We start from the raw sequence: 72,089 nt of genomic DNA on the forward strand, positions 1-72,089 counted from the left end.
TCACTTTGCTCAGCATCAGTTCATGTAAGTCTTTCCAGGCTTTTCTGAGAGAATTTTGAAGGAAACAGGGGGTTCTAAAAGGCGGAGAGAAAAAGGTAGCTCATTCCTTTACCTGTCAGCAGCCAGTGCAAAAGGCTATAGGCAGGAGATTGAGTGTAAAGAACAGGCCAGTTGAGCTACCTCATGGGATTCAGGAAGGGGAGTGTGAACCCTAAAACTATAACCTTTAAAATATAGGGTTAAAATAAAATGACAAAAAATAGAGGTTAGACATGAAGTTTTATTCTCTGAGATTTATCATTAACCTATAGGTGGAGGTCATTATGGTTATGACAACACCAATCAGAGGGAGATCAGGATACTAAGCTACTAAAGAGGAGAGGGAGACAGGGAAGGGAGCAGAAACTAGGATATAGATAAACAAAAGGTTAAACCTCCCAGGAACCCATCCTATTAAGATACGATGCTAACATGCCTAAGAAAGGAGGCCTTGGATCGAAGTACAAGAAGGGCAGTATAAAGTCTATAAAGGGCACATTCCATTACTCACAATAATCAGCCTTTGACCAGCAATAGAATTGTGAAAACCTTATTATTACTCTGACAGTAGTAGGAGCATAAACAAGATGAATAGGTGGTAAGTTGGGGCCAAATTGTGAGGGCTTTAAAGTTAAAATGAACAGCTCAATCAAATGATAGTTGAGGATTGTAATAGGGAGTTATTAATGTTTGCTGAGTGGAGAGTGAAATGGTCAGACTCGCACTTTGGCAGCAGCCTATATAGAATGAATTGTTAAGGAGAGACTTAAGACATTCAGGAAATTGCAGTCAGTCTCTGTGAGGTGGTAAGGGTCAGAAGAAGGATAGGGCCTCTGGAATACAAAGAAGAGGATCTACGTGAGAAATATTAAGGTGATAGAAATAAGATTTGTCAAATGACTGAATATGTTAAGTCAAGCCAAGTCAATAAATTTAAACTGCACTTAACTGAGGATGAAAAAAATCCTAGCAAAATGAAAGTTGGGTTTCATACTAAAAAGAGAAGACTATAGTGATGATAGAAAGGAACAAAGTTCAGAGAGTGAATGTGGGGTATTTGGTTTCCACAAGAATGTAAGGGGAGATTGTTAGTTTACATTACAAAGACTGGGGTCTGCCTGTGTTGGTGCCTATGGGCAGGTATGTGAGTGTAAGACAAAAGAATTGACCTGACCAGGAGCTGATCATACCTGAGATTAGATTAGTCCTGCCCCATCTGGTTCTAAGTTGACCTGGGTCCTTGTTCTTTACAAATGTGCCTGCTCAAGGAGGTTCATGCATATCAAGGTTCACTTCCATGTGCTCATTTGTATACTGAGTAAAGTGAAGAAAACTTATAGGGCTGATTGTATTAATTGGACTGTAACCCTGGCCAATGATTGGCACGAAGGGGAGGAACAAGTCTTTCAAACTGCATATAAGACTGGACATGGTTGTAATTCAGGTGCTTACCTAAGTATTTTTAATTACAAGCCATTGATAACAGTACTGAGCGGAGCCAAAAGAAGACTAAGGCTGCCTGGCCTGGGCACAACCTCAAAATGGAAGCTCCAAGAGTCAGTCCCCAATGTGATGCTGAGGGGAAGGGGGGATAGCTTCAGACAGAAGGGATTGTCCCAAAAGTCAAAATTAGACAAAGAAACTAAGAAATAAAAATTCAACAGGGAAGTGAGTTAGAACAGGGTCCTGAAAACTCAGAGAACATAATGAGCACCTGGGAGCAGGGATACACTTTAAAAAAGACAGATGGGGCAGCTAGGTGGCACAGTGGATAGAGACCCGGCCCTGGAGTCAGGAAGACCCAAATTCAAATCTGACCTCAGATTCTTAATAAATGCCTAGTTGTGTCACCTTGGGCAAGTCATTCTTTTTTTTTTTTTTTTGCAAGGCAAATGGGGTTAAGTGGCTTGCCCAAGGCCTCACAGCTAGGTAATTATTAAGTGTCTGAGACCAGATTTGAACCCAGGTACTCCTGACTCCAGGCCAGTGCTTTATCCATTGTGCCACCTAGCCCCCCCTGGGCAAGTCATTCTTTTTTTTTTTTTTAGTTTTTTTTTTTTGCAAGGCAAACAGGGTTAAGTGGCTTGCCCAAGGCCACATGGCTAGGTAATTATTAAGTGTCTGAGACTGGATTTGAACCCAGGTACTCCTGACTCCAGGGCTGGTGCTTTATCCACTATACCACCTAGCTGCCCCACGGGCAAGTCATTCTTAACCCTATTATCTTAAATAAATAAAATTAGGGGAAAAAAAGAAGACAGGTCTAAGAAGTTAGAGATAAGGTTGGATTAGAATTTAGGTGTTCTTGATTCCAAGTCCATCCATCTCTCTATCCACTACACTGAATAGTCTTGATTCTAGCTGAAGTAAAATGAGGACCTCATCAGGGTAGAGACTGAAGGAGAGGAGATGTTGATTCATCAGGGAAGTGAAGAGAAGGTTGAAAACAACCTCTTCAGAGAGTGGAAAAGGGGATCAATTAGGGAGAAGGCAGAAAAATTATCTGGCAAGAGCTAGGGACCATTTAAGATTTAATAACATAAATTTGCATTGAATCCAGTGAATTGGGTTGCATGATATCCTGCTCCTTTAGCAGCAACACATGAGTAAGAGTAGAGAAGGGTGGTGAGAATAATGTGAGGATTTATTAAGAGGGGTTGGGGGTGACGGGGAGAGATGAGAGAGCTAGAAGACTCTAGGGATGAATTTGACTATCGGCTAGATATAGGGAAGGAGAGAAGGTGAAGATAGAGCTGTAATATATCTGGAAGAGGAAAGTATAAGGTAGGGGGGGTAAAAGATTTCTAAATTGAAAGTCTTGTGTCTCAAATGATCAAAGGATATGCAAAGGCAATTTACAGCTGAGGAAATCAAAGCAATCCATAGTCATATGAAAAATTGCTCCAAATCATTACTTATTAGAGAAATGCAAATTAAAACATCTCTGAGATACCACCTCACACCTCTCACACTGGCCAGTATGACCAGAAAGGACAATAATCAGTGTTGGAAGGGATGAGGGAAATATGGGACATTAATATATTGTTTGTGGAGCTGTGAATTCATACAACCTTTCTGGAGAACAATTTGGAATTATGCCCAAAGGGCAACAAAAATGAGCATACCCTTTGACCCAGCAATACCACTACTAGGTCTATACCCTGAAGAGATTATGATAAAGGGGAAAAACATCACTTGTACAAAAATATTCATAGCAGCCCTGTTTGTGGTGGCAAAGAATTGGAAACTAAGTGAATGTCCTTCAATTGGGGAATGGCTTAACAAACTGTGATATATGTCTATCATGGCCTGGTAGTATGGTAGTATTTGCATGGACTGATGCTAAGCATGATGAGCAGAACCAGAAAAACATTGTACACCCTAACAGCAACATGGGGGTGATGATCAACCCTGATGAACTTGCTCATCCCTTCAGTGCAACAACCAGGGACAATTTTGAGCTATCTGCAATGAAGAATACCATCTGTATCCAGAGAAAGAATTATGGACTTTGAATAAAGACCAAAGACCATCAAATTAGGGGAAAAAAAGCATTATATTATTATATAATTTTACTATCTCATATTTTATTTTTTCTTCCTTAAGGATATGATTTCTTTCTTATCACATTCAACAGAGATCAATGTATAACATGGAACCAATGTAAACACTAATAGAATGTCTTCTGTGGGGGGGTGGGGGAGAGGGAAGCGAGAGTGGGGGAAAAATTGTAAAACTCAAAATACATAAAATCTTTCTTTAACAAAAAAAAGAAAAAAAAAGAAAGTCTTGTGTCTCCAGCAACACAGACCCAGGCCCACAAAAGCAGCTCTGAGGATTTTGGATTCCACATATAAGGTTCAGAGTTGGCTTATGTTTCCTGTTCTGTGTCCTAGGACATACAGTTCATGAATGTTTGGGAGCCCACTCTCTAAAGTGCTTTTGCAATTTTTACAGAAACACAAGGAGCTTTTTCAGGCAGATGGTGGGAGGGGTGAGGTGAGGAGTGTGAACTAGAGATTCCACTTCAGCCACCTTAGGCTCACCCACAGGAAACATTGGCCAAGACCCAGGGAAAACCAACATTTAAACTTGTTCCCTTGAGGTCATCTGATGAGGGCAATTTAAAATGTTTTTCCCCCAGGCAGTAGATTTACACTGTACTGCATTTACTAGCATAGAACCTTCTTTGTCCAACCTTCTTTTTCAAAGATCTTTTACCTAATGTAGCTCCTAAGGATGTTTTGAGAAAAGGACTTTGTAATCTCAGAAATCTGGGTATCAATCACAAACCTTTGCTGGGTTTAACAATTAGAAACCACTCAGGAGACTCTTTTGCTCTGGATCCACGCAGGGTTCGACTGAGGATCTTCTGTGAGTTTTGACCTTAAAAATAATAGTTTAAATATGTATTTGTTCTAATAAGGGATAAACATCACCCTCCAGAGCGAATTAGATCAACACACACATTTATTAATATTTCTCTAAGGTCTCTGAATAAGCAGGCATGCATAGACAGTCAAACTTCCAAAGACAACAGCTTTGAAAAGGGTTTTTTCCCCTACATTCCGCTATACTTCTAGCTTGTCCATAAAAGGGAAGGGAGTGGTCTTCAACCTAGGATGGAGGCTGGATATCACATCTACATCCTTCCTAGTCATCTTGGACCCAGTTTATTTGTGCCTTCTCAGTTATGCCAGGACCTCAGCAAATGTGAATCTCTCCTTCAGAACATTGGCACACCTAGTGACCTTTGATACAATGGGATTAGTTTTCAGAGGTCTACATAACTTAGTTTAACTTTGGATTAAAATCAAGGATCTGTTCAAAACTGGGAGTTCAAAAGTGTGTAACATAAGTTAAGTAAGGGACCTATGCACAGAGGAAATGCTAACTACAAAATACAAGAGTACAGAACAACTCAAAACATGGTTCAGTAACTTGTCACTACTGTAATACTTTCCCAAGAGGCTGAGACTGAAACGTCATCAGAATGTAAAGCAGCCTATAAAACTGCTGGGTAGGCACTGTTCTATTTCACTATTGCTCTTCTCTGGCCCATTCATGTTATATGTCTTTTGGTAAAACAGTCTTCTTCAAGATCACTGGAGTAAATATCAGATCTCCTTTCAATGTGTAACCAGCACCAATTGAAGAGGCAGAACTTCTGAGATCAATCCCATTCTGCATGAATTGATCTTCAAAAATTTTTTTTTTTATTTATTTAAGGCAATGGGGTTAAGTGACCTGCCCAAGGTCACACATCTAGGCAATTATTAAGAGTCTGAGGTCAAATTTGAACTCAGGTCTTCCAGCTTCCCGGTGCTCTATCCACTGTTGCCACCTAGCTTCCCCAGCATGTATTGATCTTGTAATCCATGTTTAGTCATGGAAGATCAGAGAAGGCAGGCAGAGGCTCAGCCTTAAGCTTCCCTTGCTGGGCCCCTGCTCTAGCTACCCCCGATATGAAAATAGCTGATATCCTACTCACAAGATGTCTCAGAGTCAAATGCCACCTGGAATACTGAAGGAAGACGAAGGCAAGGATGGAGTCACTATTTAAAGACTCTTCCTGCTCAGTGGCCAATAATAGATTGCTTCATCATCCCCAGAGAAAAGCTGAGTGGTTCATGCTTGTCGGCTAGAAGCAGATAGGGAAGCGCTGCTACCCTTGGTTACACCGAGCTATTACTATTATCATTATCATTATCTTCACTGTTATTGTTATTGCTAAACATGAACAGGAAATAGCTCATGGAGAGCCAAGGTTCAGTTCCCAATCGTAACTCACTGTGTGATTTTGAGAATGTCGGTTTCCCTCTTGGCCTCAGTTTCCACAACTGTAATAATAATAAAAACATTCTTCTACAGAGCTTTAATGTTTATAAAGTATTTCACTCACAACAATGGTAGGGAGTGTTATTAGCCTCATTTCTAAGATGAGGAAGCTGGGGCTAAGAGATGGTCACAGGGACAAATAGGTAGGATGTGAACTCCGCTTCTCTGCCACCACTTTTAAAATAGAATCCTTGCTACCTATGTCCTAAAATCCTTTCTAGTTTAGTCTCAGTCTCTCTGTGCTTACGCTAACGTTTTTATCTTTAATACTTATTCTGAAATAGTTCTTTTTTTTAAAAAAATCATACATTTATTTATTTATTTCCCCAATTATATGTAGAGATACTTTTCAGGATTCTTTACAGTTTTTCTCCCTTCTCCCTTTCCCTCCTCCGACCCTAGGATAGCAAGTAATCTGATATAGGTTATACATATACTATTATGTTACACACATGAAAAGATCATTGTTTTCCTTTCTGTCAGTCTTAGATATAACCCTAAAGTCAAGAAGCTTAGAATCTGCTGGGTGGCTATCAGCAAATTATATGATCTCTCTGTGCTTTTCTCATCTGTAAAATGAGGGAGCTGGACTAGATTACCTCTAAGGTCTCTTTCAGCTCTAAAACTGTGCTTCTATGTATCTAGTGCTAATAAATGTTTACTTCTTCTTTTTTTAGGGTTTTTTTTTTTGCAAGGTAATGGGATTAAGTGGCTTGCCCAAGGCCACACAGCTAGGTAATTATTAAGTGTCTAAGACCAGATTTGAACCCAGGTACTCCTGACTCCAGGGCTGGTGCTTTATCCACTGCGCCACCTAAATCCATCGTTCTCTCATCTGTGTGCTTCTGTCATAATTCTCCTATGACTTCAGTTCCTTTTCCTAGCTTCACTCTTAACTTAGCTGAGGTTCAGTTTCCTCATTTTTTCTTTTTAGGTTTTTGCAAGGCAAACGGGGTTAAGTGGCTTGCCCAAGGCCACACAGCTAGGTAATTATTAAGTGTCTGAGACCGGATTTGAACCCAGGTACTCTTGACTCCAGGGCCGGTACTTTATCTGCTGCGCCACCCAGCTGCCCCTAAATGTTTATTTCTAATAGACACTTTGAGTCCACTCTTAAATACTGTGATCTGTTTCACTCCTTTCACCAGACTTTTTTTTTTTTTGCATTTAATAGCATTACAATTTTTTTTCCCAATTCCATATAAAGGTAGTTTTCAACATTTTTGTAAGATTGTGACTTCCAAAATTTTCTTCCTCTTTCCCATCCCTCCCCTTTCTCAAGATAGCAAAAGCAATCTGTAGGTTATACAAGTGCAGTCTTGTTAAATATATTCCCATATTAGTCACAGACTTTCTTTTCATAGAGTTATAGAATTCCAGAATTGAAAGGGACTTCACAAGTCACCTAGTCTTCTTCCACCTTCAACCCTCAGCATACTTCTTCCACAAGACCCTCCATCTCTCAGGTCTGAACACTTTCCACTGACTGTTCTCCAAGTCAGGAAAACTCTTCCTTAATATTTTTGCCCACTGGATTTCCTGGCTTGCTTCAGGTACTTCTCTAGGAAGCCTTTCTCAATCTCTCTTAATAACAGTGTCTTTTATCTGTTAATTATCTCCTTTTTGTCCTGTATAGATCTGTTGTCTTCTCCATTAGACTGTAAGCTCCTTGAGGACATAATGCCTGGCAAGCAGTAAAGAGGTTAATAAATATTTATTGATTAGCTGATCTAGTCTAAAACATGACTGAAGTATGGACCTCCTTTATCTGACATCCCAGACAAGTTTCTGCTTGATCACCTTCAGTGATGGGAACTCATCACCTAGTGTCTTCCTTCTGAGATTATCTCCCATTTATAGTTCATATATCTTGTAAGTATATGTGTGTGTGTATGCATAGTTGTTTGTACATTCCTTCCCCCCATGAAACTGGGAGCTCCTTGTAGGTAGGGATTGTTTTTGTCTTTCTTTGTATCCTCAGAATTTAGTAGTCTGGCCCAATGACACTTAGAGACCCTTAAATTCTTGTTTCCCCAGGGAAGTCCATCCATTTCCTGGATAGCTTTGTTTCTTCTTTATCATTGGGCTGAAATCTCTCCCAAAGTAACATGATTTCCTTTCTAATCCTCTATTTTGCCAGTCAGGATTAATCCCAAGAAGTCCGATCACCCACAGGTAGTAGAAGTTCCTTTCTGGTGGTCAAAAGCTCCTTTCATTTGCACATGTTTAAAGTCCTACAGACTAAAGCCAAGGGTGGGGCAAGACTTGAATGCCATGCCATGGGGAGGATGGGATGGTGCATGTTGAAATCCGCTCCTCTGCCTGGAGAGAAGGCAGTCTAGACGTGATTTAGAGAAGACAACCCAGAAGCCCTGACTGTAAAGTGTGGCCAGCCTCTGCCAGAGCAATGCGTACCAACCAACTCGTGAAATATATCTTGTTTATCTCTTGTTACCTCTTCTGGGTAAGTGGGGCTTGGGGATCCAAGGGGCTTTTGGGAGAGGGATGGATTATCAGTGAGAAAAGGATCTGAAGAAACTGCTGATGCTGGGACAGACTTTCAGCAACCACCCCCCCGCCCAAAAAAAAAGGGATGAGTGATGATGAATGCAGGAAATCCACAGCCCCTCCCACTGGTTCTTGCCTTCTCCCTTCTCAAAAGACCTTTTATTTACTCACTTGAGTGCAAGGTGTATCCCTTGGTGAGAAGGTAAATTATTGGAGGGAAGAATGGCTTGTTTCTGTCTCTGTAGTACTATCTGATACAAAGCCTGGCTGATAGTGCTTTGAATTTAATTGAAATATTCCAGCCTTGAAGTCATTATTACTCTCTAGCCCAGTAATATATGATTATGGCTTATTGCAATCATTTCTTAGAAAGTTCAAACTAGAGGGAGCCTAATGTTGTTGGACTTAGAAAGACAGAGCTGGAAGGAACTTTCGAGGGTCAGAATCTGGAGAGACTTTATTCTAGAGATAGTCAGAGATGGGAGGACCCTTTAGGATTTGGAATATCAGAGCACACTGCTTCCCATATTGGTCTGGGTGACTGATGGGGAGGGACCTTAGGACATAAGATGACAGAGATGGAAGGAGTTTTAAAAATTGAGTTTATTCACCACATTTTATTTTTTCAAGATAATCTCATATTATAAATTCAATACATGAGATTGTAGTTTAATTTTCAGTAAACTGGGTAAATTGAAGTATGTTCCTGCATGTGTCTTGGTTTCTTCATCTGACAAAACTTGAGAATTAGAGAAAAAATTACTTTCTTTTGGTTTTGTTTTGCTAAGGATTGGTTTTGTACATAAATAAAAATCAATACATATTACGAACTCAATATCAAATTCAAAAAATATGAATAAATAAAATGAGAAATAAAACCCAAAGGCTTAAATTTAAACTATTTTCATGTCAATAAAAAGTATAAAAATTTGTTTGTGTTCTCTTATATTTTTCCATTGTACTTATAAAATTTTTGCAATTATTTTTTAAGATGGTCATTGTCAGTGTAATATATTTCCTCAAAGGGCACTTTGTAATGCCTTTTCCTTTTTTGATACACTTTATAGTTTTCTAATTTTAGGTCATCATACATAATATTCTATTACATTAATGAAAACTTATTCAGTCATTCACTAAAACATTGGACAATATTGTTGATAATTTTTCACCATTACAAAGAGATAGTTTTTTCTTTTTAGTCTTTAGTATATAATCTGTCAAAATAGAATAAGTTTTTCAAAACTGTATACCCAGTCAAAGGTTGATTGCTTAGCTGTTGTGAGTGGAATGTTATCATATGGAATGTTATCTTTCCATATGATGTTTAGGAAAACAAATGATTTAAAAAGGAAAACTTGTCCTGCCCTCCTTATTACTTCCATCCAGAAAAGAATGTGTTTTCCTTTAGACAAGATAGCATTCTGTAAGGATGATACTGTTGATTTCTTGCAAGCTAATAAGATGGCCTACAAGGTATAATCCAAAGCTCCACCAACAGTGTAACAGAAGACCTATTTTTTCACAGCCCTGCCAACAATGAATTTTATCATTTTAATTTAGGTTTACCAATTCAAAGCATACAGGACTTCAGTTACTTCCACTAATGACCTACTCTGATGCTTCATCATGGTGAGGAGCTGATCCTGGTTTTTCCTTTTCCTATGCCAGGAAAGCATAAACTCTGTCTAGCCTGATCTGGAAAAGCTTTGAGGAGTTGGCCAGTGTCTGTTTGTAATCTAAGGATCAGTCTAATTTAAATTCAGAGAGGATCCTCATCAGATCTGGCTGCAGAATGGTGAATTTTTCCCACTAATACTCTTGTAGAAAGTTGGGATCTGCATTCAGTGTTTCTACATAGGGAACAAGCAATTATTAAATGCCTACTATTTGCTCAGGCGCTTTACAAATATTATCTCAGATCAACTATGATGGATGTAGGTCTCAGCAGAGAAGAACTAGGACAACGCTGGAAGACCTGTTACGGATAATGCCAGCCACAATCAGATGGGGAAAACCTAAAACCCCCCAAACCCAAAGAATCTGAATGAACACTTTGTTCACTTTTTCAAAAATTTGTCTTATGTTTTTTCTTCCTATCCCATGGAATAGTATCTTTTCCCTTAGTCCTAATTCCTCATTCACAGAATGACTATGAGGAATATGGGGGTGTGTTTGGGTTCCACAAGAATAGAAGGGAGATTATTAGTTTGCACTACAAAGAGTGGGGTCTGCCTATTGGCAGATTTGTGGGTATAAGACAAAAAAACTTAGCCTCCACTAGATCAAAACAGGTCTTCCCCACCTAGTTCAGACTTAACCTAGGGTCTGTGTCCTCCTATTCTTATTGTTCCCTCCCCTGTGCTCCATAGTATATGAGCAGAGCAGGGAAAATGTGTCAATTAGATTGTGACCTCAGCCAGTGATTGGCATGAAGGGAAGAAACAAACCTTTCAAGGAACATATAAGAGCTAGAATTTCTGGGGTTTAGTGCCTCTCTCCTTGAGAGAGGTGGTCCTTTTATTAAGATATCTTAATAAAAACCATTTTTAATAACTCTGGACTAAGTATTTATGAGCTATTTATAACATGATTGATATATAAACATGTTAAACACAAATGAACATGTACAACATTACTAGACTGTTTCCTGCTGAGGGGAGGGGGGTAAGAAGGAAAGGTGGAAGAAAATTGTATAACATAAAAATACAAGTGGATGAATGTTGAAAAGCTTTTACAACAGCAATTGGAAAAATAAAATATCAATGAAAAATTCCAATAGTATCTCATTTGAGACTTCCAATCACCTCAGGGAGATAGGTATTATCACTTTACAATGAGGAAACTGAGGCAGACAATGATTAAATGACTTGCCCAGGGTCATATAGCTAGTGAATGACTGAGGCCTAATTTGAATTCTTCCTGATTTCAGGTCCAGCACTCTACTCATAACAATGGAACAATAGAGTCAATTTATATCACAAGAGTAGATAATATTTTTACAAAATTTAAATTTACAAAATTTAAAATCTGTTTCCAATTACAAATCTCCCATGTGTATAACTCCCTGCATCATATTTCATATCTCCCTGTATCATAGTCTCATAACACCCTGCATTAGTAGTGCCATATAGGTGGGAGCTGAATGAGGGCATTTATCCATTTTTTTAAAATTGATAGCTGACATTTATATAGTATCATTTGAAACTTGTGAGTCTAGGAGGCTGGTATTTCAGGTATCATTCTTACTTTACAGATGTAAACCAAACCTTAGAGAAGTTAAGTAATTCAGTTAGTGTGAGAAGGGGAATTTGAATTCAGCTCTCTCCTGACAATGAGTTCTTTCCAGTACTCTACTCTGATTATTTGTTTGAATAATCAAAATTATGAAGGATTTTGTAGGGACAGAATTTGGCAAGTGATTAGATATGGGGAAATGCAACAGAGAAGAGTCAAAGATGATTCAGAGATTACCAGCCTGAGTAAGAGAATCTGAACTCATAGAGATTCTAGGATTCTTTGAGTCTAAGATTCCAGGATCTGATTTTACTTTTAGAATTTGTATTTTTGTCCTGGGTTAGGTGCTTCTTCCATAGTACATATTGTGACACCACTCCTCCTTCCCTCAGCCTCTCCCCCCTACCCCAGCCTCATAACTTAGTTCTTCAAGAATTCATAGGACAGGGGTGGCTAGGTGGCGTAGTGGATAAAGCACTGGCCCTGGAATCAGGAGTACCTGGGTTCAAATCTGGTCTCAGACACTTAATAATTACCTGGCTGTGTGGCCTTGGGCAAGCCACTTAACCCCATTTGCCTTGCAAAAACCTAAAAAAAAAAAAGAATTCATAGGACATAGGATTCTACCTTTAAGGCTGGAGGGAACTTTCAAGGCCATATAGCCCAACCCCCTCATTTTAATAGATGAAGAAACCAAGATCCCAAGAGATGAAGGGACTTATCCAAGGTCACCTGGGAGTTAGTGGCAGAGTTGGACTTTGAATCAAGGCCCTTTCAGGCTATTTCTATCCTAACCTGCTGCCTCTGTGGCTGTTGTGGTAACCACATTCTCCAAATATAACTGAACTGGTCTTCAGACAATAACCACCTCATGCTTGGGCTCCTGGGCCATCTGAGGTCCTTTCCTCTTGGTAACAACATGCAGAATTTGCAGTCTTCTGACATTGGTTTCTAGAACCCAGGGAAATTTTTGGCTCCAAATTTGCTCTCTATCCCCTTTGCCAAACACACCTATGTGTATATATATGTGACTTTAAAATTTGTATATGTGTATGTTTGTAACTTTAAAGTTTGCCAAGCACTTTACATATAATTATGTCACTTGAAGCTATTGTGAGAAAGTCACAGAATCTCTATTCTAATTCTAAATCTCCAGTCTCCTTGGGAAATTGGAGTCTTCTTCTCTGGCCAAAGATTTATGATTCTAGTATTATCCTGAGCAAATCATTTAACTCTGTTTCCTTATCTGTAAAATGAGCTGGAGAAGGCAATGACAAACCACTCCAATATCTTTACTAAGAAAACCCCAAGAGTCAGATATGACTGAAATGACAGAAAAACAGCCATGAGACTAGGACTTTGTAAAATTCAAAAAGGCAGTGAGTTATCATGCAAAAAATATTGAGGTGGGATGTCTGGAAATCTCATTTGGACTTCTAGCTATAGCATGTGCTGGTCATGTAGGCTCAGGAGACTCATTTTCTTTTCTCTGAACCAAAGTTTATTTATCTGTAAAATGGAACCAGTAATACTTGCCCTATTTATCTAACAAGACCAATGTAAGGGACCAGGAAGACCCATAATAAGAATGGGGGAAAAGCTTGAACTTTGACTCAGTGGAGGTTGACATCTGGGAAAGAAATAATTGCTTGAGGTGTACTTTTTTCGTCTATGGTGATCTAAAATGCTACCTATGTTTCTTATTGTCCTCCACTAGCTCTGTCCCCATTGGGTTTGGAGAGAAGGAAGATACTGGGAGGGGAAAGAGAGTACTGTGGAAGTTGCTGGTTAGTAGAAGACCCTCATTGCTAACAATTATTGGATTGGGTTGGGGGTGTCATCAAAGTGCCTTGTCTTTTCATGTAACCCCAACTACCCTTTATCTGGAGGAAGAGCCTGACTACTAAATCCAAAGAGATCTCCCTTTTCTAGGAAACAAGTGTACCCAGATGGATACTCCATCCCTGGAGAAGCTCAGTCTGTTACCAGAAGGTCTAAGTATCTTCTTTCTATAAGCAGCTGCTGGTCTATGAAATCAATTTAACCTCCCAGGATCAGCATGATCTCTGTCTCCACAGGGTCTGGTACTGTTAAATTTCCTTCCCCTCTTTCCCCTAGAAGTCTTTACACCATGACCAAAGGAGTTGGGGCCCAACTGTTTTTGACTTAAGAAAGAAAAAATCCTTCTTAAGCCTTTTTGTCTCAAGGGTTAAGCTTCCACTGACTAGCCAAAACTATGCCCACCTGTGTTTATCAATCATATTCGACATCGATATGTCTAGGAGGAAGTTGAGAAGTCAACTCTTCTTGGGGAGTTTTTTGCATTATCAGATGGGACTCCTCCATGTTTATTTTTCATTGCCAGGTGGCCAGTGGTCTAATGATAGCTGTGGGTCTATATGCAAAGCTCTCCAAAGAATCAGGTAAGTGTGATTACTTCAGTAACAGATCCTCTGGGACTTGACCTGGGCATCCACTGGGGACTGGGGAGCTCTCCCCTTTCTTCTTTTTTGTAAACAGTCAGAAAGGCAGGTGGCTGGAGCCTAGGATGCTGTAGAACTGACAAGAGTAGGAAAGAAACAGCTGCATCCTGCAAAGAGAAGAGCTCAGCAACCATTTAGGTCAGGGGTTTTAACCCTGTTACTATATGAACCCTCTTTGGCAGTCAGTTTGGGGAACAGTTTAAATACATAAAATATGTATGATTACAAAGGAAAGCAGTGAACACTAAACTGTCACCAAAATATTTTTTCTTTTTTTTAAAAAATAGTACTTTATTCCCCCCAATTACATGTAAAGATAATTTTTGGCATTTATTTTTGTTTGTTTTATTTCTGCAAGGCAAGCGACTTGTCCAAGGTTACACAGCTAAATAAATATTAAGTGTCTGAGGTCATATTTGAACTCAGGTCCTTCTGAATCCAGAACTGGTGCCTTTTTTGGCATTTATTTTTAAATAAAATTTTAAGTTTCAAATTTATTCCTTTTATCTTCCCTACCCCTAAGACAAAATATTTTTCAAAAACAAATTCATGGAGAATTTGTTGAGAAGTCCATATATAGCTCAATCCATCACCCCAGAAAGAGTCCTCCCTATGAGACACTCCTGACAAGTGAGTGATGAGATTCTGCTTGAAGATAAGGAAGAGGAAATCACCAGCTCTGGAATCAGTCCACTCCATTCTGGAACAGTTCTAATGGTTAGTGGTCTAAATGGCTCATAATTATAAACATTTAGTCTGGAATGATTAAAATGACTTTTATTGCTTTTCTGCAGAAAAGGGCTATCTCCCTTAGCAGGAAAAAACTGCAAATTGTGACAATGTCCAGTCTTATATACAGTTTGAAAAGCTTTCTCCTCTCCTCTAAACCACTGGTCTGAATCATCAGGGTTACAATCTAATTCATTGTAATATGTATGGACCTCATTAGGCAAGTGCTCTTGCAGAGGTCAAAGACCTTAGGTCAACTCAGGACTAATTGAAGCAGGTCTGGTCTGATCTCAGGTCTGATTAGGTTGGGAGAGCTCTCCCTGTTATGAGATTGGTTGGGCTCAATTCCTTTGTCTCCCTTTTTGTCTTACTCTCATGTACCTGCATGCAGGTAACAACAGCTGTAGGCTGACCCCAGACTTTTGTAATATCTATCTTAGATGGTTTCCTTCCTGTGGAAGCCAAGCACCCTACATTCTTCACATTAGGAAGTCTTCAGGGTTTTCCCTTTAGGGAATGTGTATGATATCATCTGGGTAGCAAGTCTTGTGACTAGTGAACATGAAGAGAAATAATAGGAGATAAATGTGGACAGGTATGTCAGAGAAGGGTCTGAATGCCTATTTGGGTTTTCATTTGAGCAAAAGGACATTAAAGATTTAGGAGTAGGAGACATTGAATTAATTGTTTTTTTGGGGGGGAGTTGCAAGGCAATGGGGTTAAGTGACTTGCCCATGGTCATACAACTAGATAATAATTAAGTGTCTGAGGCTGGAGATAGTGAATTGAAAAAGCAGTCTTGCTCTTCAGGATGGTTTGAAGGGAGAGATGGGAGGCAGAGCAACTGACAAGGAGGCTGTGGTCCAAGGGACAAATGCTGAGGGCTCAGCCTTCCTATTGGCAGCTTAGGATGTCTCCCTCCTCACCCCTATCACTGTTTTCCTCATCCATTGCTTCAAACTTTGGATTCACTTTTTCTTCTATTGAAATTGTCTTGGGGGGGCGGCTAGGTGGTGTAGTGGATAAAGCACTGGCCCTGGAGTCAGGAGTACCTGGGTTCAAATCCGGTCTCAGACACTTAATAATTACCTAGCTGTGTGGCCTTGGGCAAGCCACTTAACCCTATTTGCCTTGCAAAAACCTAAAAAAAAAAAGAAATTGTCTTGAATCCCCTTACCTGAGGATTTTGTTCTGGGATGTCCAAAAAAAATAGATGTAGTGCATTATTGCCCAGAAGGATGGTATTTGGGAAGAAGATTCCCTAAAACAATATAACCAAATCTAGTCATTAATATCTGAGAATTGATAATTACAATGTTCAAACAGAATCTATTTCTAGCCTTGTTGCATAGACTCCAGAGCATTGTGAGATGCCAGAACAGCCTACTCAAAATCTCTTAGGTTATCATCTCAGGGTTTCATACAAGTCTGTTTAAAAAAAATAGTATTTTTTCCCAATTTTATTTATTTATTTTAGTTTTAATTTTTACTTTTTGGGTTTTTTTTTGGGTGAGGCAGTTGAAGTGACTTGTCTAGGATCACATAGCTAGTTAGTGTCAGTGTCTGAGGCCAGAATTGATTCCAGGACTGGTGCTCTATCCCTTATTGCCACTTAATTACCCTTTGAATTATATTTATTTATTTATTTTTGGTTTTTGCAAGGCAATAGGGTGAAGTCATACAGTTAGGTAATTAAGTGTCTGAGCTCGGATTTGAACTCAGGTCCTGCTGACTCCGGGACTGATCCTCTATCCACTACACTATCTAGGATCCTCTATCTGCTATACTACCTTGCTGCCCCCCCCCTTTTTAGCTTTAGTTTTTTTATAAAATTTTGAGTTCCAAATTTTTCTTCCTTTTTTCCTCATCTCCCTTTTCCCTTTTCTAAAATGGTAAACAATTTGATATAGATTAAATAAAAACATGCAATCATATGAAAACATTTCCATACAAGCCTCTGTTGTGAAAGAAGAAACAGAACAGAGGGGGGGAAACCATGAAAAAAAATAAAGTGAAAATAATCTGCTCCAAAGTTCAGTTCTTTCTTTATCTAGACTTGAAATTATTCTTTCATCCTAAATCCTTTGTGCTTGTCTTAGATCATTGTGTTGCTGAGAAGTGCTAAGTCTATCAGAGTTGATCATCACACAGTGTTGCTGTTACTGTATACAATGTTCTCCAGGTTGTGTTCATTTCACTTTCTATCAGTTTATACAAGTCAGACAACTCTTTTAAGAGAATTTGCAGGCAAATTGCTGATCTGTCTCAGGGGTGGGAGTTCCCACATGGGAGGTCTTTATGCTTATTAAATCACAGTCTGAACCAAACATTCCGTCCAACCACTGCCAGGGAGGAAAATTCTCTTTGCCAGTCCAGATCTGTTCCTGCTCCAAAGTTTAAAGTTTTAGAGATTGCTTGAGATGACAGGAACCCAGGCTTCTCTGGCTCCAAATGTGTTCTCTCTCTTTATTCCCTATGCCACATACACCTATGTGTATGTATGTGGACTTTTATATTTGTCAAGCACTTATCATATAATTATATCACTTGAAGCTATTATGAGAAAATCATAGAAGCATTCTAAAGGCCAAGGGCAAATGCTATCACATTGATTTACTCTTAATAAAGACCAAATGTGTTAGCCTGGCTTTTGAGATTTTTCTATAGCTTATCTTGGGTTGTCCTAACTGATCTCTTGAGTTCTCACACTAAAATTCTATTTTTCTATGATTCTGCATCATCACAACTTGTTGAGTGATTACTATCATTCCTGTATTTGTCTAATTGGTCCAAGTCTCTAAATATTTGAAGAACTATAAAAATGAATGAATAAAAACACATTTATGAAATATCTAATTAGTACCAGGAAGTGACAATGAGTATATAAGAAAGTGAGACACATCAGCTTCTGCTCTTAAGGAGCTTATATTTTGTAAAAAATTCATATATGGGAATGGAAGTCTGGGAAAGGAGTATGTAAGAAGTCTTGGGGAAGGTGAGTTCAGGCCTTTTTGAATGCTTTTGCAGTCTTTCAAAGAGTCTCCCATTCACCACATGTTTGGCTGAACCCCCCTCCCACCCAGTTAACAGAATATCTACACATATTTCATAGTCTTTCCAAGACAATTTCTGTTGTATGTCTTCAGAATTCTCCTTGGAAGAAGGTTCCCTAAATCTATTCATTTGGGAGATACCTTCAAAAGCTATTCTGTACATATGTCAGATCCTTCTACACATCCAAAAAATATTTAGTCTCTAATGGTGAAATGTTAGGCATTAATTCAGGACTGATGAGATGTTTGTGGACAACCCATAATTCAGAACCCCTAACTTCACACTAACTGAGCAGCCTCATACTCTGTGCATGAGGCACAGATGGTGGAAAAGTAGAAATCATCAACATTTATATTTAATCCTTTCCTCCTTGCTTTTCCTACTGTGCTCCCTCTAAGCCTAATCATTTTTCTGCTAGATTATTGTAATAACCTTTTTTTTTTAGATTTTTTTTTTAAGGCAATGGGGTTAAGTGGCTTGCCCAAGGCCACACAGCTAGGTAATTATTAAGTGTCTGAGGTCAAATTTGAACCCAGGTACTCCTGACTCCAAGACTGGTGCTCTATCCACTGTACCACCTAGCTGCCCCATTGTAATAACCTTTTAATTGATTTTCCTGACTCTAGTCTCTCTCCTACCAATCCATCCTACATAGGCTGACAGTCATCTTCCTTGAGCCCAGTTTTAATTGGGATATAGTGTAGCAAAATCAAAAAGACACTTGATTTTAAGTCAGTAGGCCTGAATTCTAATCCTGACTACAATTTTTATTGAATTTGTGATTCTGGACAAGCCAGTTACACTTTGCTGGAGGCTCTGATACCTTTTCTATAAAATGTGGAAAATGATAATTCACATTCTTAACCTTATATAGTTATAAGAAAATCACTTTGTGAATGAACTAATAATAAGCATAATAAATTAATCAATATAATGAATATCAATGATTCATATTATTACTAAATTACAGTATTGAACATAACCTTACTGATGAGTATTTTATACCTCCCAGGTGCTGTGGATTCCCTTCTGGCAGAGCCCTCTCTCATTGTAATTGTAGTAGGGATTCTCATGTTCATAATCACCTTTATAGGTTGCACTGGTGCCCTGAGGGATATCCCTTTGCTGTTGAAAATGGTAAGAAATTGGCATATTTACAGACATCTAAGGAAACTGCTGCTCTCAGGGATATTCATTTGGAGGGTCCTGATGTTTCATCCCCATACAAACTTTGCCTAATCTTTCTCATCCTCTGAGACAAGTAGGAGAGTAGCCAGAGGTTCAGGTTCTCCCTGCTTTTATCTATTGCTTACAGGCTGGTTCAGAGTAAGAGAGAAGTGCCCTACTGGAAGAGGTGCTGACTCTCCACCCTTGAAGTTCAGCTGATGGGGCTTCTTTAGTGTTGTAGCCATGCAAAATGTTGGAAACTATTCTTTCAACTCTGTTTAAAATACTGGCATCAATTTGAAATGTAAAAATCTGAATTGATAAATTTATTCTTTTTGCACTTTCCCCTTAATCATAAGCTTGTCTTTTTTTCATTTATTTTAGTCTAACTTATGCACCAAGCAGGATCAATTATCATCCACAAGAGGGAGACCTTTCTTTCTTCAAAATCAGGCTTCTAATTTGCTTTCTAATCAGCAACTAATTTGCTCTGAAATGGGTTTTTAACCATTTACTGCCTTAGCAATTAATTCCTTGTGTTCTATAGGAGACTGTGGGTTTCAGATCATTTTTATGTCCATTGAGTCCAGATGCTCACAAAAGTCCTTCTCTCTAAGGAAGGTAGGACAGGAATTGTGATCCCCATTTTACATATATAGATCTAGTAATGGTGGACCTAGATGCAAACTCAGAATTCCTAAATTGGAGATTCTTATTGTTTCGGTCCTGTCTTTTGTTAAACACAAGCCCCTGGCCCAGAGCAGATTCAATTTCCCAAGGTGCTGCTTTCTTTCCTCAGTTTGCTGTGATGTTGCTACTGATCTTCGTGCTCCAGATGATGGCTGTGGGAGTGGCCTTTTTCTTCTCTGGCCAGGTAACAAGAATCAAATGGGCTCTGGACTCTGATAGAAACTGGAATATCCTTAATGTTTACAAACCCTTGTCAAATCTTCTGCCCTGGTTGTCAACTTAATCACAGACCTTTCCAGGGTGGAGAAAAAAAAAACAGGGGAGAATCCAAATCTGTTTTCTCCTTCATTCATGCCAGATTCATTCTATTAGCTGACTTGGAGGTGACTTTAGAACCTAGAAAGGTTCAGATTTGGAAGGGATTCTAGAATGAATCATATTAGACTGGGAAGGGAAGGGAAGGGAATTTAGAATAGAGAATGTCATTGTCCTTAGGACACAGGATGTAAGAACTGGGAGAGCCCTTAAAATACAGGCTGTCAGATCTGGGAGGACCCAGAGAACACAGGATGTCAGAGTTGGGAAGAACCCTAGAACAGAAAATGTCAGAGCTGGGAAGAACCTAAGAACAGAGAATGTCAGATCTGGATCTTAGATGACCTGGAAAGACTAATCTTCCCTCTTTTCTCCAGCTATTTTTAGAGATGAGCAATCAGGAGGCTAGAGAATGGGGTGGGTTACTGATCCAGTTCACCCAGCTAGTTGGCAGAACATATTGCTTCACAATAATGTCATCAAAGCAGCTTCGACTCTCCATACAGAGCTTATCCTGTTCCCCCATGAAGCTTTGCTTATTTGATGGAGTCTCATCGGAAGGGATATCTAGATAGTACAGTAGATGGAGTGCTAGCTTTGGAGTCAGAAAGAGCTAAGTTCAAATGTTGCCATAGTCCTTAGGTATATAATATTAGAAAAATCATTCAACCTTTCTGGCTCAGTTTTCTCATCTATAAAATGAAAATAATAATAGCATCTATTCCAAAGGTTAGTGTTGAGGGTCAGATGAGATAATATTCTTTTATTAACTTATATTTACTTTGCAAATCCTAAAGCACTATACATGTTAGTTTTCCACTAAGGGATAGGAAAAATCTCCATGGGAATTTTTTGCTTTTTTAAGTTCAGTTTTCTGATAGAGTGAATTAGATTTTGGATAGAGGAATCATATCCCAATGTTTTCTGAGATCTAGCAGGAATGTGCATTAACAGTAGTAAGTGGAGAGTTGAGTCCATCAAATACTTTCTTCTGGTTTTGAACTGCAGGTGATGGATAAGGCTGCATTTCTCATGGGAAAAGCCATAGTTAGCTACCGGGATGACCTGGATTTACAAAACCTCATTGACTACATACAGAAGAAGGTAAGAAGCAGGTGGTGATTGTATTGAAATAAGCACTGGGCTGGGAGTCAGGAGACATGTCATTGCAATCTAGTTAAATAACCTGGGGTCTGATGTCCTCATCTGTAGAATGAGGAGTTTGGACTAGGTGATCTCTAAGGTACTTGCAGGTCTGGTTCAAGTGAATTCCCCTAAAATTTTTGGGAATAAGGATCAATGAGTCATAGATTCTCTGGGGTAGAGGGGGGGTACTGTAGGAGATCGAATGCAACCCACACCTGAAAAAGAATCGCTTTCTCATGTGCTATTTAAGTGGTCATTCTACTGTTGGTTGAAGTCTTCCAACCATGGGAATTCCCCTATCTCCCCAAACAACCCATTCTAGCTTGAGACAGCTCTAGATGCCACATCCAGTAATAGCTAACATTTTAGAGTACCTACTATGTGTTAGGCAATATGCTTTACATCTTCTTTAGTCCTCACAACAATCTTGGGAGGCAGGGGTTATTATTGTCCTTATTCCATAGTTGAGAAAATGAGTCAGACAGTAGCTTTGTCCAGAGTCAGCTGTGTCTCAGGCTGCATTTGAGCTCAGATCCTCCTGATACCAGGGCCAGTGCTCTATCCACTGAACCACCTACCTTTCCAGTTCTTGAAGACTGATATCATGTCAATCAATCAATTAATCAATAAGCACATATTCAGGGTCTGTTGGGCAGCTAGGTGGCACAGTGGATAGAGCACAGTGGATAGAAGTCAGGAGGATGGGAGTTTGAATCCAGTCTCAGACACTTGATACTCACTAGCTATGTGACCTTGGACAAGTCACTTACCTCTGCTTCACATTCAGGCTCATCTCCAGTCAGCCTGATTCCTATCTGGTCGCTGGACCCAGATGCTCTGAAGGAAAAAGTAAGACTGGTGACTTAGCACAGTACCCCCCTCACTCAAATTCAATTCATGTGCTTGTCATGGCATCCCCTCCCTGATGCTGTGTTCTTCTTTGAAAATAAAGAACAAACATTATTATTATTCAGAGTCTGTTATAGGCCAAGTATTAGGTACTAGGGTTTTGGTCAAAGAGGGTTTGGAGGCAGATGTTGGAACCCTAGATTTGCTCAGGAAGGTACCCTAGAATGATCTGGCATTTAAAACCTTCTACAGTCAAGCTCGCCCTTATCTTGTTGGTCTTATTTCCTATTCTTTTCTTTAATTTACTTTCTATTGTAGAACAACTGGTCTGTAGCTTCCTGTTCTCCAAATCCCAATTTTCTGCCTTCATGTCTTTGCACTTTATCAAGAATGTCTTCTCTCCTCATCTTTCCCTTGTAGAATTCTACCTTCCTCTAAAACGCAATTTGGGTGCTGCTTTCTATACAAACCTTTACTTATTCCTCTCCCATTTATTAGAACTCTCCCCCTTATGAAATCACTTTGTATATTCTTTGGTTCCAATTCATGCCCATGGCCTATTCTCCTGAATAAACTGCAAACTTCTTGTGGGCAGGAGCTATTTTATTATTAACTTTGCATATATCTCATCACTGGAAAATCAACAGACACTAAGAAATGCTTGGGGATTCAATAAACAGTTTTAAAGGAGCTACAAGGTCTCAAAGCAGTCTTTCCCTTCAAGGAGATTACATTTTCATGACTAAATCTGTCATATCTTGTGACTCTGTAATCATAGCTTCTGAGAGTCCAGGGTCACCATGGTGCAGGAGTCAAAACACAATATTGATTAAGCCTACATAATTAAGTCTCTGTGTTTCCTCCAGATAATAGAAAGATCCCATCCTGTGACTGTCCTCCAGCGATGGGCCTCTGCATCATACAGCTGACTGATGACTAATTTGGTGTCAGGTCCACGGCTTTACACTTTCTTTGCTTTAGAATCCTTGAGAGGATTTGAGAGGTCACCTAGGCCAGTTCCTGCCTAAAGCCAAGGCCCAGTTCAACATTCTGGTTTTAATGCTTATCTCTAGTTTGAGTGCTGTGGGGTGCATTCCTACAAAGACTGGTCCCAAAATGCCTATTTTGACTGCAGCAGCTCCAATCCAAGTCTGGAACGATGTGCAGTCCCTTTCTCCTGCTGTGTCCTAGGGGAGGAACGGGTGAGTATTTGGTGCAAGCTGGGTCCTTTTCCTATTCCTTGCATAATTTCAAAGGCAGTGATGGGAAAGTTAATTTGAATATTGTTAATATCAAAAGTCATATTCCCTTCTCTGTCAAAAGGCCATTCTTGCCCATAGCTTAGAGAAGCCTCCCTATAGGATCCTGGGAGTGTCATGGCCTTCCTGCAGTTCACTCTTAAATTAGGTTGGACTGGGACTTACCCTGGGAATCTAAGCTCTGTTTATTCTATAAGCAGAGGCTAACTGGGGCTAGCCATAGCTGGAGACTCCAAATGTCCTTGTCCTCTCATTAAGATTTGAGGAAGGGGCAGCTGGGTTACTCAGTGGATAGAACACTGGTCCTGGAGTCTTCAGGAGGACCTGAGTTTAAATTGGGTTTCAGAAGCTGAATTACCTAGCTGCTTGACCTTGGGCAAATCACTTAACCCCATTACCTTGAAAAAAAAAAGTTTTAGGACAAGTTGGATCATGAAAGATAAAAACAACCTGAATGAAGAGAGTTTTCTTGTTCGGATTGCCAGAAGAGACTGGAACCTCCTGACCAGGTCTTTCTCCTCATATGACCCCCCTCTTTTTCCTCTTGAGTGTATAAAAATTTTTATGTAAGTTTTCTTGATGGATATCCATGGACGTAGATATATGGATGCCTCAGGCTCAAGACTCTCTCAGTTTTCTCCACTTAATTTATTTCAGGACTTCACAATAGCTAGGTGGCTCTGTGGAAACAGTGCTGACCCTGGAGTCAGGATGACTTGAGTTCAAATTTGGCCTAAGACACAAGCTGGGTGATCCTGAGCAAGTCACTTAATTTCTGTTTGTCTTATTTCACTGGAGAAGGAAATGACAATCCACTTTAGTGGATTTGCCAAGAAAACCTTATGGACAGCATTGGTATGCTATAGTCCATGGGGTCATTGAAGGATCCATATGACTGACCAACAACATATACATACATCACATATGCACTCACAAACACATATATGCATAATATATCTTTACACACATTTTATTTATATGTATATAAACAAACATACATATATTCACCTCCGTTTTTGGTAAAGGAGATAAAATAGAATCCTTTCCAATATATTTTGGGGGGATGAAACAAGAATATTCATTGTCACCACTTTTATCTGACATAGTACTAGAAATGCTACTTAGAGTAATAAGACAAATAAAAGAAATTGAGGTAATAACCATAGGCACCATGGAAACCATTATTTGACAGAGGTAAGACCTAGAAAGCTGCTTTGATTTGCTCAAAGTTATATAGTTTGTAAATGAAAAAGCTGGGGCCCATAAGCTTCTGATATGTCTTTCTCTTGCTCAAAACCATTCCATGATTCCCTACTGCCCAAACTCCTTTTGCACACAATTTTTAAAATTCAGTTAAATTTAATTCAAACAATCATGTGTGTGAATCAGACCATAGACACTTATTAAGCACTTACTATTTGCCTAGGTATCTTAGGCATTATACTAACTAAGCTCTGGATATACAAGGAAAGTCAAAAACATGATCCCACCTTCAAGGAATTCATGCTATAATGGGGGACATTACTTGTCAACACATACTTATATATTTATTAATTAAATGCCCATGTATTTATTAAGCACTAACTCTTCACCAGCCAGGGTGGGAGTGGGGGGTGTGGTTTATCTTCTGGCTCAATGCCAAGGTTAGAAAGACAGGACAGAATGTTGTCTCTGCCTACAGGGAGATTATATTTTCTGAGAGCAAAACAATACACAGATAAACAAATACAAAAGACACACCATGGATACACACATGACATATGAATGTACACACATGTCAATATAAACATGCATACACATATGAACGCACATATATGAAAAAGATAGATAAATAGATAAGACACTGCATGAACTTTGGCAAGTTACTTAATTTCTGTTTGCCTCAGTTTCCTCATCTATGAATAGGAATTGGCAAAATTAGAGTAGGAAATGTCAAGTCATTCCAGTATCTTTGCCAGAAAAACCTCCTGTAGGGTCACAAGGAGTCAGACAAAACTGAATACAAGCAAGCTTTTATGCTTTCCCTCCTAGATCCTTATAGAGAAAATTTTCTACATACAGTAGGTACTTAATAATTTTTTTAAATTGAATTTCTTGAATAGTTATTTCCAGGGACTTTCTAAGCTATTATGTGGAAGGTGTTTGTTGGCCTCAGCCTGACATTATTAAGTATCTTCTTTGTAGAAGGCACTCTTATTAAATATTGGAAAAGCAGTCCTAGCTTTTATGGATTTTTACATTTTTGGGAATGGGGGTGGTAGAGGGACATTTATACAAATAAAATGTAAAATACTTTGAAGAGGGAGCACTAGAAATGAGGAATCAACAATGGTTTCTCATGGGAAGTGGTATCTGCTTTGAACCTTGAAGGAAACTAAGGATTCAAAGAGGCAGAGATGCCCACTGAGATGGAGTGTTCCAGTCATGGAGGCCCAGTCAGTGCAAAGGCAGAGGCAGGAGATGGAGTGGCATGGATGCCTCAGACAGGAAAGACCTCTTTGTTTGGACTGTAGTCTTCAGAAAGTGGAGTCAGATCCTCACAACAACCCTGATGAAGTAGGCAGAGGCAGACGCCTAGGGTCATATGGCTAATAAATGTCTTTGTGGGACGGAATAAACCAGGTACTTAGGAGAATGTATTAACTGTCTTTACAATGTGTTATTTGAGAGTAGAAGCCCAGCTTGGGAATTTGAGCAGAAGATGGGGAATGCCCTGTTTCTCCTTCTCCTTCTCCTTCCTCCTTCTCCTCCTCCTCCTCCTCCTCCTCCTCCTCCTCCTCCTCCTCCTCCTTCTCCTTCTCCTCCTTCTCCTTCTCCTTCCTTTTCCTTCTCTTCTTTTTCTTCTTTCCTCTTCCTTCTTCCAAAAAACTGGGACAATTTACTTTGTCCTATGCAATTTTCATTTTTGATTTCTTAAAATATAGCTCTAGAAAGACAGGTAAGACATAACACTTATGACATCGTTCTCTTTGAGAACGAAGGATTAAAAACAACAACACAAACAACAGATGTATCAATAAAGGAATAAATAAGAAAGCTCATATGTAGGGCTAGACATTGTTCTAGGCCTTGGGGGTAGAAATATCAAAGGGAGTCAGAATTGGTCCTCAGAGAATCTTACTTTCCAAATGGGAAAGACAGTATAGAATCTGGTGGTGAGGGAAAGACTGGACAGTCGTCAAGAATGATTATTGTAAAGGGAAGCTAGGTGGCACAGTGGATAGAGCACTGGTCCTGTATTTAGGAGGATCTGAGTTCAAATCCACCCTCAGACACTTGATATTTGCTAGATGTATGACCTTGGGCAAATCACTTAGCCACATTGCCCCACAAAACCAAAGAATAAAAATAAAAAGAATGGTTTCAGCGGCAATGAACCTCAGACACACAGATAGTATTCAGTGGATTATGTTTCACAGATGGAAAGTAAGAGAAGGAAGAATAGAGGATGAATACAATCACAGTACATGTGGCAATTTGCTTGAGTTAAGATCAGGATGTAATTGGAAGCATGGTTTGGAGCCGACTTGATACAGTGACTAGACAGAGATAGTGTCTTTTAGACTTCAGGGATGAAAAATTTCATCACTTGATGACCAATAGTCTTGGGATGAGCCCCTCCTCAAACTTTAACCACATTGTTCCTGTATGTTCCATATACAGTCAGTGCTTGCTAAGCCTGGACTCAAAGTCTTCTTAACCTGGAAGAACTGGTTAGAACTCAGAGTTTGTGCTCTAAGTCTATAACCTTCAAGAACCCAGGATCACCCCTGGGAAGCATCAGAATAGAATTTATTGGAGTCTGATTACAATACTAAGGCTTCCAAAGTATAGTTAATAGTCCAATACTACTGAAGCTCTATGATTGATTTTACTTATGTGGGGGCTCCCTCTACTGGCACTATTCATAATCCCTCCATCCACCAGTAAGTCATTTTCCTGAATTGTTGGAACCCAAATAATTTTATACTGTCATCTCCAGTCTTTTGTCAATATGCTTTTTTTCACTTAGTTAGCCTGGCTGTTGGATGGCAAGTACACGTTCATCAGTAGATCTGAATTCAGCTCTTTTCTAATTTGGTCATAGATTAATTACAGAAAATAGCACTTTTTTCTCAAAAGGTTACCAACTATTTGATATGTCATTGGAAACACCATGAACTGGCCCAATGGAAACATTTTTGGAGACCAATCGGGCAATGTACAGTAAAATCATAGATCTGAAAGACTGTGTGGTGTGATTTATAGAGAAATGGCCTTGGAGCTAGGAAGACCTGAGTTCAAATCTTACTTTTGATACTTTTTGACTATGACCCTGGAAAAATCACTTGACCTCTTAGTGGTCTCTAAGACAACTCTCTATGACTATAAGTTGTAATAAAGGTGCTGACATACATAAGTAGAGATTTTCCTAAAATTGGGAGGGTTCCCTATCAGAGATCTATAGAAGCTTGGAAATTTCTACTAAATGCTAATGATTCTGTTTTCTGGAGTCAATTAGAAATCACAGATCTGGACCATATCCTATAGTTTGAATCTTTAAAGGACCTTAAGGGATCATCTAATCTTATGCCTTCATTTTACAGATGAAGAAATTGAGTCCCAGAGAAGTTAAGGCTTGTTCCAGTCTTTTGCCTCCAGAATATTTTTGATAAGACTGCATGGTCTCCCACTGTATTTTTCTGACATCTCAAGGAAGAGAAATGTAGCCCCAAACTCATTTAGTCTAACTATGGAGTTTATTACTTGCATGGAGAACGCCAGAAATAGACTCATAAACATAAAAGGTAGAGAGAGACATGTATTTTGCTCTACCACCACCCTAGATCTCCTTGTTCTTATTCAGAGAAATGAAGCTGCTCCTGTGATGTCAACACTACCAAGAACTTCAGGCTGATTCTGAGGTTCAGGGGTATCAGAGTTACTTAATGTCTCAAGTTCCTAAGGAAACTTGATATTTCCTACCTTCAAATGTTTATATAGGCTGTGTTTAATTTACCTTCCCTCCACAGAATACCTAGTTTTATTCAGGGCTTGGTTTATGATCCGTCTCTTTCAGGGAGTTCTTTCCTGTTGCTATTACACTTTCCTTCGTGTTGTTATTGGTCATTTTTCAGTCATATCCAGTTCTTTGTGACTCCATTTGGGATTTTCTTGGCAAAGAGATTGGAGTGGTTTGTCATTTCCTTCTTCTGATCATTCGACAGATGTGTAACTGAGGGACACAGGGTTAAATAAAGGACATGAACAGGGAGTTTTCAGATAAAGTAATCAAGCTATCTATAGTTGTATGAAAAAATGCTCCAAATCACTCATGATTAGAGAAATGCAATTTAAAACTACTTTGAGATACCACCCCACACCTAACAAAGCGGCAGAAAGGGAAATGGGGGCGGCTAGGTGGCGCAGTGGATAGAGCACCGGCACTGGAGTCAGGAGTATCTGAGTTCAAATCCAGCCTCAGACCCTTAATTACCTAGCTGTGTGGCCTTGGGCAAGCCACTTAACCCCATTTGCCTTGAAAAATCCTAAAAGAAACAAAAAAAAAAAACCAAAAAAAGGAAAATGACAAATTTTGAAGGGAATGTGAGAAAATTGAATCATTAATATACTGTTGGTAGAGTTATTAATGATCCAACCATTCTGGAACTGTGCTCAAAGGTCAATAAAACCTTTGACCTAGCAGCATCAATACTACGCATATATCCCAAAAAGATTTTTAAAAAAGGAAAAGGACCCAAATGTACAAAAATTTTTATAGCGGCTCTTTTTATGGTGGCAAAGAATTGGAGTTTGAGGGATGCCTAACAAGTTATGGTATATGATTGTGATGGAATACTAAAGGAAATAACAAATGGGATGATCTCAGAAAAATCCAGAAAGGCTTATATGAATTGAGCAGAATTAAGAGAACATTGTACACAGTAACAGCAATATTGTATGAAGAACTGTGAAAGTCTTAGCTATTCTCAATACATTGATCCAAGACAACTCCAAAGGATTTATGATGAAAAATGCTATCTACCTCCAGAGAGTGAGATGACATTTGAATGCAGATTGAAGCATACTTTTTTACTTTCTTTCTTTTTTGTTTGTGCTTTCTTTCACAACATGATCAATATGGAAATATGTTTTGTAAGATCATATTTGTATAAACTACATAAATTTTCTTGCCTTCTCAAGGATGGGAGAAGGGAGAGAGAAAAGCAAAGAACAGGGAACTCACAATTAAAAAAATTAATTTAAAAATTGTTTTTTACATGTAAAATATTAGATTTAATGGGAATATAGAATGTGCAAAAGCAACTTTAAAGGTGAAATGCCCCTAGAAAAATCTTGACTCAGGAGAAGAGATGAGAAAAAAATATGACTTTTCTTTTACGGGATACAGAATAAGTTGATGGGGTCACCATTTTGGTAGCATTTGCTTGACCTTGAAGGAAGACTCTTGGGGATGGGGGAAAAGGCATGAATCTGTTAATATCTATGTTGTCAGAATAAAAACCATTAATAGGATTTAAAAGAAAAGCAAAGAATATATCAAGATAGCCTCCCAAGTCTTGCTCTGGTTCCTGAGTACTCTGAAGAACAAAGGGCAAGGCTGGTCCATATGTCCCAACTATTCTGACTGGTCCCTGGTACTGGGCTTTGTACACAGTTGATTTTAAATAAATGTACATCAAATTGCATTGAATTGAATTGCAAGGGTTGAAGAAAAAACCTAATTTACACTGCTCTAATTTTTTTTGGGGGGGGCCCTTCTATTTTTCTTGCAGAATGTTTTTAACTCCATGTGTGGCTATGGGACTCAGAATCTAAAAGCCTGGAAGGCAGAAAGCTTGATTCACACAGGAGGCTGTTTGGAAAAGATAGTCACTTGGGGACGGAGTAACCTATATCTGATTGCTGGATTGGCCCTGGGCCTTTTGACAATTGAGGTAAAGACAATTAGCATAATAGAATAGTAACAATACATTTAAGTAGAATTTTGAGGTTTGTAAAATGCCTTTCATACATGTTTTCCTTTGAATCTCATGACTACCCTTTGGGGTAGTGATGCTATTACCCCCGTTTTACAGATGTAGAAACTGAGGGTGAAACAGATTAAGGGACTGGTCTGGAATCACACAGCTATTAAGTGTCTGAGGTGGGATTTGAAACTAGGTCTTTCTGAGGTCAGGTCCAGTAACATTATCCATTGTAGAGGGCTGACAAAATGAGGTTGTAGCAATAGCAGTACCTCAGTATTGCATACAAAATCCTCTCATTAATTTTATCATTTGATTTTTTTACAAAATCCTTCTTGCAAAGTGAGATTAAACATATTAATGACATAATATCTTTTAATTTTTAAACATATATTATTATGGGAATTGCAAAGTGGAAAAAGTACTACGAAAAAGTTCAGGAGAACTTGGATTCCAATCCTGCTTCTTACATTTACCAACTGTGTAACCTTGAGTTTAGCCCAGTACTTTCTCCATTATGCAGCTTCCATAATGATATATATGTAAAAAAAGAATAAAGATACTATGTCATGATCATTTGCCAGTGGGCAACCTATTTATTATACCTAAAACAACTTATTAGTTCTTATCTAGTGGGTTATAGATGAGTTGAGCTCAAGACTCATATGGACAATTTTGCTACACTACAAAATCATATATCCTTTCCATTTTCTCACATACACATATACATACACATACACATACACATACACATACACATACACATACACATACACATAGCATTCATATTTACAAAGAGCTTTTCTGATTGCCAACTGAAGCAGTTGGGAGTGCAAATATCATTCCTTCCTCCCCTCCACATTTTATAGAAGAGCAAACAGATTTGAGTTAGGTGACTTGACCAAGGTCACAAAGTGAGTTGGGGCTCTTGACTTCAAGCATCCTTTGTACTTCCCTTTGTTGCTTCGCCATTTGTAGTGGTATAGAGGGAAATGTCTTAGATTTGGAGTCAGGAGACCTAGGTTCAAACTCTGACTCTGTAAGATACAAAGTAATTTAACATCTTTGAGACTCAATTTCCTCATTCGTAAAATGCTGTTATTATCATTTTCAGAGAGATGAGACAACTCGCCAGGGTCATTCTCTGAACAAATACTGGAGTTGGAACTTGAACCCATCTCTCAAGCTCCAACTCACTGCTTTTCACACCAAAGTCTGTGTTCCATCCCATTCCTATCACTGATTCCCTCTCCAGTTCTATGCTAGGAGGGGCCCACCAGGTTCTTGCTCTTCCAGGACTTTTTTATTTTTAGGTTTTTTCCAAGGCAATGGAGTTGTCCAAGGTCATATAGCTAGGTAATTAGTAAGTGTTTGAGGCCCCATGCATTTAAATTCAGGACCACCTGACTCCAGGGCCCGTGCTCTATTCACTTGTGCCACCTAGCTGCTTCCACCTTCCAGGACTTCTAGCCCTACAGTGGCCCCCATGTCTTTAGCTCTTTTCAGTTTATAAGGTGACATTCTGAACTGAAATGATCAATAGTGTGAGTTTTATTATTTTCTTTTTTTTTTGGAGGGGGGGTTTTGCAAGGCATGGGGTTAAGTGACTTGCCCAAGGTCATACAACTAGGTAATTATTAAGTGTCTGAGGCTAAATTTGAATTCAGGTCCTCCTGATTCCAGGGTTGGTGCTCTGTTCATTGCACCAGCTAGCTGTCCTGAGTTTTATTATTATTTTTTGTTTTGTTTTGGTTTTAGGTTTTTTTGCAAGGCAAATGGGGTTAAGTGGCTTGACCAAGGCCACACAGCTAGGTAATTATCAAGTGTCTGAGACTGGATTTGAACCCAGGTATTCCTGACTCCAGGGCCTGTGCTTTATCCACTGCGCCACCTAGCCGCTCCGAGTTTTATTATTTTCAAAGGACTTTGGATGTGGAATGCAGAGAGTTGTTATACTTGAACATTACCTCTGGCACTTACTAGTTCTGGATCACTGTGACTTAGGGTCACTGTGACATCTGCTATATTAACCTCAATTTTCTCTTTTGTAAAATTTGGTTAATGTTATCTACCTCTCTGAGTTGTGGAGAATGATTTATAAATCTTAAGGCACTATAGAAATATGAACTGTTCCCATGATTGATGAATGCTATATCCCATTCATTGAACTCCTCTGAGCTGCTGGACCTAGCAAAGGGTCAGGAACACAGTGTTAGTGTGGTTCAGCAATTTTTCAGCCATATTTAATACTTTGTGACCTCATTTGGGATTTTCTTGGCAAACATAATAGAGTGGTTTACCATTTCTTTCTCTGACACATTTTACAGATGAGGAAACTGAGGCAAACAGGATACAGTGACTTGTCTCGAGTCACACAGCTATGAAGTGTCAGTCACTGTCATCTAGCTGCCTAGCCATGCAGTAGCTACTCAACCAAATGAATGCATGAATGACTGAATGAAAAATTGAACGAATAACTCTTTTTTCCCCCCCAGATTGTTGTCTTCTCTTTGGTTGTGACGCTAATTTACCAGATCAGCTTTATAATTCAGAAGAGAACCAACACAAAGAGAGAGTCCTAAGGAGAGAATTGTTCCAGAAAGGGGAAAACTTTGGGCTCGGTTTAGCCCTGCTAGGGAAGAACATAGATGAAGAACTTGAGAGAGGGCCAATGAAAGAGAAACTCTTCAGCTCAAGTTAACCCAGAGGGAAAACTGAGGAGCAACATGGAGTTAGAACCATTGCCCATGAATGAATCACCCACATCTGGAATGCAGCAGATACTCCTCTGAGCCAGTCCTCATTCATTGAGGGGAAAGAATTTGAATCAGAAAACCTGGGTTTGAGTCTTGGGTCTGCCACTAACTTACAAATCATGTCCTCTCTCTGGGCCTCAGGTTTTCTTTTTTAAAATTCAATTTTATTTCATTTTTCCATTCTCCTTTTTTTCCAGCCTCCTACTTGAAGAAGGCAAGAAAAACAAAATCATTACAAATATGCATAGTCATGTAAAACAAATTTCAATGTTATGTGTCTCAGTTTGTGTTGGATGAGATCTCTGTAAGGTCTTTTTTAACTCTAACAGTCAATGTTCTGTTTCTGTAGGTCCCTTTCAGTTTTCACATTTTATACTTTATGATCTAAAGGCCCTTTCTGTACTAACATTCTGTATTTTATGTTTAGGTCCCTCTCAGTTCTGACTTCTCTTCTGGCTCTGACATTATAGGAGTTTATTAATTTTTTTTTTCTTTTTGGTCCTGAGCCTTTGATTTCCCTGGTATAGGAAACTCTTCTACCCATACAGAATAGTAACTCCCCTAAAACTCCAAGCCTTAAGAGAGAGAGAGTTGCCTGAAGTTTAGTAATTTTGCCTAGGGTTCCACCACTAGCATATATCAAGGGTGGGACTACAACCCAGGTCTTCCTGATTCCAAGGTTGTTTTTCTATTTCCCACACTGTTAATACTTCTCCTGACTCTATATTCCAATAAAAAGAAATGTTTTTCTCGTGAGATTTCTGATATTTCTGCTGTTGTCCAGAATACTGGACTTTCACACTCAGAACAGTTTCCATGTGGATGACTTATCATAAAGGACCTGGGTCCAGGAGGAAGGAGAATGTTGTAAGCTACAGGCTTAGAGGTTCTGTTTCTGTCCCCTGATTAAAGATTTTGGAGGAAAAAATCAGAAGTGACAGAAATAATGAAGTCCTGTAATAAACATGAATATTGTGGGGTTTTTTGGTTTATTTGTTTTTAAGGGAATCTAAAATATTCTGGAGGGGTTGGGGGTTTGAGAAGGAACTAAAATCTATAACTCAGGAGCCAAGTAGCTCGGGAATAAATTGTTCCAGGTTTAGGGTAACATACCTAGTGTTGAGCTAACCAGTAATGACTCAAGAATTAATTATACACCATAGGCAGGGACTTGACCAAGCCCTGGGGGGTCAGTCTAATATTCAATGATCCCACAGGCTGGTTCATTTTTTTCAAGCTTTCAAATACCATTTCTCTTAAGGATACTGTCAGGCAGTAAGTCATTCAATAAATTATGGGGAGAAGGCCATCCAATAGCTCTAGGGTCATGTAGGGTAGTCATGAAATCTTAAAATCAAATCTTGCCTCAGATTTTAGTTGTGTGACTTTAGGAGTCACTAAATCTCTGTGACTGAGTGCCCAGGGATTGCTCAGACTTTCCTTTATAGTAATTCTGTATCTGTCATTGAGACATTGATGACTTACCAATGAAAGCCAAATCTTGGGGCCATATTTGGGGGGGAGGCCCATATAGATGTTCTGGTGAATCTGATTCTGGGTATTCTCTCTCTTTTTTGAGAGTCTGTGCTGGTATTTTGTGGCGACTTCTGGTTACTTACTGTGTGCCTTTCTGATTGGCCCTTGAGCTAGAAATAATTCCCCATGGACAACTCAGTCTCTTTTTCCCCTTGGCTTCCTCAGTGAGGAAGTCAAACTGCTGAGGGTTTCTGGGTCAGGGAGGGATCTGAACCATCTCTCTTCTGGACCATAGGCTGTGAATAATGTAGGGCTATGTTTTTGCTTTTATTATTTTTTTTTTTAGTTTTTTTTTTTTGCAAGGCAAATGGGGTTAAGTAGCTTGCCCAAGGCCACACAGCTAGGTAATTATTAAGTGTCTGAGACCGGACTTGAACCCAGGTACTCCTGACTCCAGGGTCGGTGCTTTATCCACTGTGCCACCTAGCTGCCCCTTGCTTTTATCTTTTAAAAAATCTTTCCTTTTATTTAATTTTTTATGAACAAATATTTATTTTCTCTCTCTTCTACTCCACTTCCTAATTTAAAAAGAAAAACCAAAAACCAAATTTTTTTTGGGGGGGTTTTAGCAAGGCAACAGGTTAAATGACACATAGCTGAGGTTGAATTTGAATTCAGGTCCTCCTGACCCCAGAGTTGATGCTCTATCCACTGTGCCAAAAAGCTGTCCCGAAAAGCAAAATTCTTATAATAAAAATGCATTGTCAAGCAAAACAAATTTACACTTTGTCCATGTCCACAATGTATGTCTCATTCTGTGAATCTCTCATTTCTCAATTAGGAGGTGGGTAGCATAGTTCATCATCAATTCTTGGAAATCATTGTTGGTCATTAAATTGGTCAGAGTACGTAGATTTTTTGGGGGGAGGGCAAGGTGATACGATGAAGTGACTTTCCTAAGGTTCCACAGCTAAGATGGATTTGACCTCAGGTCCTACTGACTCCAGGACTGGTGCTCTAGTCACTGCACCACCGAGCTGCCCCAGGATTTGTAAATCTTTAAAAATTGTTCTTGTTGTATAGTTTATTTTCATGGTTTTTGCTTGTTGTCTCTCCTATTATATTGTAAGTTCACTGAGGGCAGGGACTTTTTGTCTTGTTTTGGATCCTCAGAACTTACCACAGTCCCTGGAATATAGTATTATTAGCCCTGTTCTACAGATGGGAAAAATCAGAGAAGAAAAGTGCCTTGGATAATGTCACACAGATAGTGAGGGGTCTCCCAACACTGGGCCAAGGACTGTTAATTGGGTGACTTATGAGATTTCTGATGCATCTGGGTCCAGGACTGTTTCTGCTACCCTTGGATTTCAAAGCACAGGTATTCACTACTTAGAAAACAGAAAAGTGACTGGGGTGTCTTTGGTGCCATAAGAAAAAACCCCTGGGAGTTCAGCTTAAATGATAAACACTGGTTGGTTGCTGTAGTGATCCTTGCTCTCCTGAGAAAGGCGGGAGTCGTGGGAAGGTATCGTTCCTGCCATCTCTATTTAGACACAATTTTACTGATTGCTTTAGTGTATTTACTGTTGCTTTTTTTGGCCCAGGACAGGATAACTTTTGATTGAAAATGTTAGGAGGACATGTTGGTTCTTGGGTACCCACTGGTGGGCTGAGGGAGGATGCTAAGCTCTCCAGAAGCTGCTAGTGTGGTGCCAGGCTTCAGGGCAGGAGGGGCCGTGCCTTCACAGATGTGCCCGGGCTGCTTTTAAGGACAGCCAAGTTGTGGGAAGGAACCACACGGTTTCCCTCCACTCACTCATGGGCATTAAGAAACTGATTTTCCAAGAGACATCTCGAAGAAAACAGTCAGTGTGGGCAACAGCATGAGTCTTAGCCCCAGGACCCGCCAGAAGTTTCTCCAGGGAAGGATGGTATTGCTTCCTGCCCAGCCATCCAGAGTGGTTAGAATTTTTATCAGCTCAACTTTCTCAGGTGAGTGACCTAGGGATCTGAAGTTAACAGTTCTTGAAGACAGAATGTGTATGAGATTCCTAAAAGACAATTCCAGAATAACAAAGTGGAGGGACCCCCCCCCAGGACCCCCTAGAGACATAGCTTGAAGTTCAGTTCTGCCTTATTTTACCAGTTGCAATGAATTGTTTTCCTTCTTTGTCATAAGTTTTCTTAATTCTTAATTCTTAATTACAAAATGAGGATTCTGAATGCTCATGATTTGTGTGAGTGGAAGCGTCCCTCTTAGCTTTGGGATTCTATATTTTAATATCTCTTCAAGCTGAAACATTCAGTTTTTATGCTGTAAAGGACATTCTGGTTCCAATATTCTATGTTCTTAGGTCCTTTAATTTAAGATCACACAGTCTGTTCTAGAACATAAGGTCCCTCTCAGCTTCTACATTCTCAGACATTTTATGGGTTTTTTTTTTGTTGTTTTTTGCGAGGCAATGGGGTTAAGTGACCTGCTCAAGGTCACACATCTGGGTAATTAGTAAGTGTCTGAGGCCCTGACTCCAGGGTCGGTGTTCTATACACTGTACCATTTAACTGCCCCCCCATTTTATGTTCTGTTTCCAATGTTCTTTCTAGCTCTGAGGTCCCTTCTGAGCTTCTCATTTTAAGAGCCCTTTAAACTCTGATATGGTGTTCTCAGCTTTGATATTCTGCATTTTAAGTCCCCTCAACTCTGACATTTTCCTTTCTAAGGACCTTCCCAGTTTGGGCATTACATATTCCAAGAGCTTTTGGTAGTGTGGATGTGATAGATTCTTCTGGGTCCTAAAAGTTCTGGAATATATACTACTGCTTGATTTTGGTCAGTTTTGGGTGCATCTAGTTTACTCTGAGACATACATATACAATTTGGTTAAAGACTAAGATAAAAGAATGAATAAATGGATGAACTGCATTTATTAAAGGTTCGCCATGGGCCAAGTCAACTTAACACCAAGTGTTAAGTTCTGGGGGTAAACATATAAAAGTATAACAGTCCTTGCCTCCAAAGTGTTTACCTTTTTTTTTGAAATTTATTTATGTATTTTTGTCTTTTGCAAGGCACTGGGGTTAAGTGGCTTGCCCAAGGCCACACGCTAGGTAATTATTAAGCGTCTGAGGCCGGATTTGAACTCAGGTACTCCTGACTCCATGGCCGGTGCTCTATCCACTGCACCACCTAGCCACCCCTAATGTTTAACTTCTTAAAGGAGAAATCAGACCCAGGAAGTCCATTTGAAAACTGGCAGGTATCTATTCCAATATGAAAAGAAATCATTTTCACAATCACAACCATACTGTTTGATAATGATCTTCACTTTCCTCACTTCACTTTCCTCATCTATAAAATGTGGATGACCACGTTATACAATTTTAGCATTGGAAAGGAAACTTCCATGTCTGAAATGCTGATTCTTTGACATAGGGCTGTCACTGCCCTGGTCAGTTTGGTATCCTTTGGCAAAATCCTATGTGATATACCCTAGTTACACCTCTGCTTGGCCCCAGAGGGCAGAATGAGGAGCTATGGTTGGCAGTTGCATAGAAGCAGATTTAGGTTCTGGGTCCTGGATGACGCGAGTGAATAATTAAAGCTGCCCATAATGGGATGGGCTGCCTCTGTAAGGAGGGAGAGTTTCATTACCCATCACCAGAGATCTTCATTCAGTCTCCATGGCTTTTAGTTGAGTGTTTTGGAGATGGAATCTTGATTAGGCACAAGTTAGATGATCATATGACTTTTTGAACCCAAATTTGAACCCCAAATTTCTCCCAGGCCCTAAGAATATGTTTTGTGTTTTCTTTTTCTACTTGGGGAAAATGACTTTGCACTGCTGATGATTCCTTGGCTTTCTGAGGTGTTTAAAATGATTATATAGAAGGTTATATTTGGGTAGAAAAATTAAACAAAGTGTCACAGTCCCTCCTAAAATCACCAAATCATAGATTATCAGAGCTGGCAGGGACCTGTGAACCTAGAACATCAGGATTGGGAAGAATCTTAGGACATACAAGGCCATAGTAAGAAGAAACCTTAGAATAGATGTTAACAGATATATTGCTGATATTTGAGAACCTGGTCCATTACTATAATGTTTCTTTTTTTTTTTTTCTTCTGTATCCCTTGGCCAATGTCTAAAGCATTTTCTATGGGGTGAACTAAGGTGGTCTCTTACTCAATACTAATGTACAGCTCCTGCCTGTTTAGGATTTGGTTCAGTCAGTCAATCAACATAAACAAAAGCTACATCCAAGCTTTATTTTGGAGATTTTCCTGGATTAACTCCAGGTGACAGCACAGTGCCAAAAAGTCAGAACTGGCTTGGGTGAGACCATAGTCTTTGGGGATTACATTTCTTTATTAGCCTTCACCTGGAGTTTTTCAAACCATTTATTTCTACCTTTATTTTTTTCATTAAGTCTTCTCCATCAATCTGTGAGGTAAGTTTGTAAGCAGGGATGTGCTGATAAACATTTAACAATCAGCTCTCTGAGAAAAGTGTATACTGAATATCCTTTTAAATTTAATCTGAATTATTAATATTTTTCTCCCATTGCTTTCTTAAGACTATAAATTAGAGCCAGGATGAGCTGGCTCTGGTACATTCCTTTTTTGCTGGGGAATATGATTATGATGATGATGATCTTGTCAGGGATTATGTCATCAAAGAAGAAAAGAAAGGAAGCTCAGAGAGGGTAACCTTCTTGCCCAAAACCATTCAGCGAGTGAGTAGCAGAAATGGAATGATTCTTAATTGACTCTTCATTCGATGCCCTCCCCACCTCCACAAGGATTCTCTGCCACCAGTCCCTTCCAACTATTTAAAAGCACTTCTTCCACAGATACTGGCTGTAGCTATGGCAGGCCAGGGACCCTTGTTAACTAATGGTCATGGGGAAGCTTGGGAGAAGAATGTAGGTGGTTTAACAAAACCTAGAACTTTAAACTCCAAACACACTTTACTATCAGGAAATGAATGGGATCATCTTTCAGAGTTAAGGATAGGAAGGACAGCTGCTCCTGTTCCAAAGAATCAGTCCTGGAGCATTTTAATTTCCAGATGGATTCTCTCTGATTTCCTCCAGACTCAATGGACCCTTCCCTGCTGATATTTTTCAGATATGGATGCTGAGAGAGAGGCTCTACTGGGAGTTGCATATCCTGAAGTACAGACCTTTTGTCAGAAGCATGGTTTAATGTTGGAGGTAACATTTGCTTTTCTGGTTCTGGCATTGGGACTAATTCTTTGTGGGCAAACTGAATGATCAAGTGGTCAAAGGATTTTTGAAAATCATTGAGTCTACCACTTACTTTCTTTTAGTTTTTTTTTTTTAAGTTTTTGCAAGGCAAATGGGGTTAAGTGGCTTGTCCAAGGTCACACAGTTCGGTAATTATTAAGTGTCTGAGGCCTGATTTGAACTCAGGTACTCCTGATTCCAGGGCTGGTGCTTTATCCACTGTGCCACCTAGCTGCCCCACCACTTACTTTTAAGATAGCTTTTTGTTGCTAAGACCTAGGTCAAAAATTAAACATGATAATAATTGCTTACTTTTGTATAGCTTTATAGTTTTCAATGCATTCCCTTTAGGAATTTGATCTCCTATAGGAGTATTATAAAATTATGTCCCATTGCCCCCACTAAGAATTATCATTACTAGAAATAGATTGTAGAGAATATTAGAATGGGTAAGAAATAAGAAATAGTTTAGAAGGAAAACTTTGGAAAATTTAGAAAAGGGTATTACAAATTAATATCATGGACATATGGAAAAAGTAGATAAAAGAGGAGAAGGAAGGAGAATTGGATAATACACTCTTATCCAAGTTGGAAAAGGAAAGGGTTAATCAAATAAGTAAATACAAGGAGTTTGGGACTAGGCAGCAGTAGTTGGAATGAGAGGAGTAAGTTTAGATTTGAATAAGTATAACAAAGGGCAATGATTAAGTGCTGTTTCAAAAGAGATGGTAAATTTATATTATTCATCTATATTTACCTCAAATCAGCAGTCACTGGAAGAAAACACAAATTTAACAACTATAATCTTAGATGTGAATGGATTAAATTTCCCAATAAAAAGAAAAAATAATGTATAAGATAGCAAAATCCAGCAATTTGCTGTACACAAGAAATACATTCAAAACATAGTTACCTGCAAAATGAAAAGCAAAAGTTGAAACAAAATCTCTTATCCTTTAAGGTACTTTAAAAATAGAATCATCATCTCAGATATAACAACAGTAAAATTTGACAGAGTCAAAAACAAACAAGAAAATTACATTATGCTCAAAGGTACCATAGACTATGAAAAATTAACTACTAAATTCAGATGCACCAAGCCACTAAATTCTTTTTTTTTAATAAGGCAATAGGGTTAAGTAACTTGTCCAAGGTCACATAGCTAGGTAATTATTAAGTATCTGAAGTCAGATTTGAACTCAGTCTTCCTGACTCCCAGGCTGGTGTGCGATAGCTGTGCCACCTAGCTGCTCCTACTAAATTCTTAAAAATGACTTTAGACAAGATATTGTGACAGTAATACCATAATAATAATAATAGGTTTTAATATTCCTTTTCCAGAACTCAATAAAGGTAACAAAAGATAAGGAAAATATAGAGTTGAGCAAATTATTGGACAAGCTGAATTTGACTGACTTACAGAAACTTCTGAATGAGACTATTAATACTTAACGAAGTATATTTATAAAAGTTGATTGTATGCATAAAGATATCATAGAAAAATATAAAAGGCTGATATTTATAATATAATCTGTGTAACATAAAACAAGAAAATTAGCATTGAATAAAGGAAATACATTAACAATATAGACCTAAAAAGACTAAGCAGGGGCATCCTAAGAAAATTATTGAATCAAAGAACAAATCATAGAAACAATAAATGATTATGTTAAAGATAATAACAATAAAACAACATAAAAGCAATGAAACAACATGCCAAAATTTTTGGCATGCAGCTAAAGAAGAACTCAGAGGAAAATTTTTATATTTTGAAAATATTTTCAAAAGTGGAAAAAAGAGAGCACTAATGAATTATGCATTCAATTATAAAAGCTAGAAAATAAATTAGCAACCTTAACATCATCACAAAATAAGAAATCTTGAAAATTAGAGAAGAAATAAAGGTTAAAAAAACCCTGGCTATAGGGGCAGCTGGGTGGCACAGTAGATAGAGCACTGACCCTGGAGTCAGGAGGACCTGAGTTCAAATTTGACTTCAGACACTTAATAATTGCCTAGCTGTGTGACCCTGGGCAAGTCACTTAACCCCCCCCTCAAAATACTTGCTATAGAGCTAATAAAACTAAGAATTACTTTTTAAAAGACTAAAAAGTTGCTAAAATACTGATCTATCTGATCAAGAAAAATAATAGAACCATCAAATTAACAAAATTAAAAAATTTACAAATTAAATACACAAGAGAGGAAATAATACTTACTAAATATAATTATATGCCAGAAAACTAGAATTTGAAAGATATGATGAGATTCTACAAAAATATAAAATACCCAAAATAGTAGGATGGTACAATGAAAAGAATAATGATCCTAGGATTAGAGGACCTGAGTTCAGTTCTCATCCCTGATATTCATTACCTGTGTATTCTTGGGACAAATCACTTGATGTCCCAGTGCCTTGGGTTTCTTATTTGTGAAAACAAAGTATTAGACTATGTGACTTTTGAGGTGCCTTTGAGATCTTTGATGCTTAAAAATGAAGGAATAAATGAATTGCCAAAAGAAGAGGGGGGGGGGAAAGAACCTAAGTAGGTGATTTATAAGTGAATTTTATCAAATATTTAATTAGTACTCATGCTAAAATTCTGAAAAATAGAGAAGTTAATCATTCTACCAGATTCCTTTTATGAGGTAAATATGGTCCATCAACCAATCAAATGAAAAACAAAATAGAGAATATGAATTAGACCAAACTCATAGATGAATATTAATATAAAACTTTTAGATAAAATCCTTGGGAATAGGCTTCAGAAATATATTCAGAAAAGAAGTAATTGTGATCAACTTAGATTCATAGAAGGGATTAAGGATGGTTCAATTTTAGGAAAACAATTGTAATTAATCATAAAAAATAAAGATCACAAAACTCATGACTACTTCATAGAGGTAGAAAAATCTTTGACAAAAGTTAGCATTCCAGAGGCAGCTAGGTGGCATAGTGGATAAAGCACCGGCCTTGGAGTCAGGAGTACCTGGGTTCAAATCCGCTCTCAGACACTTAATAATTACCTAGCTGTGTGGCCTTGGGCAAGCCACTTAACCTCATTTGCCTTGCCAAAAAACCTAAAAAAAAAACAAAGTTAGCATTCCTTTATGTTAAAAACCTAAAAAGCATAGGTATAGAAGGACTTTCAAAATCATAATTAGAAGGGGTGGCTAGGTGGTGCTGTGGGTAGAGTGCTGGCCCTAGAGTCAAGAGGACCTGAATTCAAATTCAGACTTAGCCATAGCTGTATGATGCTGGGGAAGTCTCATAACCCTGCTTGTCTCAGTTTCTCCTCTATAAAAATGTGTTGGAAAAGAAACGGCAAACCATGCCAAGAAAACTCCAAATGGGGACATGGGGAATTGGACATGAATCAAAAACAACCTGATACGTATACTACCCCAAGTAAGTCAAAGACTAAAACAAAGGTCCAAAATACTAAAAAATTGTAGCAGAACCTTTTATGGCAGTAAAGAATTGGAAACAATATAGCAGGTGTTTATATCATTTGGGGAAAAAGCTATGATTTAACCACAAAAATTTATTTAGGGTTTACTATTGACTAAGGGTTGCATGTACTGGATGGTTTTGGTTATTGTTATTTTGATTTTGTCTGGAAATTGGGGTGGGACGTGGAGAAATGACTGTAAAAACAAAAGGTATCAATACAAACTATTTTTTAAAAGAAGTATTCCCTTTAAGTAAATCAGCCCCTAGATTAAAGAATATTATAGCAAGAAGAAGCATTGGAATATACAATATGGAAGTATCAGAATTGAGAGGGACCTAAATTTAATTACCGATTCTTATGCAGTAAAGAATTAGTTTTTGCAAAGCATTTTCTAAATGCATTTTCTAAATATTATGTTAATTGATCTTCTCAATGACTCTGAGAGGTAGGTACAGATATTATAATTTTGAAGTTTTATTGATACCTTTTAAAAAATACCATACTCACTTCCTCTACCCCAAAGAACCCTCCCTTTGTATTTAAGAAAGATAGTTCAGTAAAACTAATCATTACCAAATTTAGAATGCATTTGACAGTTTATGCAACAAGTAATCCCTCTTTCTACCAAAAAGAAGAATGTATGTTTTTCCATCTGTCCTATGGAACCAAGATTCATCTTATTGAATTTAGATACCTTTTAGTGTTAATCATAGGTACTATTCTTCTGAGGTCTCTCCTGATTCTGGGTACAGGTATGCTGACCCTAGAAACCTGAGGACATCAAACATGGAATCCATTCCATAATTTATGGTTTCCATTAGGTGACATTTTGACATACTGTGTGACAATTAATTATAATAAGTTTAGAGGGGCAGGCACCCTCTTCTCTCATTTGGTCCCACAAGATCTCTACAGCTGGCCTTTTCCCAACTAATTGTATAACTATTGTCTTACTCAGGTGGTAGATCTGAGGTGGGGTCTCCCTACTTTGGAGTCTGTGGACCATACAACCACTGACCTGTGCTTGGAGGAGATTGCAGTGTGTCAGAAACTCTCCGCAGGACCTACTTTTATAGTAAGCAATAAATCAATCAAGAAGAATTCATTAATCAATTGCTATATACTAGGCATTGTGTTGGATTTTGGGGATGCAAAGGGAAAAAGAGTCTTTGCCCTCAATGAGTTTATAATCAAAGTATTGCTACTACCTTCTGCTGCAGGGCTTTTCAGGTTTGGTTGACCCTTTTGCACAATAAAGGCCAACCACCTCATAACCTGAGGCATACACTTTTGTAGGGGGTCATTCTGGAGCTCAGGGAACTGATTGGGCAGAGACTACTGGCAGGAACCTCAGCTGAGAGGTGGGGACAAAACTAAACTGAGATTGAATAAAGTCATTTGAAGAGAAGAATAATAATAGGTAAGTAGGTAGGTAGATGGATGGATGTATGAACAGATGGATGGATAGACAGAAGGATAGATGGATGGATGACAAACTGATAGACAGGTAAGGAGATAGAAAGACAGGTAAATAGATAGAATATTTGTTAGGACTTCGGATACAAGTTCAGGTAAGCAAGGTGATTCTTGCTCTAGAGAAGCTTATATTCTAAAACATAAAGGGAAACTAGAAAGAGAGAAGGAAGGCAACAGAGGCATGGCATGAAGGCCCTAGTGATAAGGCAAAAAGCTCACATGTTAGAATGACAGGGGTACTGGAGCATCTAGAGGTCCATACTTTCCTTCAGACTGGTGTCACTTACCTACACTTTAATGAGCATCCATGTACAATAGAATTTGACCAAAGTGGATGGAATATCTTGCCTGTCCTCAGGTAGCCCTAATTGACCAATCTAATTTTTTTAAATTTTTATTTATTTAAGGCAAGGGGATTAAGTGGCTTGCCCAAAGTCACACAGTTAGGCAATTATTAAATTGTCTGAGACTGAATTTGAACTCAGGTCCTCCTGACTCTAAAGCCAGTGTTCTATTTTGCCACCTAGCTGTCCCTAATCTACTTCTTCAGAAATATTTATTAGGCAAAGTCTTTGTGATGGAAACTGTGGAGAGGGATAAAAAGGAATGAGAGACCTTTCTGGCCTTTAAGGAAGAATATCCTTGAGTAGTTGGAAGAGCCTAGACCAAGATTTAAGTATTGACTCTGCCATGCATTAACTGTATAACTTTGGGCAAATTACCCTCTAGGGGCTTTGGTCTTCCCATTTATAAAATGGGTACATATAAAGTTTTCATGACCTTATTATAATGTACTCTGGAAGTATGAGATATTAATAGTACAGTGTTAAACCTGTCATCATGAAATACTTCAGTGTGTTTAGATGATCTTTGATATCATGAATATGAAAGACTTCTGGTGGAAAAACGTCTTTTTCTCTTGCATGATTCCAAGTTTTTGTCTTTCCATATCTTTCTATAAGTTCTACAAAAAGATTTATATAATGGATTAGAACTCTTCCCTCTAGGTCTTTTAAATACCAGTGGATATCAATTTAATAACACCTGGGAACAGCTAAAAAAGGGATTTTAAAAAAATCACTATACAAATATACAGTATTATTATTAAGGCACTTGATAGTGAGTAAATGGAACATGTCTAATCCCAAATCAAAACTGTATTGATACACATAGAGACTGTTCTTTCCCCTCTAAATCTGGATTGTTTAAAATCATAGTGTACTGTAGCCTATAATCCTTGGGTTTTTTTTTTGTTTATCCTTATGTATTTTTTCTTTAAAAGAAATCAGATTTTTGGGGCAAGGGTAGGAACAACTTCTCTTCAGACAAGAACTGTAATTTAAATAAATCTTTTGAGAATTTTCTTGGCAGGCTAATATGGATGATGCCCAGTCTATAGGCATCAGATATGAGGGGCTTAGGAGACCTTGTAAGAAGATTAAAAATGACTCATCTAGGAATACTCCCCCACTTTCCTCCATCCTTCACTGACAGACCTTCAGGTCAGACCACCCCTTATCCCCTTTATTTGAAGTAACCATCTTTATTAAGCAAGGAAAGAAACACAGTAAAAGGGCATTGGTTCTGGATTAAAATCCCACTTCTAATACTGCCTGTATGGCCTTGGGTAAATCATTTTACCTTCCCAGGCCTCAGTTTCTTCATTTGTAAAATAAGAGGGTTGAACTAGTTGGCCTCTGAGGTCCTTTCTAGTTTCAGAATTATGATCCAAATAAATGAACCTGAGAGGAAACAAATCTCAAAGACTGAGGCATCTTGAGTGACTTTCCATGAAAATCCAAATTGACCTGTGAGTCCTTAGGGAACCATCTCTCTAGTAAATAAGTCATTAGGCTGTTGTATAAACCCACATTTTCCCCAAAGGCTTCTCCATTAGGGGGTTTGGGGCCTTTAGGGGAAATAAGCAATAAGAATGTCTTTCAAAACACGTGTTATGGGCCAAGCAGACTTGGTTTTTTGGTTGTTGTTTTTTTCAGTTATTTTCAATGACTGTTTAAAATTTCATGTGAATACAATGAAATAGTTGGCTGGTGACCCAGGATGTCAGAGCTTGGAGAGACTAGAGAGCCTAGAATGTCAGAACTGGGAGGGCATCCAGAACACAGAATATCAGACTTAGGAAGCACCCTAGAATATAGTATAATTGGGGCAGCTAGATGGCACAGTGAATAGAGCCCTGGAGTCAGGAGAACCTGAGTTCAAATCTGTCCTTAGACACTTAATAATTACCTAGTTGTGTGACCCTGGGTAAGTCACTTAACCCCTCCATTGCTTTGGAAAAAAAAAGAATATAGTATTACTAAGCTAGGATAGAATTGAAAGCATAGCAGATCAGAACCTAATGGCACACAGACTCTGAAATGAGGGAAACAGAGTGAATAGGAGGTGGGACAGTAGGAAGAGCTCTTAGATTTGAATTTCTTCATTTTTTAAATGAGGACCCAAAAAGATCAACTATCTCTCTCAAGGTCACACAAAAAGTTAGCACCTTTAGTTTGGGAATTAGGAGACCCAGGTTGTTGGTTCTGTGACCAACTCCCTGTTGGATTCTGGGAAAAATACTTTCTCTTCTACGGAACCCAGTTTCCTCATTTATAAAACGAAGGATTTAGATGACTGGTTCCCTCTCAGCTCTGACATTCTGAATTCTAAGATTCTTCCTAGCTCAATCACCCTGGGAGCACTAATTCTCAACTACTACCCCTATGACTGATATTGTAAATCAATGAAACCTGGCTACGACATCACATTTATGAGCTCCAGAGTCTGTCCCTATAACCCTCTCAGATTCCTAAAACTGAAACCTTTCATGTAAGATGTCTTATTGGCTTAAGGTAGGGGTATCCCAATTATTGCTGACAATGGTGTCTGTCTACACCCTCTGCTGCAGGCTCTCGTGGGTGATCAGTATGGACACTGCCCTATTCCCCGACTGATCGAAGAGAAGGAGTTCCAGGCCCTGTGTGCCCAGCTCACAAAAAGCCCCAACAGCCTGACCCTCCTGGCCCAGTGGTTCTGGAAGGATGAGAACGCAGTCCCTCCTGTCTACATCCTGCAACCCATCACCACACACTTGCCCCAGTACCAGAAGCAGCACCACGGGGACTGTGCAGCCTGGAAGAAGGCGGAGAGCAGCTTGGCCACAGCCCTGCGGTCAGCAGCCCAGGAAGCGGAGAGGCAAGGCTTGATCAGCAGGGAGCAGAAGCTTCGCTATCACAAATCAGGTGCAGCCCCTTCCAGAGCAGAGATGGACTAAAGTGTTTTCTATGAGGCTAATGAGAGTACCCCCCCCCACCATAGCATTTTTTTTTTAGGTTTTTACAAGACAAACGGGGTTAAGTGGCTTGCCCAAGGCCACACAGATAGGTAATTATTAAGTGTCTGAGACCAGATTTGAACCCAGGTACTCCTGATTCCAGGGCTGGTGCTTTATCCACTATGCCACCTAGCTGCCCTCACCAAAAAAGCACTATTTATTTATTTTTTTTAGTTTTTTTTTCCACTATAGCATTTTAAAATTTACAGAGTACTTTCCTTGTGACTATCCTGAGGGAGGTAGTATGAAGATCATCACCCATATTTTATAGATGATGAAACTGACTTTCAGTCAAGCCACTAATCTAAGGTCATAACAGCTTAGAAAACTGCCAGAGTTGGCAAATGACTCTAAGAGTTGCATTTTTTCATTAGAAAAAGGTTAAAGAAGTAGTTTAGACACATCTTCTTGGCAACTAACTCACCATTTGCTATTTTTTTTTTTTTAGGTTTTTTTGCAAGGCAATTGGGGTTAAGTGGCTTGCCCAAGGTCCCATAGCTAGGTAATTATTAAGTGTCTGAGGTCGGATTTGAACTCAGGTACTCCTGACTCCAGGGCTGGTGCTCTATTCACTGTTCCACCTAGCCACCCTACCATTTGCTATTTGAATCAAGAAAAGTAAAATATTCACTGTAATGGACTGGGAAGAGATTGGGTCTGGGAAGATTGGGGTTCAAGTTCTAGTAATGATATTTTCTAGCTATTTGGCTGTGGACTAGTCTCAGTTTATTCATCTATAAAATAGGGATAATTATACTTTACCTGATTGTTGTGAAGAAAGTGACTTAAAACCCTAAAGTGCCATTTATGTTTTATTTGCTAACTTAAAAAAATCTCTAATTTCATCAATGTTAGTATTTTTTCTACCTATGCAGATACCACCTTGGTAAACAGTCTTTCAGCAATTTCTGTGGTCAAAACACATTCTTCCTCTGCGGGTCAAACCCTCAGTGACAATGCTTTCCACATTTAATTAGGCTGGTCCTTGGATAACAGGTACACAGTTAGGGGACTATCCAGAGTATATATTAAGTGGTCTAGTGAAAAAAGCAATGGGATTTAGAACTGGTTTAGAATCCTGGCTTTGTTCCCTATTAGCTAGAGCTAATTAACCTCGAGGAAATCACTTAACTTCTCTGGGCCTTTGTTTCCTAATCTGCAAAATGGACTCAGAGAGCATAGATTTTGAGCAAGAAGGAAATTTAGGATCTACTAGCACTCCAAGATCCTTTTAAGTTCTAAGCTCTTGCCCTACTTAAAGAAAGGAAGCCTTAAGTGGAATATAATCAATGTCTTCTTATAACTGAAGAGTTGCCATGTGGTGACTTCTTTTCTATGGAAGAAGAAAGGAGAACAAGAACCAATAAGTCAAAGTTATAGGGAGATAGATTTTGGTCATTTCAATACTGAAGAACTTTTTTAACCATCAGATTATCCAAAAATGGATTGTATTCCATTGAGACATAGTAAACTCTCAGGCAGTGGATCTGTTCAAGCTGACAACGAATAAGAAAAATTTTATACTACTTTACAAAGTACTGTCCTCCCAATATTATTGGGATTATTCTCTCACTTTGCAGAGGAGAAACTGAAGCCTAGAATGATGAGATAATTTGCCCAAAGTCAGTAAGAGGTCAATAAGGTCAGGAGATGAGAGGACTTGGATTCCAGATCCAGAATTAATTCCATTAAATCACATTGCCTGTTTTGAGACGACAGGGAAGGGATTCCTGTATTGGGCAGGGCTTTGGATTTGATGTCCTTGGAGAGCTCTTCTACCTTTGAAATTCTAGAATAATACTGTAGCTTTGGTAGAAGTAGGTCTTTAGTGAGAGTTGGGGGCTGGGGAGGGGGAAAATGACTTATAGGGGAGATTAGGGTAAAAATCAAAGCTGTTGAGTAATACGAAGTTTGGTATAGTGGAAATAGTGCTGCTCTTGAAGTTAAGAGACTTGATTTTAAGTCCAGGTTTGAGCCACACCTTTCTCATTTGTAGAATATGAAAGGAGGTAATCAGATATATGTGCTCTACTAACTAGGACTGTTGTGCAGAAAACATCATTTCATATAGAGAAAGAATGAATAAATGGCTTTGTTGGCATCCTAGAGGTCTAATCAGCCTGAATGACTCAGAGAAGATTTCTGGATTTCTAATTCCTTACTTCCCTTCTTTCCTCCCTTTCCTTCTCTCTCTCTTTCTTTCTAATTTCTTTTTTTCTAATTTCTTTCTTTCTTTCTTTCTTTTTCTTTCTTTCTTTCTTTCTTTCTTTCTTTCTTTCTTTCTTTCTTTCTTTCTTTCTTTCTTTCTCTCTTTCTCTCTCTCTCTTTCTCTCTCTCTCTTTCTCTCTTTTCCTTCCTTCCTTCCTTCCTTCCTTCCTTCCTTCCTTCCTTCCTTCCTTCCTTCCTTCCTTCCTTCCTTCCTTCCTTCCTCTGCCATTTACATAGTAAACATTATTAAAGGCCTTTGGTTCTTGGGTCAGAAGGCCCGTTCTGGTTAGGGATCTGAGTGAGCTGGGATCTAGGTTTGTCTCTGAGGAACTGTCGCCATGCTCCTGTGGCTAGGATTTTCCCACTGAGGCTAAAGCATCTTCAAAAATAGCTTCTCTCATCAGAGAGAATTTCAAAACAAATCAATCTCTTTGAAGAAAGCTTTAAGATGTATCTGGCAATTAAAACAAGGTTTACATGACAGTAAGCAAATATTTTGGAAAGAAGTCACCAGCTATATGTGGTTATGGATATTCACTCCAAATTTCATATGACTTGGGCAATTCCTTTCTTCTCTCTGAATCTTAGTTTCCCAATCTATATAAAATTCGAGTGGGGCTCTAAAGTCATTTTTAAAATTTTTTTTAGGTTTTTGTAAGGAAAATGGGGTTAAGTGGCTTGCCCAAGGCCACACAGCTAGGTAAGTGTCTGAGACCGGATTTGAACCCAGGTACTCCTGACTCCAGGGCCGGTGCTTTATCCACTGTGCCACCTAGCCGCCCCCTAAAGTCATTTTTAGTGCTAATATTCTACAATTATGAGTATAGGTCTCTACAGGTTCCAAAACACTTTGAGTATAATTTCTCATTTGTTAGGCAGATAGTATAAATATTATTATCATCATTTAACAGATGAAGAAATTGAAGCCCATAGACTTAAAGTGATTTGGCCAAAGTCACACAACTAGTAAATGTCTGGGGTAAAACTTGTATCCAGGTCCTTTACCATCAGGTCTATTAGTGTTTACTTCACTAGACTACACTGATTTAGGAAAGCTTTGGGAATGCCCTCAGTTGCAAGAAGCAAGTGATTCAAAGTGAGTGTCTAGTTGATTGAAAAGGAGTCATAAGTTCTAGATTCTCATTCTAACACACTAATTTTGAGTGATGAGAAGCCATTTCTTCCTTCTCTGGGTTGGACCCTGATTCTACCTGGCAAAATCTGACAAACAAAAACAACAGAATTGGTACTTGAAAGTCTCTTGAACCTTCTTCTATCCCAAGTCCAATTTATTTCATACATTATTATGTGAGTATCTTCCATAATTTCTACTGAATTGTTCACCTTAGTTATTAGATAAAGAAGCAACCTTAGCTAGTGTAACCTTGGCCCTTTCCTTATATGGACTTCAGTTTCCTCATCTGTAAAATGAGGGAGTTGAACTTCCTTCCTAGTTATGATATTGTATGTTCTAGATTCTGAGTTCCATTTTAGACTGTGACACTTGATATTCTGGGTTTTATGTTCTAAACTCCTTGTCTGTTTTGACATTCTTTAATCCAAGGGCCCTTCCAGCCCTTGAAATTCTGTCAAATGTCCTTCCCAGTGCTGTCATTCTCTGTTCCTAACATTCTATTCAGCTCTGACGTTCCATGTTCTAGGATCCCTGGAAATGACATTCTTATCAACTCTGACATTTTATGTTTTAAACTCTTCCAGTTCTGAAACTTTATGTTCTAAGGTCTCTGACAGTTCTAAATTCTCTCCCAGTTTTGACAGTCTAGAAAAATCTATAAATTCAAAGAGAGGAAAGTTACTGCCCTAATAGATTATTTTGCTGTGAAATGTAGCCTAAGGAAATAATAAACTATGAACATTTCTCTGAGGGGCACCCATTATCCCACTGTGTATAAAGATAAGTTAGCCTTTATCATGAAACAGTGACATTTTAAAACCAAAGATAAACCATTTAGGAAAAAAAAAAAAGATGAGTTTAAGATTTTAAAAGATAGGCTAGAAGAATGAAATTCTGAGTATACACAAGGATTCTCTAAAGGATTTGTACTTTAGGACCATTGAATATTGTTTAGAAAACAAGCAAAATCATAGAACTTGAAGATCATAAAGGTCAATAGGGATTATCTCATGAACCATCTCATTTTATATATGGGAAAACTGAGGTCCAGAAATAGAGAAGGTCAATCAAATTTACAAAAATGAAACAGTGATAGATTACTATTATTTTAAAATTATAAATCAGAAGTGAAATAAGCAATTTTTGTGCCAGGGAAAAGTGAGGGGAAATGCTTTAGCAAGGTGTGGTGGGACAGGACCGGGGAAACTCTAATCTGAAATATGACTATCTAGCAGGTGGAAATGAGATTGACCTGGTATTTTCCTCTATGAACTAATTATTCTTGCATACTAGGTATTGAATTCTGTTGTTTGTAAGTTGGTAAAGGACTCTAAATACTGTTAAAATTCTCAAAATTCAGTAACCCAAGGTCTCAGCTCCTCCTCCTGAATAAATGTATTATTCTTTTCCTTTCGAACTTACAGTTCAAACTGGTGTAGTGCATTCTTAAAGTGATTTTTATCACTGCAGGTCCCCAAATTGATTTTCTGTGGGAATATTGTATTTGTTCATTGTGGAATTCAATAACTGTGGATAGAAACTATATCCAATGTTGGTTGCCACTCTGATGAAGTCTCTGTCTCTCTCTCTCTCTCTGCTTTGTTTTGGGGGACAGAGGGATAACATTTACTTCTGAATATAGAGCTTACTTTCTGAGAAGCATTAGCAGTTACAGTCCACATTCAGGCCTTTGAGGAGTTTCAAGGGGAAAGAAAGTAAGGTCTTTTGATTTATGGAAATTGGTCCTTCTTTGGGACCTGATTGTAAAATGAGATAAACTCCACTAGAGGGTCCACATTCATGGTCTACATTTTTACTTTTGATGGGGAAGGGGGTTTGGTTGTTATTGTTTAGACTTGGAAAACTCCCTCTGTCATTACAGATCGACAAAGCTTATAGTGTTGGAGAGGGTAGTATACTGGAAAGACTGATCATTGTCTTTGGAACCAGTGGATCTGAGTTCAAATTCTTTCTTCTAGTGCTTATAATGGATGAGAATTTGGATAAGACATTTAATTGCCCTGTACTTTAGTTTCCTCATCTTTATTTTTTTATTTTTTATTTTTTGCAAGGCAATGGGGTTAAGTAGCTTGCTCAAGGCCACACGGCTAGGTAATTATTAAGTGTCTGAGGCCGGATTAGAACTCGGGTACTCCTGACTCCAAGGCCAGTACTCCATCCACTGCGCCACCTAGCCACCCCAATTTCCTCATCTTTAAAGGAAGAGGTTGGACTAGATTGCCTCCGTGATTCCTTCTAGTTCTAGATATATGATTCTAGGAGAATTGCCCAGGGTTGCTGAGTCGATCTATGTCAGAGGCACTGGTCTACAAGGCCATCTCCACATTAACTGTGCCACAGTTTTTTCTCTTCTTACTTAAAAAATTTTAATTTTCAGGTTATTACATAAAATTTGTACCAAAATACTTGAGTCTCCTGACCAGAAGAGGTTCTATAAATTCTAGATTCTCTTATTATTATAATTACAAAGAGGTAAGAGTACAGAGACATATTCCTTCCTCAGGCATATTTTTGTATAGTAGTTTTTCAGTTATGTCTGATTATTCAAGATCCTATTTGATATTTTCTTGGTAAATATATAGAGTGGTTTGTCATCTCTAGCTCTAGCTCATTTTACAGATGAGGAAACTGAGGGTTAAGTAATTTTCCCAGGGCTACACAGCTAGTTAAGTGTCTGAGACCAGATGTGAATTCAGGAAGATGAGTCTTCCTGACTCCAGGCCCAGCACTCTATCCACTCCATTTAGCTATTTATGGCCACTGTTTATTCTGAAATCACAATAGTTCACAATTATATGCTATTTTACTCACAACCACCCTATGAGGTAGTAGTAGAAATATTATCTTTCCACTACCGTCCCTTCTAGTCATCTTGCACAAGGCACTAGTTATCTATTATCAGAGCTGAAGTCAACACCTGGGCCAAGTATCAAAAAATTATGCTTCAGGTAAGTCAAATTAAGAACACTGTCACTTGGCAGGGTCTGCTCTGTAAGGGAAATAAATCTTTTAACACCAATTGAAACATCAATGGCTCCCTAGAGACCAGAGAGGTCATTTTGCCTGGTTGGCATGACTGTTAACTAATTATACCTGCTTACCAGATACTAAGCTCTATTGTTTCTATACTGCTCAAGGACTATACTTTACTATCAGGGTAAAAAAATTTGGCCTCCTGAGACAAAACCCCAGCCTCTCTCCTCCCCATCCCAGCTTTCTTATTCTCATTGGAAAAATGACTTAATCTTGAGATTAATTTATTTGTGAATTATCTGTCTCAATTGCATTCTCAATACCATTTTTATTTCTGCTTTCGCAGTAATCGAATGGGAAATGGAACACGGTCTTCTGAATATGTGTCATGGTGATGGTGACCAAGGGGTAACAATTTTCCTTAGAGAAATCAGGGACCTGAATAAGCACATTCTGGATGAGTGTAACTTGCCAATGGTGGACAGGCAGGAAGATGGCTGCCTAGACATGGAAGCCCAGAACTTCCTCACCAGCCTCAAAGTGAGAATTACCGACAACCACCCCAAGCTGCTGAAGGTGCACTTCGTCCAGTGGAGTCAAGACCTGGTGAACCCAAAGAACCGAGCACATGCTAAGTATCTAAAGGAGTTGGGAGAGCAGTTCATTGCCACAGTCAACCATCAGATTCTTGAGCGCCTTCGCCACCAGACAGAGGGCAACCAGATGCTGGGCCCTTTCTTCCAGGAGCTGCATCACCACATGACCCAATGTAAAGATAAATGCCGAGTGTTTTGTGGGAGGGAGGAACTCCTGAGCAGAATTGGAAAGAACATTGTAGCCAATGACGGCACCAACCATTCTCCCCTGGTGGTTTTTGGGCCTCCTGGAGTTGGAAAGACAGCCCTAATGTGCAAAATATCAGAGAACATCCAGAACTTCCTGGGACAAAAGACAGTCCTGGTGTTACGGCTCCTTGGAACATCCCAGGCAAGTTCCAACATCTGCGTTTTATTGAACAGCATCTGTTTTCAGGTGTGCTTAGCATATGGTTTGCCGCTCCCACCAGCACGAGTCATGGCTGTTTATAGTGGTGCTCTCCAGTTCTTTCAAGATCTCCTCTTCATGGTTTCCCGCAGAAATGTTGAGTCACTTGTGCTCATATTGGATGCAGTAGGGGAGTTGAACTCAATCTATGGGGCAAAAGGTCTAATGTGGCTGCCCAAAAAGTGCCCCCCAAAAGTCCACCTCATCCTCTCTGCTTGCTCAACAGAGTCTGGAATCTTAAAAACTATACAGAAGATGGTCACTAGCTCTGAAGCTTATTTTGAGATGAAGTCACTCTCGGTGGAGCAGGGTCAGAAGATGATTGAGCTCCTTTTGGCATCTGTGAAGCGGAAGTTGAGTCCTGCTCAACGGGATGTACTCTGGGCCAGTCTCCCAGAATGTGGGCATCCCTTGAGGCTGAAACTAGCCTTTGATGAAGCCCAGAGATGGGCATCCTATACATTACCTGTCTCTTTGGCCACCACCGCCCAACAAGCAATGCACCAATTTTGTGCTCGTTTGGAGGAGATACATGGCCAAGTCTTGGTGTCACATGTACTTGGGTATATTGTAACTGCCCGGTAAGTCAGTTTTGGTTTTTTTGCCCCATTAGTTTACCTTTTAATGCAATAATAACTGTAACTATTTGTATGATTATAGCACTTTATGTTTCAAGGCATTTTACATTCTTGGTCTCATTAATTTGGGCACTGCATTTTATGGGTATGATAACAAGATGGTTTCTTTCTACTCTCATGTTCTTTGGTCCTATGAGTTTATAAGCTGGTGCATAACTAGAAGAATGTAAACAAGGTAGTGAAGGCACTGATGACCATGTCACCTGAGCAGGAGTTGAAGGAACTATGGCTGTTTAACTTCAAGGAGAGGCAACTGTCAGAATCCTCTCTGGGTTTCTTTCTTTCTTTCTTTCTTTTTTTTCTGAGCAAATGCGTTTTATTTCATTTCATTTTTTTTTGATTTGCATCTCTTTTTATTTTTTATTATTATTTTTAGAAAGATTTTATTTATTTCGAGTTTTATAATTTTTCCCCCATTCTTGTTCCCCCCGACCCGAAGGCATTCTGTTAGTCTTTACATTGTGTCCATGGTATACATTGATCTCAGTTGAATGTGATGCCTCTCTGGATTTCTTAAGAGCTGTCATGAGGAGGAGAATCCAAGAACTGAAGATTTGGAAGTCCATACCATATCCGAACAAGTGTCCCCATGACAACGTCCCCAACATGCTCTTGAGAACCTCTTATTAAGAGGAGCCCGCTCCCTCCTGCCACAAGTCCTTCCCCATTCTAGTCCATCTAGGGCCCAGCATCTGATCACCCTCCATCTACTGGTGAAGGCAATCAATAAGCCCCATTCAGCTATGCCCCTAAAGTGCAGGTCTGACCATGTCACCTCCTGATTAATAAATTCCAGTGGCTCCCTAGCAACGTCAGGATCAAAAGTAAAATCCTTAATTTGGCATTAAAAGACTTTGACAGCTTGTCCCACCTCCCCTTCCCCTATCTTCTCCCATCTTATCCTCTCCCACATACTCCACAATCCAGTGATTCTGGTCTCTTGGCTCGTCCTTGAACAAGACCCTACATTTCCTCACTCCATGCATTTTCAAAGGCTAACCTCATGCATGTACTCCTCTTCCTTTCGTTTCTGCTTCCTTTCAGTCTCATTTAAAATCCCATCTTCTGGAGGAAGACTTTCCAATGTCTCTTAGTTTTATTATAGATTCTATTATAATCAGTTGTTTCCAATTTTATCTGCCTATAACTGGTTTGTATATAGTTAATTGCGTGTCGTCTTCCTTCGATTCTATATTTCTCTCAAGGGCAGGGACTGCCTTTTACCTTTTTTTTTTTTTTTTTTTTTTTGGTATGCCCAGAGCTTAGCGCAGTGCCTGGACATAACAGGCATTTAATAAAAGCTTAATGGCTTAATGACAGACTGACATCCCATTTCCTTTTTGGATGACATTAAGAAGTTTTTTCTTACATTGGATCTAAGTTTGAAATTTCTACCCATTCATTCTCTCCTGAGGCCTGGAAGAACAAGTCTAATCTGTCTTAGCCCTTCAAAGATCTGAAGTTAGCTATCATGTTGCAGGATCATAGGGTGTCAGCATTACCTGAGGCCTCAGATGCCAGATCATACACCCACTTGACTACAATGTCAGCTCTGGAGACAGAGGATCTTACTATTTAAATCTTGGCTCTGCATGGGTGACTTTGGGGGATTTAGTTAACCTCTCTGGGTCTCAGTTTCTTCCTCTATAAAATAAGGGATTTTTTTTTAGCTACTAAGTTCTCTTCCAGCTCTAAAACTAGGATTCTCCCATGTATATACCAGATGAGTGATTACTTGACCTTTGCCCCAAGATGTGGATGGAGCCATCATCTCCCAAGGCAGCCCATGCCTTGGTACTTTGGGGGACCTACAACTTTTAAGTAATTTTTCCTTATATCAAACCTAAATGTCTTTCTGTAACTTGTGCCTATAGGACTTGGTCCTGCTCTCTGGGACCAGTAGGAAGAGAGGCAAGGACTGGGGATATGATGCCATTGGTGAAGGGAACTGCCAAAGAGAAGGTACTCCTTCTACCAATATAGATTGACATCTTTACTGAAACTTATAATCTTAAAGAATTGCTTAGAGCTTTGAGAAGTTTAGTAATTTGCCCAGGTCCTACAACCCAGTGTGTATCACAGGCAGGACTTGACCCCAATTCTTCCTTACTCCAGGGTCACCATGACAGAGTGCTCCTTTGGAAATGAAATGACTTGTTCTACAATATCATACAGGTATCAATAACCAAGCAAATCAGGTCTATTTCCTCTTCAATATAATAGCCCTTCAAATACTTATAATAATAAAATAATAATAATAAATCTTTGGAGTTTACAAAACACTTTGCATAAATTACCTTACTTGACTCTTACAACAATCTTGTGAATAGGTGTTCCATTTAATAGATATGGAAACTGAGGCTGATAAGTGTAACCATGCTGATGGTCACACTCCTAGCAGGATTCTGAAGTGGGATTACTTGACAAAAACGATCATGTTCCACCCAGGTCTTATGTAGACTAAATATCTTCAATTGTTTCAAATATGATTTCAGAGCCCTTCTCCATCCTAAAATGAGGTACCAGAAATGTGACCAATATTCCAGACTCAGGGCAGAGTCTTGCGGGGATGGCATCTCTTTATATTGGTTGGTTGTGATTCCTCTTCTAAGGGGATTAGTCTTGTTCTGCTTGGCCCCAAGAGGGTCAGCAAGGAGTAGTGGTAAATTTGAATGGGTGAGTGAATGAATGAAAATTCACTTATAAAAGATGTTACAAAGTTAGAATTGAAATAAATTGTCAATGGATTGGATTTGGGGAGGAAGGTGTGAGTGAGATGCTGAAGATGACATCTAGATTGTGAGCCTAGGGGACTGGGAAGATGGTGGTACCTTCAACAGTAAGGAAAAAGGCAGATTCGGAGGTGGGAAAAGAGGGATTAATGTATTTGGTTTTGGACATGTTGAGTTTAAGATGTCTATGGGGCATCCAATTTGAAATGTCTAATAGGCAGTTGAAGATTCAAGACTGGAGATCAGCAGCGAATTTAGGGTTGGATAAGTAGATTAAGAATCATCAGCATAGAGCTGAGAATGTAATACATGGCAACTGAGATTGCTAAGTGAAATGAAGGGAGAAAAGAGTTCAGATCTGAGTCTTTGGGGACACCCAGAGAAAAGATATATAACAAAAGTACCTGAGGCATGGTCAGAAAGGTCAGGGAGGCAAAGAGATTTACCTAAAATCACATGGCTAATGGGTGGCACTGGAGCTGGAGTCCAAATCCTCTGATTCCTAGTTCATCAAAATATCCCAGAAGGCAGAACTAAGAATAACAGTTAGGAGCTGTTGAGGCAAAATTGGACTTGATGTCAAGGGGAAACACCCCCAAACACTTTATAATCTATCCAAAAGTAGATGCAGCTGCCTTTGAAGATAATGGGCTTCCTTTCATTGAAGGTCTTCAGGTAGAGACTACATGACCACTTGTCAAGTAAGTTGTAGTAGAGATTTTTTTGACTGTGGGTTGTATTGTATGACCACTGTTCTAAAATTCTGGGATTCTTTCTTAACCAGGTGCTGCCCAGAGGCTAGGCAAGTTTTCACTAGATGATCTGTCCAGACAGTGCAGCTTTAGGCACCTCAGAGCAGAACCATGATGTCAAGGATATACAACTGGAAAAAGTACCTTAGAGGTCATCAAGCCAACTCTCCCAAGAGACAGATGAGGAAAATGAAGCTCAGAGAGGTGAAGACACTTGTCCAAAGTCACACAGGTAGCAGAAAAATAAAAGGAAAACAACTTTGACAAATCATTTAACATTTTTCTACAAAGACTTCCAGAAAGATCAATGAAGAGTTATGTCCTAGCATGGATGGAGAACAGGAAGAGGAGAGGGAAGGTGAAATTGGCTGTCACCCATCTCCAACAGAGGGTAAAGACAGTGGTATCTAATTATAGCTTTTAGTATGGGTCCTCTGGAGGAAGAGTCAAATCTTTGAAGGAATCAGATTATACTAAACTCTCGTTCTACAGAGACTATATGGGGAACTGTGCTGGGAAAAATAAAAACAATACTATTTACTATAGTGCTTTAAGAGTTACAAAGCACTGTTGCATTTTTTGCACAATACAGAATATATGACTTCAGCCATAATTAGGATAATGTTATCTGACCTTGCTTATAGCACTTTAGAGTTTGCAAAGTACTTTGTATATGATCTTCATAAAAGCCCTATCAGGGTGGCATTTTAGAATCTTCATTTTACAGATAAGGAAACAGATGTGGAAGGACTTGAGGACCTTCCACCTGGTCACATAATAAGTAAGTGTTGGGGAGGAGATTTGAGCCCAGGTGATTCTGACTTCACTTCTAGGACTTTATTTACTCCACTTTTCCACTTCCCAGTGAATTTTTAGTAAAATAACTATTGCAATGAATATCATTTGGATTTTATAAATGAGGGAACAAATGCTCTATGAAGTGATTCAGTAAGTCTGAGAACAAACTAGGTGATTCAGTGGATAGAATGTTGGGTCTGTATTTGGAAGTCCTGAGTTTAAATCTGACCTTAGACGTTATTAACTGTGTCCTCTTGGGCAAGTCACTTAATTTCTGTTTGCCTTAATCCACTGAAAATGAAAAAAGTGTAACACTCAATATCTTTTTCTTTTTAGTTTTTTACAAGGCAATGGGGTTAAGTGACTTGCCCAAGGTCACACAGATCAGCAATGATTAAGTGCCTGAGACTACATTTGAACTCAGATCCTCTTGACTCCAGGGCCGGTCCTCTGCGCCACCTAGCTGCCCCAACACTCAGCATCTTTACCAAGAAAATCCCACGAATAGTATCCTATGGTTCCTAGGATCATGAAGAGTTGAACATTATTGAACAATAACTTAACATGTGATTTGTGAACTTGAAAAATTCTATGTTTTGATAATTGTATTTCAATATAATGGATTGGAGATGTGGGGTAAATGAGAGTGAAGATGAGCCTAGGAGAATTCCTAGTGTGTTGTGTGGTATAAAATCCACTTAAAAAAAATATAGAGACTCCTCTGAGCAAAAAGAAAGTTTATTTTAGCTTTTCTCAAGAAAAGGGCACACTCCAAGTCTCACAAAGATAGTGAAGATCAAGGAGCTGCTCCGGGTGACAATCAAGCAAGATTATATGGCCTAGAGAGAGATTCCCCCCCCCCCCCCCAGCCCCCTCTCTTCCAACCTGATTGGTTAAGGTTTTCAGAGTTACAATCTTTTCGTGAAAAATCTACCCAGTAACAAAGAGAAGAATAAAAGGTTTTCATAAAATATCTCACCATCTGGATGGTGAGGATATCAGAAGAAGATTTCTAATGACCTTTTTTTTAAAAAAAAATTGCATTTATTTTATTCTTGTACAAATGATTTTTTTATGCATTACTAAAATATTCTTGTTTAAGAGAAAACATAATACCCCCTCCCCCCAAAAAATATAGACCCTCATGAGCAATAAAGTAAAGGAAAGAGGAAAAAAATTAAAATTAAAATTAAAAAAATAGTAATAATAGGGGCAGCTAGGTGGCACAGTGGACAGTGCACCGGCTCTAGAGTCAGGAGCACCCGGGTCCAAATTCGGCCTCAGACACCCAACACCTAGCTGTGCGGCCCTGGGCAAGCCACCCAACCCCATCTGCCCCACAACCCCCAATAGTAATAATAATAATAATAATAATAATAATAATAATAATAATAATAATAATAAATGTGCTTCAGTTCTAATATCTTTTGTTGTCTATCTAATGAATTAATGTCTGAGTATGCAAGGCCTTCTTAGTACTTATCATCACACAAGAGAAGGCAGTCTACTGTTCTCCCAGTCTACAATCAAATGGATGACTAAGAATGCAATGTCTCTTCTCTGGAAATAGTCCACTGTTTCCCTCCCTAACAGAATCAGGAGGGTGTCTGACTGGGAATGCAAGGCCTTTCTCCCTTTTTCTTCTAAGAATAGTCTAAGAGTAATAGTCTGATTTTTAACTCTGAGAGGACTTCACTAGAAATATTAACTCTCTCTTTTTTTTTTTTTAGGTTTTTGCAAGGCAAATGGGGTTGGGTGGCTTGCCCAAGGCCGCACAGCTACGTAATTAAGTGTCTGAGACCAAATTTGAACCCGGGTGCTCCTGACTCCAGGGCCGGTGCTTTATCCACTGTGCCACCTAGCCGCCCCAGAATATTAACTCTTAAGAGGGAATATTCCACTCACTAGGTTGAGAACTTGAGTGACTAGAATAATGGTAATTTTCTTGACACAAAAAGGAATATCAGGGTGATGGGTGGATTTAGAAGGAAGGATAATTGGTTCTGTTTTGGACATGCTGAATTTGAAATACATTTAGGATATCCAGTTAAAGAGGTTTAGAAGGCAGGTGAAAGATGCTGGAGAAGTTTAGGGGAGAGCTGAAACTTGTGTTGAAATGATAATTGAACCTGTGGGAAATGATAAGATGTTAGAGAGAATGAGAGAGAGAGAGAGAGAGAGAGAGAGAGAGAGAGAGAGAATATGTACAGAATAAGTAATGAGGTTCTGGTTAGAGATCTGTAATATGTACACAAAAGGGGGCATAAGGGAATAAAAAGGATTACCTAGAACCAGGTGAGAACAATGTCATGAAAATCCAGGGTAAAAAGATTATACATAAGGAGGGAGTGGTCAGTGTCAGATGCTGCAGGGAGGTCAATTATGATCACATCTAGACTCTGGGACCATTGGTTTCCCCCCACCCCAAGACCCTCTCTATTTCTAGACAGAGATTATATTACTTGTTCAGGGGATTATGCTAATCTGATTTCTAGATCTACAAGGACTTTATCAGCATAGTTTACAAAATTTCATAGGGATAGACACCAGATTTAAGGTTTATATCCTCTCTGACTAACTATACAAGGAGGGAACTTATCTCTGCCTTATAACTTAACTCGCCCTACATCTAATGTGGAATCACTACCAAGAGATCCAGGAGTGGAATATGTTTTCTCTATCTTTATTTCTTTCTCCTATAATTCTTTATTTCCTTCAAAATGTAGCTCAAGTATGATCTCCTACATGAAGACTCTTCTGATTTCCTTTCAGCTGGTAGAACCTTCTCTACAAATTTATCTTATATTTATTTGTATATTAATTTCTGTGTATAAGTTGTCTCAATTTTTATATATCTGGAAACTTAACAAAATGGAAAAATTGAGCACCAATGAATTGAATATTCATTTATAGGCTTCTAGGAGTCAGGGATTTTTTCATTTTTGTCTTAGTGCTTAGCACAGTGTCAGGCACATAGTAGGAAATTAGGCAGTATTCTATTCAGCTCTGATCTTTCCATCAGGAATGCTTAAAAATCTCTATTTCATTAAATATCCATTTTTTCCCCCTCTGAAGGACCATACTAGTTTTCTGGGTTAAATAATTCTTAGGCTGCAATCCTACCTCCTCAAAGGACCACTCTTGGGAGAGTTTAGTGTAGTGGAAAATCTGGGTATTCTAGTGTTTTAATACTTACTAGCTGTGTGTCCCTGGACAAGTCACTGCTCCCTTTCTGAGCCTCAGTGACTTCATCTGTAAAATGGTGATGATATTACACTGCCTACCTCATAGCATTATGTTCTTGCAACTTCCTAATAGGTTTTTGCAAACTTCCTTTCTGGTAAATTAGGTCATAAAAAATGCTGATTTGCCCAGGGACTTTCAGAAGATGTTCAGATATATTCTACTCCTTCCCCCCCAACCCCCCCCCCCAACCCCAACCCTCCCTGGGCAGGTTCGGATTGTTAGAAGCAGAGCTGAAGGACATCTTATCCTTGGATGATGAAGTTCTGATGGAAGTCTATCAGGAGTGGACTCCTCCCAGCAAAGATGTCCTTCGTTTTCCTCCTCTCCTGTGGGTGAGACTCCGGAGGGACCTAGGGGATTGCTTGGTGAAGAGACCTGCAGATGGCTTCATGCTCCTTGGACTTGCTCACAGGTAGACAAAATGCCACCCAAAAGGTTGGATTGACCAGAATTTCAAATGCTTTACTTTAAAAAAAAAAAGGAAGGGCCATTGATTTTAGAAATGGCTGACCCTTTCTTCTGAATATGCCTTTTTTTCCTCCCACTTCCCTAAAAGCATCCCACAACCTCAAAAGCATTTTAGACTTCTCTTTTTCTCCCTCATTCTTAACATGTCCAATCTAGCTTCCAATTTCTTGCAATTTTACATTAATCTAATTCAATTAAAAACATTTATTAATCATCTAGATATGAGCTAGGTGCTGGCATACAAAACCAAAATAATCTATGCTCTGACATTCTACTGGGGGGGAAACAACACATACAGAAAAGTAAATATAAAACATATGCCAAATAATGTGATACCAGAGGGAAAGAGTGTAGACAACAAATAGATCAAGTAAGGTGTCGTATATGAGGTGGCACTTGAGTTGAGTCTTGAAAGAAGTTTCCATATTAGTTCTTGAATTCAACGCTTCCCTAGATGCTTATTTTGCAACTAGGTGGCACAGTGGATAGCACACTGGGAATCCGGTGGATTTGAGTTGCAATTTGACCTCAGACACTGACAGACTCTGGGAATCTCGATTAATCTGTTTTTCTCAACTATAAAATGGGGACAATAATGCCTGGAGTGTCTGCTTTGCAGGTGTGGAAGGGTCTTTGCTTCCCTCTTGTTTAATCTTGATTATAGGATTGTATCTTTGCTCTTGAACCCTATACATTGAAAGAAGAAAAACACTTGGATCAAAGACACTTCCAAAAGCAAGATGGAACTCTGTCCCTTTACATTTCTATCTAGAGATATTTAGGGTTACTTAATAAATTTGTTTCTGACAGACTTCCAGCCTAGGATGCCCATACAATTGAATATTTCTTCCATTTTCTCCTTATATTGTTTTGAGAATATAATTTTGATTTGTACATAAACACCCTGTAAATCTTAAAGTCCTATATAAAGGTCAGCTATTAATATTGTCTCACCCCGGTCCCTCTTTTTCTAAGACTACTGACTGAGGTGGTCAAGGAACGCTATTTATCGGGACAAGAGAAAACTAAGAGGCATCATCTCTTAACTGAATTCTTCACTGGAGCCTGGAGTCAGGGTATAAAGAAACCAATGATTCTGCCCCTCTTGGGAAAACCAATGAACTTTGACAGGAAGGTGAGATTTCCCAGTAATGTTCCTTTGAATGAGATTCACAGGGCAGAGTTTTCCTTTCTGATCCTTTCCTCTCCTCTTTCCAGGTGGCACCTCAACCCCTCTGGTTTTCAGATACTGTTGCAAATCTTCGGAAGTTAAGTGAATTGCCCAGTCATCTGGCTAATTCAGGATGCACTGAAGAGTTGAAGAAGGATGTGCTTGGTAAAGATATTAGCTTCCCTCTTCCATTGATCATTATAGATGGAGAAATGGGAATCAGATAATAAGAACTGGAATAGACCTTCAAATATAGAACACAAAATGTCAGGCCTGGGAAGGCCCTAAGAATAGAGAATGTCAGAGTTTGGAGGATCTTAGAATAGGGATGTCAGAGCAGGGAGGACCTGAAACCCATTCCTTCTCCTTTCCTCTCCCCTATTTTCCAGACGAAGAGACTAAGGCTCAGAGAGGAAGTTAGCTGATCTAGAATCAATATCTGGGTGTCTAATTACTTTTACCTCTTTCAGTGCCCAGGAAACTCTAAGGTTTAGCACAGATCTTATAAGTTATAAAAATTCATGAAGGTCCCTGAAGACTTGGTCTTTTAGCATTTGAAGTGAGGGTATATCATAAACTCCTTGGGTCTTAAAAAAAAAGAAGGTATGACTCTGAAATACAGAAATGTTGCCCTTACTTGGGCCTTATCAGTGGTGGTCACCACAGTGTTTTTTAAAAATTTTATTTATTTAAGGCAATGGGAGTAAGTGACTTGCCCAAGGTCACATAGCTAGGCAATTATTAAGTGTCTGAGTCTGGATTTGAATTCAGGTCCTCCTGACTCCAGGGACAGCGCTCTATCCACTGTGCCACCTAGCTGCCCCCACCACAGTGTTTTTGATCTGTGCAAGCCTCTTCAAGGGCCTATAGGTAGATCAACATATTCTCTACTCATCTCTGTACCTAGAGTCGGTTGGGTCACATTGACTAATACAATCAGTTAATAAAGGCTAATAATATCCCATCACTGAGGTTGTAGACCACCTCAGTTCACATTGTCTTATGAGTTTTGCTTATGGAGGCAACAATATTTTTCTCAGTAACATCCTTCCTTGCCTATACTATAGTAAACATAAACAACCAGATCCAGTCACCAGCATCTAGCTCCAGGTGCTTCCCAGTTCCCTTGTAGGGAGGGAGGGTTGTGACATCTGTGCTCGTGTTTGCCACTTTGGCAAATGTAGGTTTTGCTGGGGGCAGGAAGAGGCAAGGGTTCCAGAAGGGATGAAGAAGGGATATCTGTGCCTCTTGGCCCCTACATAAATGGAAATTGTCACTTTTCTTTGCAGGGAACATGGATTGGATTTCTTGTAGAGTTCTTTCCAGTGGAATCACAAGCATGTTGGAGGACTTTGCCTTATGTGCTGAACACATTGACTGTCCTGAACTCGGTCTCATCCGTGATGCCATCCAGCTCTCAAGACCCACCATGGAACGAGCACTGTGCATGGGTAAGTGACATTAGACCCCAAGGTGTAGAAATCTGCTCCCTAGGTGACCCCCTCTAGGCTGAGTTTATTACTTAAGAATTTAATCCTGGCTCTGCTCCTGGGACCTGGAGCAAGTCTCTTGGGCAAGTCCCTTTTCTCCTTTATAAAATGAACACATTGAGCTAAATAATCTTTTCTAGACTTTTTGGGTTATAGTTCTATACAACACATTTATTTAGGATATAAGCATTCACCGGGAAAAGGGCTATTTCCAAATTTCAATAGAGTCTTCATCAATTCAAATTCCTCTCCAGATAATGGAGGTTTTGGCAACTACTAAGATATACAGGTGCTGCAACCCTGAGGAGAGTAAAATTCACAGTCTTTTTCCAGGACCATAAACTCTGAGGAAATGCAGCAAGGGGATTCTATAGCCCTGGCTATATAAGAGCACAATTTAGTGACTAGAGAGCAGTGATGTGCAAGTATGTTCATTCTTGTAACTATATCCTTTGCAAAGAAGAAAGTCAGAGCTGGGAGGGAACCTTTAGTCTGAAAGATCCTTATTTTATAACTGGGGAAACAAAGACCCATAGAGATGAAATGGATGGCCAATCTGAGTATAACTTGGTGGCAGACTCCAATACCACCAAAGGGCAGACACTCCAAAGCTATTAAGGGGTTGCAGTTTGAACATCATAGCTCTTCAATTCCATTCCAGGCCCTAGAACATTCATCTCTGTGGCCAGCCCTCTAATACTGAACTTTCCTCATTAAGCAACCTTGTTAAGCTAAACTTTCTCCCAGGCAACAACAGATCCACAGTCCATCCATCAGGGGATTCGAACTTACTAGACCTTGTGTGCCACTGGGCAAGACTTTGCCAAGAGAGGACTTTGGGCAGGGAAGTGGCAGATATGCTTCTGGAAAGTGACATTAGTGTGTTAGGGACCTGAAATTTCTTTTTCCTAGCATTGCAACTCAGTCTCAAATTTAGCATGTTAGCCTTAAAAGCCTTCCTTAAGGGATGTTCAATAACTTGCCCATAGTCACACAGCTGGTGAAGTGCTAAGGGCAAAATATTAATTCAATTTACTTCAAAATTTAATTCTGAGTTCAATTCCAGCCTCTCTGTACATGTGGCCTAAAAAGTTCAGATAGGGAAAAAGAAGTGGAGCTGTGGTTTTATTAGTAAAGGGACTTCCCAAGTGAGGAAATAACCTCTACACTTGGAGGTGGGCATCTTTTCTGAAACACTTAGAGAGTTATCTAGACTTGCTCAGGCAAACCCAACCAATTTATATCAAAAGCAGGGTTTGAATTTAGTTTTTTTTATGGTCTTTAATTTCATACTGCTGATTCATGTAGAACTTGTAGTCCACTAAAATTCTTGTCCTTTTTTTAATAAATTTTTTTAGTTTTTTTTCAAGGCAACGGGGTGTCTGAGGTCGAATTTGAACTCAGGTTCTCCTGACTTCAGGGCTAGTGCTCTATCCACTGTGCCACCTAGTTGCCCCCTTAATAAATATTTTTAAAAATTTTAATAAATTTTTTTCCAGCTACATGCTACAGTAGTTTTTACTATTCATTTTTTGCAAGATTTTGAGTTTTACATTTTCTCCCTCCCTCCCTTCCCTCCCCTCTCCCCTCTCCCCCTGACAGAAAACAATCTGACATAGATTCTACAATTATAATCATGCCAAACATAGATCCATACTGATCATACTGTGAGAGAAGAATCATATTTAAACAGAAGAAAGAAAATGTTAGAGAGAGAAAAAGACATAAGACAACTTTTTAAAACTGAGATAATAAGCTTTGGTCTTCATTTAAACTCTATAGTTCCTTCTTTGGAAATGAAAGTATTTTCCATCACAATTCTTTTAAAGTTGTCTTTGATTATTATCCTGCTGAAACGAACAAGTCCATTAGGGTTGCTCATCACCTTATGTTGTTATTAGAGTGTGTAATGTTCTAGTTCTGCTCATTTCACTCAGCATCAATTCATACAAGTCTTTCTAGGTCTTTCTGAAATCCTGTCCCTCATGATTTCTTATTAGAACATTAGTGTTCCATCACATTCATATATCACAATTTATTCAGTCATTCCTCAATTGTTGAGCCTCCCCTCAATTTCCAATTCTTTGCCACTACAAAAAGAGCTGCTGTGAATATTTTTGTACATGTGGCATAATTCCAAATTGTTCTCCAGAAAGGTTAGTAGCTTATGAAACTTAGGTTTTCAAGGCCAGCTTTCTCTCTAGTTACATTATGATGCCTCTACTTGAGAAACTATATACATTTAACACACTTTTATTTTTGAGTTGTTTCAGTCATATCCAACTCTTCATGACTCCATTTGAGGTTTTCTTGGCAAAACAAGAAACCACTGGTATGGTTTTCCATTTCCTTTTCCAGATCATTTAACAGGTGAGGAAATCAAGGTAAACAGGGTTAAGTGACTTGCCCTGGATCATACAGCTAATAAGTGTTTGATACCAGATTTGAACTCAAGAAGATGAGTCTTCCTGACTCTAGGCCCAGCATTCTATCCATTGAACCATCTCCTTTCATTTTGAAAGCTGTTTTCTCCCTGCTTATGAGGAATTAGTGTTTTTTTTGCAAGGCAATGGTGTCAAGTTACTTGCCTAAGGTCACATAGCTAAGTAAGTATTAAGTGTCTTTGGTTGGATTTGAACTCCAGGGCTGGTACTCTCTGCATCACCCAGCTGCCCCTGAATTTTTTTTTTTAATTTTTATTTATTTTTCAATTTTATTTAAAGATAGTATTTTTTAAAAATATAATGCCAATATGTATTAAATTCTCCCCTCCCTGCCACCAAGATAACTTTATTTTGCTATAAATCATGTATTTTTACAGTGGGCAGTTTTTTCTTCTCTAATATAGGAATGATAATACTTATCCATGTTCTAGTAAAATGTTTTATAGACCTTAAAGATCTATAAAAATATGAGTTAATAGTATAGTCTTTGGTTGCCTCAGTTTTCTCATTTGTAAAGTGAACCAGAGAAGGAAATGGTGAAACCATTCTAGTATCTTTGCTAAGAACACCTCAAATAGGGTCATGGAGAATCAGAAACAACTGAAATGACAACATGAAAAATAACCAATAATCTATAGGAAAAGTAGAATGCTTTCTTTGGGTGGAAACCTTTCTCAGCATGCTCTTTCGTGGGGCCCAAGTTTGACTGTTTGGCCTAATTCCTAATCAAGTGTGATTCTTTCTTTTAGACAAGAGCATTTTCTACACGGAGATCCTGACCCGACTTTCTTCCTTCTCCTCTCTCTACCCGTCCCTCATTGGACAGCTCTGCCACCAGTGCATGAGGTGGTTTAATGCATATCCACATCCTATTCTCATCCCCCTCTGTGGGTTCCTTCTACCTCCAGGAGGGCCTCTTCGGGAGACACTCACAGGCTATCATAAAGGTAGGTTTTGCCAATGTCCCCCCAAAACCACAAAGTTGTAGAGGGAAAAGAACAAAGGAATAGGAGGACCCGGTTTTGAATCCTGCTCTGACACCCTGTAATTATTTTTGGGCAGGTCAGTTTTCTTTTCTGGACTTCTGTTCTTCATTTGTAAAATAGAGGAGCTCAGAAAGCTGGGGGAATATGTTATGTTAAGGTCACACAATTAGGTAACAGCACAGATAGTTCCAGGATCCCTTGTCCAAGCCTCTTGGCTCTACACTTCTGTCCTCAGTCCCAAAATCCCTAAGTATTCAGTTTTCTCACCTTTCTTCCACTCAGAGAATCTCCAAAACCCTTTTAAAATTCATTATTGTTAAAGATGGTAGGGAGAGTAGGTCCCCCAAATCTGGCATTGCCCACTAGCTGCTAGCAAGGGGAAGTGGGGATGGGAGGAGTCCTGAATTAATTTAGCTGAGATTATATAGGTCCTGGCCAGCTCTGGCTTCCAATGTTTAATGTTTTAAGAATTTTTCTAGCTTTGACTTTCTGTGTTCCAAGGTTCCTTCCTGCTTTGACATTTTGTTTCAAGGTACTTTCTAGTTCTGATGGCCTATATGCTAGGCATATAGCTTTCTAGCTCAAATATTCTGTGTTCTGAGATAATTAATTTCCAATTCTATTGATGCAGAAAATTATGAATATAAAAATTTATATTCAGAAACAAATTCTGTAATCTTTAATGCTGTCAAATCTTGTTTAAAGTGTGGAAGCTCTTTGCTCTTGAGATATAAATTGACCTTTATTGTTTCATTATTAAATGTAAAATTTGTATCCTGTCTCCTCATTCCCAACCCCAGCTTCTGACCTTCTACCTGGTTTTGATCATGTCAAGAGGGAAGGCTTTCCCCTTTTGCCCTCAGTGCCCAGATAATGGGCAAGGCTATAAAATCCTGAGCTGGACCTCTGTTCAGGGCTGGTCTGCCCTCTGGCCCAATAAGCTCTGCTTTGGCTGCTCTTTATCTCTGTCTCTGTCTCTCTCTGTCTCTCTGTCTCTCTCTTTGGCTCTGTCTCTCAAACAACCTTGCAGCCTAGCCTTCTGTTACTCACCCTGTCCCAAAGTGCTTGTTGTTTATCTGGGAGGAGAAAAGTTTAAACTTGTTTACTTTGAAATATTTTACAATAAATTCTGAGCAATTTTAAAAGCCCAGGGAGCTTGCAAATTTTTTTGTTTTTTCAGTAACCCTCCATTTCTATCTTTAATTGGTGACCCCAAATCCCATCAGTATCACTATCATTCTATTTTCTGATCCTTTTTCAGCTCTAACATTCACAAATATGAATGAGAATCACCTTTCCATTATTTGCATCAATTGATTAATTAGTTAATCAGCAAACTTTTGTTAAATATCTTCTACTGCCAGGTACTATGCTGATGCTGGAGATACAAAGACAAAAACATACAGTTCTTAATCTTCAGTATATGTTCTGTCAGGGAGATGTACATTTACAAGTTTATAAAAAATTAATACAAGATAAGGTAGTTGTGTTGATAGAATACAGGACCTGGACTCTGGAGAATCTATGTTTAAACATATCTCAGACAATTACTAGCTATGTGACCTTGGGTAAGTCACTGCTTTCCTCAGTTTCCTCATCAATAAAGTGAACAAGAGAAGGAAATGGCAGGTATCTTTGCCAAGAAAACCCCAAATGGGTCAGAAAAGATCTTCTGTAGAAGGCTACTCTTAAGCTAAACTTTGAAAGAAACTAGGAATTCTGGAGATGATACAGACAGGATGCTCCATATTCCATCAGGTCCCAAAGCTGCTTGGGGCAACCAATTTTCGCTGGTTTTAAAAATGACTTCTTCATTTCCTGGCAGTTGTTTCATTTCATTTTTCTGTCATAGGGAGAATCTACTTTTCTGTGACCCTCTATGGGATTTCTCATCTTCCATGAGTCAGATCCCATGAGTATTCTCAGGGTTTGTCCTGTGCTGCCCCATGCTGAC

General features: G+C 39.0%; 1 protein-coding gene and 1 pseudogene across 1 annotated transcript in view; both read left to right on the forward strand.

The window, feature by feature from the left end:
* The first annotated feature begins 8,146 nt into the window (after window positions 1-8,146).
* LOC141497505 (tetraspanin-33-like) lies at window positions 8,147-33,700 on the forward strand (annotated as a pseudogene).
* A 5,998-nt stretch (window positions 33,701-39,698) lies between these two features.
* LOC141499533 (NACHT domain- and WD repeat-containing protein 1-like) overlaps window positions 39,699-72,089 on the forward strand; it is an 80,535-nt gene continuing 48,144 nt past the window's right edge. The window contains 9 exon segments of the mRNA XM_074202216.1: window positions 39,699-39,728; window positions 44,175-44,291; window positions 47,604-47,937; window positions 54,713-55,991; window positions 63,785-63,988; window positions 65,020-65,179; window positions 65,263-65,380; window positions 66,505-66,666; window positions 69,899-70,096. Of these exon segments, the coding sequence (XP_074058317.1) occupies window positions 39,720-39,728; window positions 44,175-44,291; window positions 47,604-47,937; window positions 54,713-55,991; window positions 63,785-63,988; window positions 65,020-65,179; window positions 65,263-65,380; window positions 66,505-66,666; window positions 69,899-70,096 (2,581 nt within the window). The 5' untranslated portion in view covers window positions 39,699-39,719.

This window comes from Macrotis lagotis, chromosome X (assembly GCF_037893015.1).
Source record: "Macrotis lagotis isolate mMagLag1 chromosome X, bilby.v1.9.chrom.fasta, whole genome shotgun sequence".
In the NCBI taxonomy this organism is placed as follows: Eukaryota; Metazoa; Chordata; class Mammalia; order Peramelemorphia; family Peramelidae; genus Macrotis; species Macrotis lagotis.